This window comes from Lactuca saligna, chromosome 4 (genome assembly GCF_052625555.1).
Source record: "Lactuca saligna cultivar CGN05327 chromosome 4, ASM5262555v1, whole genome shotgun sequence".
NCBI classification, from domain to species: domain Eukaryota; kingdom Viridiplantae; phylum Streptophyta; class Magnoliopsida; order Asterales; family Asteraceae; genus Lactuca; species Lactuca saligna.
The window spans coordinates 27,013,220-27,085,308 of NC_136420.1; the positions used below are offsets into that span (position 1 = coordinate 27,013,220).

A 72,089-nucleotide genomic window follows, 5' to 3' on the forward strand; every position below is an offset into this window, starting at 1 on the left:
TTCGTAACTATAATTCATCCTCCTTGTGATTATTACACTTCATTCTACTCCAATCATCGATTGCTTACACAAACTCCATCACTTTGGTGTTAGATTCTGGAAAATCTTCGAGGCATCTTCAAGTATTCTTGAGTTGAACACTTCCCTTCTCCAACATTCATCTACTGAAATCATATAAGGTGAGTTCATACCCCTACATTTTCATGTTTTCTTAAATTTTTTAGGGGGGGGGGGGGGGGGATACAAGTTAAAACACCAAGAACATAACTAAACTTTTATAACTGCTTTCATCAGAAAAGTTGGACTCCATTCACGGACTGTTTTGGATGACTTAAAATTTTATTTTTCAAAACTGTATTAGATACAAATGCTTCAAGTTCTTAGCTTTAAAATGACTACTTGCACATCTCCATACAATTTTTCTACAATTTATTGTGATTTTTACAAAACTGCCTATCATTTCAAGAGCAAATCCGGATCAGTCTGTTATTATGGACTTTTTCACACAAGATGGACGTCATTAAAATTCATAATAAAAATTAGGAACAAACTAGACTCATTTCCCAAACTCTCAGAATTTACGAATTCTGATTTGGACCTTTGATGATTTTTTTTTATAAATTTTCTAAGAATAGTCAAAGAAAATGTTAACAACAGAAAAATGCGATAAATTTCATTTCACCTTGTAACATGTTGAGCAAGGTGTATATCTTTATGTGAATATATGTTTTTGCAAATAGATGACATTTTATCTTAGAATATAGTCATACATCAGAAAACAAATGTATTTTTACCTTCAAAAGTATGGTAATTAATTAGTTGTTATATTGCATGTTGCTTCACTTTAGCAAAAGTATATACACATATCGGTAAACATGAGGGCTTTTACCTTCACAAATATAGTAGTTAACCATAATAAACAAAGTTATAACTATTACATTTAAACGTTTTGATAAACTATAATAGGTATGGTCTATGTTTCCATTAACACAACAAACACATTTCGGAAGGTTTTATTCATACAGAAAAAGGTTTTACTCTCACGCACACTACACGTAAACTTGTTAACTTAAATTGTGAGATATTCTTCTCAGTACTCCTAGAGTACGGGTTAAAATTATTGGTAGTTATAACCAGAGTCTCTTGTAGGGAGAACTTGATAGTTGTGTATAGATCTATATTGGGTTTCACACCCCACACCTTACTGCTAGCTAGAGTAGGACCTGCAGGTCTACGGGTGACAAATGTCATTTCAGTTTCGCGATGCCTGAGAAACGTCGTGGCAGGTTCATTTAGTCATAGTATGGTTATAGCGGCTCACATAGGTAGTTAACAACACATAAAGTTTACGGGAGTTTTTCATAAATTAAAAAGGGGTTTTATGACGATTTAAAATCACTTTTTATATCAATAATTACAGATATTATTGTATACTTTCAGCCTTGGTATTTAAGACTACACACCATTCATTATGGGATTTTTCTCAAACCAGAATGGGTGTGATCAATCATTGAAACGCTACGGTGTTGAACAACTATTTTTATATCATGTTGTGATCAATCATTGAAATATGTAATACTTGAAACCGTGTAATTCTTTTCTGATTATATTTATGATTGGTTGTATTTACTTTGAGCACTATTATACTCGTTGTTGTGATACTATACATGAAGTCCTCCGCCCCCGGACGATTCCACCATCCTTGGTTTGGGGGTGTGACAACTGGTGGAGGTTCGTTAGCCGAACGGGTAGGACAAGGACTATAATTCTCCCTTCATTAAAAGTATTAATGATAAATACTAAGTAACTAAACCTTTTATAAATACCTAATCTTAGTTACTTAGGAAAATGTGAATAAGGTACTAATCCATGAAATGACACTTTGCAGTTTGCTTAAGTTGTTAGTGGGGCATCCGTGGTTAACCGGCACACTAACTTGGACTTAACAAGGTAGGCGAAGGGTAACTTAATATCTATCATAGTATCGGTGGGGCATGTGTGGTTAACCGGCACATCGATTAAGGGGTAAGTATTAAGGGTAACAAGTATATTTGCATGGTTACTTCACACCTTGTTTTGTGATCCTTGGCATCCCACTCACAAAACCTGAAGGGCACACTCGAGATTGAAACATGCCATTGAAAAGTTCAATGAATCTCAAAGATCTAGGAGTTTCAAAACCAATTAAAACCTAATAATACATTTCGTTTATCTTGGTGGAAATTGGTGAATCTTCATTCACCTACCTTCAAATATTGTATAGCTTGGATTACAGCATCCCTGTTCCAAGTTATAAAAGTATTGTGTTGGATCATAGCCTTAATATTTCATAATGGATGTCATATTAAGGACTTTAAATCAACTATCTTGAATATCTCCCAAAAGATGTCTGGTTTAGACATTTATTATCTTCCTAAATCTATTGAAACAAGCTTTCCTAAATGAGGATGATGTCCGATGGAAATCATACTTCTTTCACCTCCTCCAATTATTCTCCCTAACCCACAAGTTCTTGAAAAGTTTAAGGTCACTAAAGCCCTATTGGCAAGTAAAGGTCTATGTGTGGTCACATCTTGGAGATGTAGTCACATATTGACAAGCCAGGAGAGTTGGGTGTTAAAGTCTTGAGAAAGTTGGTGGTTCAATCACTTTCTAAGTCACATAGTGAGTTCCTTTGGGATTCCTATGAAACAGACTATGAAAATACCCTTAATAATCTTATCTATTTGCTAAGATCAACTTCCTAAAACTTGTGGACATTGACAATAATGACATTGGATATCCAGTAAAGCTCTCTCTTCCCAATGGAAAGGGATCGGCCATAGTCAACTCGGTTGACCAAATGGTAAAGAGAAAGGCTAAGTCTGTGATAGTCCCATGTTCCATTACCAAAGCGTCCATATGTTTATATTTCCAAAGGAAGGGGCATTGGTTGCGAAGCTGCCAATTTACCTAAGGGTGTTAAAGTCAATAAGTTTGACTCAAATTCAGGTAAAGTCCACAATCTAACTCTGCTAAGTTTCTATTTTGAGATTCTTGATACATGATGTGACTGGGTCACATGGTGATGTTTTAAGAATCAAAGAAAAGTGAAGGAACTTAAAGAAAGAATATGTTGAATCTAATCGCGTAGATGGATTTCTATCCCATAGTTTGAAGATCGGATTCTTGAGCTACTTCTTTGGAGTTATGAGATATTGCTTAGGAATAGATAACAACAAGTTTTCATATGGATTGTAAGGATAAGTTTTTCCGCAAAGTTTTAAAATAAAAGGAAAATTTTGATTTTATTTATTTTATGTATCCTTACAATGGTGTTTGTGGAAAATTGTTGCTTATAAGATTCCACTGATAGCAATATTGGAAAGTGAATTTGATTCTTTCATTTGTGGTAATGTCTAAATTTACCAAATAAGGAAAGATCCTCATCACCCAAGTTTCAATTGGACCGAAACTTCAAATCATGCAAGTTGTATAGCATGATGGATGAGAACTTTCAAACATTGGAAAAATTAAGACTAACTACTTGTTCACATGGATTTGTGAGTCAAGTAAGGGACTAAGGGATCGAGTAGACATTCTTGTGCACTGGTCAAGTCCACCAAAAAAACATCGATAAGATTATTTGACATAATTTACTAAAGCTAGTAAATATGGTTATACTTACAAGCTTAAGTGTAATTCTGAGACATTGGAAAAGGTTCCAATGTATGACAGAGCGAATAAGGAGAATCAAATTAGGCAGAAGGATAAAAGTTTCTCAAATCTGGAAAGATAGGAAAGTACTTTAGTATCAGTTGTTGTGATCATCTTAATGATTAAGAAACCATATCACAATTAGTTCTCTAAGGAAATCTTAGTGCATTCCTATGACTAAGAAGAGGAATCTTGAATTGTTGAAATGGTTAAATCAACAAGATGAGTCATACTTCGTTCCAATACAAGTCTTAGAGTCATACTCCAAGAATGTAACTTGAGTGACATGTCTTAAAGAAGGTTTAAAACACATGTCAAATGTAGGAGTAAAAGTTTTCTACTCTTGTACATTTGAAATTGGTAAATTATGATGTTTTGGATAAAACAAAGACCAACTAAGGCCAATTGTGTGAAGTGTTTGTCTTGATTAGAATCCACACTATCTCTTGAATATTTAACAAGAGAGTCTTATATGTCAAGAGGACAGTGGGAGTCTTTAAGTTCTTGAAAGTCTCAAGAACTAATCAAGAATAAAACCTGAAGTTCTTCATTAGCACACGTCTTGAGGTCTATAACCCATCGTGTTGACATATTCTGTGCCCATTCCATTTAAAGTTGGCTTTGCATATGAGTTATTAGAGTTCTCAATTGGTTCCACAACAACTTGGAAGCAAAGGCAGGCCCTTGAGCTGCCAGGTGGCAAGAAATTAAGATTGAGTTCAGTCCATATGAGTTTGGATTTGTCATTATCCTTGTCTTGTCACTATGGTTTTTACAATTCACCTGGATAAGAACACATACACCATTAATTCTAAGTGTCATAAGGTTTCTCTCCAATTCATGAAAATGATGGTGAGGAAACACTTTCACTAAGTAGATTTTAGCTATATAGCAAGTGTGATATTTGCATTCTCAAAGTCGTTAGTGGAGCGTGTGTGGTTTACCGGCACACTAACATGGACTTGTGAGAAGTGGCAAAGGTCTAGACAATCAAGACTATGATTACGACATCCCTTTTCATAGTTCTTAAAATTGTTTAGACACCCCTATGAGCTATCTAAGATAAGGTGTGTGATTATGATAAAGTTTTATCAAAGCAATCTAGTATCCGAAATCTGAACTTTGGTAAGAAAGTCAATAAAGTATTGATTTCTAGAAGTCCAGCTGATTTCTGAGTAGATGTCAAAGCTAGTGTGAGCATAAGTGTTATGCTAATAATCATCATGTTAGTGGGAGCATGATAATTATGATAAGTATTGCAAGTTAGCAATGTTAATTATAGAAAACAAAAAGTTTCAATTGGGAAAGAGTTGTTTTGCTATAATTAAGGGAGAGGAAATTATACTTCATCTAAATCTAAAAGCTTAGATTGAGGTTTTAATCGTATTTAGTCAATGATATATATATATATATATATATATATATATATATATATATATATATATATATATATATATATATATATATGAATCTCATGTTGGAATGGATCAACATAAGGAAATTCTATATATGGGTCCATTATTTGCGTTGTAAATTTCGATTATGATTACGGCATCCCTTTTCATAATTTGAATTCAGAGAACTTGGCAAATAGAAATGGAAATGTTATAGCAAAAGACTGGTTTAGTATTTATGTGAGACATCATGAATCGTGTCCCATATGCTTCGGATATAGGATCGATTACATGTGCTATATTCATCCTTTCTAAAATTTTCCAAATGCCTGGGGAATTAAGAAGGGAAAAGGTCTAGAATTGGATATGACTAAAAGGATTAAACAATTATCGAAGACAATCTAAGGTTTACCAAAGATTGGTTGCTCAAGGACAGTTGGAAGTATAGTGATAATTCCGGAAGGACCATATTGATATAATCTGTAAGGAGGCAACTCTTGTTCAGAAGTGATAGTCAAAATGGAATCTAGAAATGTTTCAAAGTTAGAAATTATTCAATTTGTGTAAGATTAGGAAACTTAATGCAAGAATGATGTTTCAAAGGAGCTGATCTCCTTTGGAATGCTCTGTAATGGTTGTTGTCAAGTCTTTCTGACTGTGTGCATAATCATTACAAGAGGATCAATGCATATAAGTTTAGAATCTAACATATTTCACTAAATGGCATGAATTTGGAATTCTTGCATTTGCAGTAAGGATTTGGGACTATGAAAAAAGGATCATTGGAGTTATGCTCAATTGATCTATTTCACAAAGTAAATATCATAGACAAACATAGTATGCATACTTTGTGTATGTCATGACTAGTGTTTAGAAAACATAGTGTACATGCTTAGAGCATGGGATAACTATTGTTTTAAATTCAAGAATAAAGTTGATAGCTGAAACAGTATACAACGAATAATGTATAATCATATGGTGATAAATAAAAGGTGTTTTATTTATGTTCATAGGTTTTGATACCATATTGGATTCAATTATTATTGTGTTTCACTTTGAATTTTTAACTTCCTGAATAACTAGGTCATTGTTCTTGATGACTAAGTTATTCAAACCATCCACAGTTGGTCATATATTGGAAGTAGATATGAATTAAGACTGTCATGGGTGGGCTTGTAGAGGTCTAAGATGTTGGACAAAGGGCTACAACACTCATGAGTGCTCATAAGTTCTGAGTATTAGATTCAACATGCGCTCATTGGAATCACTTCATTGATTTTATCATGAGTGATCATGAGACGATAATATCTTATATTCTTCAAACCTAGAGATATGAGTTGTTATTATGAGTTGGTTGTACATTGATTTCACGAAAACGCATTCGGTAACTCGATGTTATAAAACGTGCCTTTGTGTATGATTCAAAAAGTAGTAGAACAATCCATATGAGTCGAAGTTTATCCATTCCTTTTACCTTCAGGATAAAAGTGATATATGTGGGCCCCTCGATGATTTGGTGATGACAAACGTAAGTGCTCGGCTGGGCCAGAACTGATTTGATTTGTTCAATTAGTCAGTCGTCATAAATCGGAAATTGGGAAACAACAAATGGACAGAGAAAATGATTATAATCCATGTCTCAGTCCATATGATATGAAGAATGGAAGAATATATGATCCCTTATCTACTGGACAAGTCATTGATAAAGGTCAAATTTCATCTACAAGGTCAAAGTTCGACATAAGCTTTTGAGAGCTAAGATTTCCAGTCGGTTCTTGAAGTCATACGCAATAATAGTTTTAGACTTATCCAAGTGGGAGACTGTTGGATTAATGTCTAAGTCCATAACTATAATTGGTGAGACTTGACTCGACCCGACATTGTCCATTTGGGTTGCATGGCATCATGCATTTGGATAGAGTATAATGAAAGAAATAACACTTAAGGTTTGTTAATATATTATAAGTTCTAATATATTAATAAGGTTATTTAATTATTATTGATCAATAATTAATTTGGAATTAATTAAGTAATCAAAAGGAGACTAATTAGATATATGGATTGATTGAGTAAATCCTTCATTCTTATATATGTGGGCTTGTGATCCAAGATTCCTTATGTTGGACTATGTCCATGGGGTGACCCATGGATAGTCCATGGAGGTTAAAATCCATGGAGCATAAGAAATGGGTAAAGTTACGAGTTACATGTTGTAACCCTAATAGCCACCATATAAAAGAATCCCATGGCTCAAGAAATAAGCCATTATATATGAGAATGAAGGGCTAGCTAATTTTCATGAAGTGTTCCATTTTTCTCTCAAGTCATTCCATGTGTATTTGGTGTTGTGTGAACCATTGAGGTGTCACACTTGGGGCACTAGGCACTCAAGCTTCATGAAGACAATCTACATCATAAAGGTATGTAATTCTAACTTGATATATTCATTTGAATCAATGTTATTATGCTAGTTAGGATGAATACCTTGGAAAGTTCATATTTGCATGTATAATAAAGAAAACATAGATCCAAGGTATTTAGGGTTGCATGTACACTTAGGAGTGTTAGAATGCTCAAAACCCAACAGTCTCCACGACAATGGTACAAGAGATTTGATTCATTCGTGATCTCGAATGACTACACTCAAAACCAGTTTGACAATCATGTTTACTCAAAGGAATTGTCACCATATTCCTATATATATATATATATATATATATATATATATATACATATACATACATATTATATATATATATATATATATATATATATATATATATATATATATATATATATATATATATATATATCTGTTGTTGTATGTTGATGATATGCTCATCACAGCCAAAGACATGGCTGGAATAAATGACTTGAAAACAACCCTAAAGAATGAGTTTGAGATGAAGGATTTGGAAGTAGCAAAGAAGATACTGGGGATGGAGATACAAAGGGATAGAAAAGCAAGGAGGTTGTGTATTTCTTAACAGAAGTACATTGAGAATGTTCTGAAATCATTCAAATGTGATCGATCCAAGCCAGTTGGAACTCCTTTGGCGGCTCACTGTAAACTTGGTCCAAGCACTATACCAACTACTAATGAAGAAAGGAAGTACATGAGCATGGTTCCATACTCTAGTGTTGTTGGAAGTCTCATGTATGTTATGGTTTGTACCATACCTGATTTGGCTCATGCAGTTAGTTTGGTTAGCAGGTTTATGAGTAATCCATGGAAGACTCATTGGGAAGCTGTAAAGTGGATCTTGCGATACTTGAAGGGAATGACGAATGTTTGCTTGGTGTATGGAACAAATACGAATAGTGACTTGGTAGGATATGCTTACTTTGATTATGGTGGTGACTTGTTGAAGCACAGGTCATGGACATGCTACATGTTCATTTTATTCGTATGTGCCATCAGTTGGAAGTCAACCTACAAGATATTGTTGCTTTGTCTACAACTGAATTCCAATACATGTCCGTGATGGAAGGAATAAAGGAGGAGCAGGGCTTGTTTAGAGTCTTGGTTTGAAGGTGGAGAAACTTGTCTTGTATTTTGACATTCAAAGTGCTTTAAGTCTTGTAAAGAATCTTGTGTATCACGAGAAGACGAAGCATATTGATGTCAGGCAGAATTTCATCCGGGATATTCTGGAATGAGAAAAGTTTTCAATACTAAAGATTGGTACCAAGGCTAACGCAACAGATATGTTGACAAAGTCATTGCCCATAGAGAAGTTCAAGATTTTCTTGGACTTGGTTGACGTTCGTAGGAGGTAGGTCCCTTCTGGGCCAAATAGCAGGATGGGAGAGGAAGTAATTGTTCAAGGTGGAGTTCAGAGGGTGCTCAAGTCAAGGTGGAGATTGTTAAATGTGACTCAAGAATTTGGATCATGTTCATGAAGCATTTGGAGCACTTGGACCTCAATGGAACACTAGGGGTTCATGGAGCATGTGACAAAGGAACATATCTTTTAAGAGAGGAATGGATCATCAGATAAACAAACTGATCAAGTGCTAAAGGAACAGATTGTGTTCAAGGGGGTTTGGAGTACCTGGAAGGAGTTTGGAGCACTTGGAAGAGGTTTGGAGCACTTGGAAGGGATATGGAGCAACAAGGGGTCCTTGTTGTGCCACATGATGAAGAGATGGGTCAAGAGGGATGCTCTTGCGTCATCTTGTTCTCCTCTTAAGCCATCTTGTTTTCTTGTTGATCCATGCATGGCCTTGTTGAGCCATGCATGTGCCTGTTGCTCATGGTGATGTTGTTGCTCCAAGATTGATGTTGTGCACCATTCTTGATGCCCTTGCGCCATTTAGATCCCTGTTAAGCCAAGTAGGGTTGTTGTTGCACCATCAAGAAGATATTGTGCCATCACGGACCATCTTGGTACATGATGCCCCATATTGATTCCTTTGCTATGCCATGTTGATCCAAGTATGCCTAGAAAATGGTAATGCTCAAGAATATTCCAGAAGATGATGCATGGTGGATTGTGATTCGTTGACACCCTTCATGGGCCTATGGGCTAATGGGGTTGGCCCATTAGGGCTTTTGGTCTGATCCGTCAAGTATAAATAGGAATGCATGCTAGGACATTTTGTATCTTGAATTCTAGAGTGATATGTGAATCTATTTGTAATTGTACTTGTAACCTCTGTGTTGAGAGCTCTAGAATAAAGAATACTCCCCTCCTGCACGTGGATGTAGGTCACCTTGATTGAACCACGTAAATATTGTGCCTTGTGTGCTTTTGGTTTTGCTAGTTATCTGTTTTACTTCCTAACACCTATCTTGATTATGTGTATGAATAGAATAATAATGTTTTGGTTTTTAACAATGCAGTACTTCAACTCCAACTCCACCAGGAACTGGAATTGGAATCCCTACTCTAGGGACCAGAATTGGAACCCCTACTATAAGGACCAGAATTGGAACATTCTTTCATTTATCTTCTTAACCGGACATCAGGTAATTCAATTTCTTTTTCAATAGTACATCAGGGGTAAATTGGTCAAGTTAAAACAATAATGGTTTGATTAATAAATATGTTTTAGTTTTGTTCCGATGTTGAAACAATAAAAGGACCATTTCACTAACCAAAATTCAATTTGTTCCATAGTTGTTGAATATTGTTCCACTATAAAATTTTGTTGCAATGATTTTATTTTTGATATTAATGTCCTGCCTTCATAGTAAATAAAAGGGGAAATTACATTAATGACCTTTTCAATCTGTTTGTTCCTACAAATGGAAATGATCAAAGACTTGTATGTGCTACTATTAGGACTACAACTTATTATTTAAAAAAGAATTTATTAAAAACTGAAAAAACAATACACACTATAGGCACTTAATTTGTAACTTTTGTCTTGTTTACTAAAACACCATATGTTTGGTACATATATAATGTTGATAACAATATGAAGTTTTTAACAAAATATGGTATAACATTATATATTAAATAGGAACTTATATTGATGTATAAATGATTGATAGTTAGTATATTAAAAAATAATTCAATTTACGATATAAACTAAAAATATTATAAAACTAAAAAAAGAATATGTACATATAAAATGTTACAAACCTTAACTAAGAATGAAGAGAAAATCACAAATATGGTCCAAGTATAATATACTGCTTGTTTCAGTTTTAGTCCAAGGCTAAAATGGTAATTTTAAAAAATATAGTTATGTTGTGTTTTCATTTCTGATTGTTAGATTTGTCCTCCTTACAATGTGAAAAGGAATATCATATTAGGGTATTTGAGAGCACTTAAGAAGATCAATCTGATGGTGTGCTAATTTGAATTTGAATTTGCTAAAATTTCCAACTTTTTTCACTCGATTTAATATGAGATTGTTGATGTGTTATAGGAATTGCCATCAGGCAATTGCTTCTGCAATGTGGATTATGGAATACTCCATTCCTTTCTTGAGAAATTGGTGGCATGTGGGTCCGTGAAGGTCCTTGATTCTCTTATGCGTTCGATTAGGAAGAAGTCAAAGGTCAGTGTTTCGGGTGGAATCGAAATGGGAACCGGAATCACCAATTCTGATGTGATGTGGATTGTTTTTTTTGTAGGAAAGATGTTTCAAATGACAACAAAGTTTTCACAAGATATTGATATATGTAATGTGAGTGTAAACTATAAACTATGAAGTAATACTTTTATTATTATTATTCTACCTTACTGCTGTGTACAGATTAATCAATTAATAACCATTTATTTTATTTTTGCTGATTTGCATTAATTAAAACAGAATTGCTCCAATCCTATTATTGATTCCATTACTGGAAGTGATTTTATTCCATCAATAGCTTATGGGTAATTAAGTCACACAATGGGTGATTTCGACTTCATAGGTAATTAAGTCACACAATGGGTGATTTCGACTTCATAGGAATACATTGTACTATGATGACAATAGAGTAAGCTTACACTTTACATTTTATATATATTTTCGTATGATATACAAAGTTATCATCATCATCATCATCATCATCATTATTATTATTATTATTATTATTATTATTATTATTATTATTATTATAAGTTGTGCCCATCAAAAGTTGTTACTGCAGGAATGTTTCGTGTATTTGGGGAAGATGTTGTAGAGCTTCCAAGAGTTGCTACTAGTGAAACCAACCAATAGAAGGTATGTGTATATTATAATATTATTCCATTTAGATATTTTAAACATCAATGGTTTATTTATTTATTTTTTATATATAACAGATGTATAAATACATTGATTGAATTTAAGGATACTTTCAAGTTTTCAAGTTTTCTTCAACTCCTGAGAATGGTGGTTTCAGTTGTTGAGGATTCATAAATTTGGTTTTGAAAAAATAAACCTAACTCAGGTGTTATTATATTATTATATTATTATTAAGTGGTTTCATAATTCATATCATAATGTTCCAGTCATTTTCATTATTACAAATAACTTATATTATATATGTATGGTTTTGGTATAGCGGAGTGAATACAAACAAACATTGACATCAATTATGGCATTTTAAGAAACATCTTTGTTAGAAAATGAGGTCATGTAGTTACTTTTTAAGATGATTTTTGTTTTAGTCTTTCCATGAAGAAATAAAGTAAGCAATGAATGAATGAATAATGAACACCCTTTTCTTGGATTTATATTTGTTGGTTTTAAAATATAGATTTAAAGTAAGCAATGAATACTTTTTTGTTGGATTTATATTTGTTGGTTTTAAAATATAGATTTAATGTATGTTTTTAGATTATTTTTTGTGCTAAATATGTAATTATTTTTAATTTTTTCATGAATTTATAATTTTTTTATACAACCAAAATCAGTCGCTAATCTGTCACAGAAAATTTGTCTGTAATCTGTGAGTGAGTAATTCATAGATTCTGTCGGTAATCCGTTAGTGAGTTATTCTGTTAGTAATCTGTTGCAAACATATTCCATTGGTAATCCGTTGAAAAAGTATTTCCGGCGGTGATCGGTAACTAATTACCAACGGAAAAATCCATCGCTAAATTTTTTTCGTAGCCGTCAGAAATTCGTTATAAACAATTAGCGACAAGAATATACCGACAGATTTTGTTCTGTTGCAATTCCGTCGGTAAAGCCTGTTAGCGACGAATTATCGATGGTTTTGGTCGTCGGTAATGCTTTTTTTTTTTTTGTGTAGCAGCGTCCACTTAAGACATTAAGTGCTTATTCCTTAAGCATTTACGTCTAAAATTCAGATATAGGCTCAAAAGAATGTCCTTAACCATAAAGTTTCCAACTTTATGGTTTAGCATGACTATTAAGACCTTAGCTTCAGAAACCCTAACTTCTTTACCTATTAAGACACTTTATAGATAGCTCATGCATGGAGATAAATTAGTGACCAAAAACACATTTTTATGACTTAGCACACCCTACAACCTCTTAAAGGATAACTCAAATGTCTTGGAGTACATCCTACTCACAAGGATTAAGTTTGGGACAAAATGTGACAACTTTGAGCTAAAACAAGATCTATAAGAAACAAACAGCAAGATTGAAGCTTTTTACCTCTACAAGATGCACAAGAGAAAATGTTGGATCTAAAGTCTTGAGTGAAACACCACAATCTCAAGTTTCTTCCTTTTACACCAAAGACTCCAAAGTGACACCAAAAAGGGCTCTTCAAGCTTTACAATGCACTCATACACTTTAGGACTTCGAAATAAGGAAGGGGCTGAAGATAAGAGGGTGCTTGAGTTTATTAAGGTGCTTAAATATGGTCCAAACCCTAAAAATAGGGTTTGTACCATGGCTGCGTACGTCCCGTGTACCATCGTACTAGCACGGAACCAAGTACGCCCAACGTACCAAGGTGTACGCCCAGCATACCAAGTTGCGTCCGGAAATAATGAAGATGCCATTAGGACTATTCCGGCAAACAAAATACAACTCAATGGTTAAAAGCGAATACCTGAAATTATAGATGTTACACCATTTGTATTTGTATTTTAAGTATTGATAATAGTGTTGTTAAACAAGTTTGATATATATATATATATATATATATATGATCTAATTTATTAATATAATTTTTTTTTTGTTAAAAAATATTAGTAAAAACATGAAACTAATATTTTTTTAGTAGTTAAATAGTGACATAAAAATAGTGTTTCTAAAACCTACATAATAGAAAATGTTACTGAAATCCGATAAGGTTCCAGCGTCACAACCAAAAAATGTCACTAAATGAGTTTACACTACAAGAATAATAGGCAATAGCAGCAACACCTTTATCATCGACGGACACTTTTAGCGGCGACATCAAACAAACGTGTTTTTTGTCGCTGCTAAAAGTGTCCGTTGCCGCTAAAGGTGTCGCCGCTAAAAGCTTATGTTGGCGATCCACGTCATTTCAACCCCAATCGTCTATTTAGGTGATGATCCAACGACTAGGAGGACGTAGAAAACCCCGCATTATTTTCCCTCCGGTGTGTCGCCGCTAAAGGCTACCTGTCGCTGCTATTGCCTGTTCTGGCGATCTGCATCATTTCAACCCCAACCGTCGATTTAAGTGATGATCCAACGATATAGAAAACCCCAGATTGTTTTCCCTCCGATGTGTCGCCGCTAAAGGCTGCCGGTCACCGCTAATGGTGTCGCCGCTAAAGAGTGTCGACAATAAAATCTGTTTCGTCTTCACTTTCTTCCCTGATCTACTTTTGTGTTTTCCCTTCTTCTCTCTTCTCTTTGCTCACCACCTTCGACCCCATCGGAATTTCACCGAAATCTTCGATATTTCACCTCTCTTCCTCTCCATTTCCCCCCTTTTTCTTTCGTTTTCTCTTCTCCCTACTAAATTTGTGTTGGTTGTCGGAATTTTGAGACCCCCCACAATTCTCTCCGGAGTATACCGCCACCATTGTTCATGAAGAAATTTTCATAATTTTGATATTTTAGATGTGTATTTGTATTTTGTGTTTTATATATATATATATATATATATATATATATATATATATATATATATATATATATATATATATATATATATATATGTGTGTGTGTGTGTGTGTATTTTTAGTGTATTTTATGTATGGATATGTGTTTTTGTATGCTCATTTATATGTATATGTATGTAAATTTTGTATATGTATGTGTTTTTATATGTATATGTGTATTTTATATGTGTATTATGTAGGGAGAATTTCATATATATCCTTGCAAACTTTAAATATTACGTTAATATCCTTATAAAATTTAATATTACATATACGTCCCCTTAAAACTATAGAATTCACGTCTATATCCAAATTCATTTATTAATTAGGATTAAACCTATTTAATATTTAAAAACTTATCTAAAACTCAATATCTCATATAATATTACTAAAATATCCCTCCAAATTAAATATTAGAATGAAAACCAATTTATTAACGATTAAACGAATTAAATTAGGATTATCTTCCGTATCGTTTCTTCTTCTTTTAGGTTCCTAAATTTAAAGTATAATAATACAAGACAAGCTTGTATGGACACATATAGAACATATGGGTTCGAATGATTGTGAAAATATGAAGTATATTACTATATTATGTAGCAGTTTTACCTTTAACGCATCCATTTCCATTCTAGTTTTTGGAAAACTCATTTTGGAATTTGAGCCAATTGTTGAAGAAGAACACATAATTATCGATTTGAAGCACAAGACTTTAGATGTATGTAAAAAATTAAAGAATCCATACAGCAAAATTAATCGATCCATACAATCTTTTTGGAAAACTCATTTCTAATCAAGTGATCTATCATATTCTCTATTGTTTCCTATTCTATTTATCTCAACCAAAGCTTTTCATTTATTATCATATTTAGAATTCCAAAACCTAAACCTAAAAGGAGAAAAGCAACGCATGAGATTCTAATTAAATTTGTTCAACGTTAAATTTTATTTAGGAAGGATAGTTTAGTATTATCATATAATATTTTCTATTTTAGATCAATTTTTTAAGTATTAAATTTGTTTAATCCTAATTAAAATATAAATTTGGATATAAACGTGAATTCTATAGTTTTAAAGGACATATATGTAATATCAAATTTTATAAGGATACTTACGTAATATTTAAAGTTTGTATGGATACTTATGTATGTACATCTGTATTTGCATGTATACTAATACACACAAATATCGGCGACACCTTTAGTGGCGACAGATAGTATTAGCAGCGACGCGCCTTTAACAGCGACAGAAGGCAATAGCGGCGACCAGTGGAGCATTAGCGACGAACTAACAGCAGCGACTCTTTAGCGGCGGCGGGTTGCCGCTAATACCTTTAGCGGCGACATTTTCAACCTTTAGCGGCGATGCCCGTCGCCGGTAATACTCTAATTTCTTGTAGTGTTAGTGGTAAGGCTTTTAGTGACATTTTCTTTTTTGTGCCATTGATTGCACGGGGGAGTTTAGTTGCATTTTTTTTAATGATACTTTTTCTATACAACTAAATATAATTTTATTTGTAGCGATTCCAATAAAATCCACGTCCTCAAACCTATCTTCCATCCCAACTATGTAATTGAATGACATGATACCTAGTAAACATACCTTGAAAATACAGATTGATATTTATGTAAACAGCATAACAAGAACCTAGATGAACGATTTTTCAAGGGAAAAAAATGGATAGAAAACAATTGTGACTAGGGGCGGACCTAGGGGTGGTTCACGGTCGCACCGACAACCCTTAATTTTCCGGTCGTAGTGGAATTTTTTTTGAAAATTTTATTTTTTCTACTACCGTACAACCCCTAACTCTCTCGTGCAACCCCTACTGTAAAACCCTACGTCCGCCTGATTGTGACCTATGTTCTCATTCGGCTTGTAAAGAAAGAAAGCATTAGGTAAATTATCGTTAAAATACGTGGCAATTGAGGTAACAACTCATTTAATGATGTGACATATTGAACCATGTGATTAGTAGGGGTTCACTAGATGACCTTAAACATTAGTTTGAATTCATACCCTTAGTAAACAAAAAAGAAAAACAAAAACGACATTTTAAAACAAAACCTATACCTTTGTTAGGTTACATTAACAATAACCATATTTTTTTATCAAGAGGTATTTGACGTTAATTAATTATATCATGTTAAGTAAAAGAAGCTTATACACCTATGTCTTTTCCATGCATAGACATCACCCTGTACGTCATTTTTATTGTTTTTATAATTCCAACTTGCTTCCCTCTATAGAATTAAAAAAAATATGTTGAACAAGAAATGAAAGTAAAAATCTCTCTCTCTCTCTCTCTCTCTCTCTCTCTCTCTCTCTCTCTCTCTCTCTCTCTCTCTCTCTCTCTTATATTTCGTTGGATATTCTCTTTGTGAGATGGTTTCCATACTGCTCTCCCTTAATTCGTCTTGAAGACCACCCCCGACCCATTTTCTTCAAACCATGCTAGGAGAAGTGAGTCTCTCTCTCTCTCTCTCTCTCTCTCTCTCTCTCTCTCTCTCTCTCTCTCTCTCTCATGCACACACGAATTCAACATGCAAATGTATATATTTACATAGATAACATCTATTCATTAATTATGTTGTGTTTAAGGTTACATGGCCAAGATTGGTAGCAAGCAAGCTATTAAGGAAAACACTGGGATCAAACAACTTCGTTGCAGATTTTCCAGGAAACACAGATTCTTTTCTAAATCTTCCAACTTTGGATCTTGAACACATCCCTAGTCCGAAGATCATCTTTACTGACCACGATGATACACAAAAGTTCAAGTAATTAAGACACATATACATAAAATTGTATAATTGAAATACATGTGTTTTTACTGAGAGTTGTATAATTAATTATGTTACTTTTTGTTGTTAAATTTTTAAAAGGGTCTTCGTTAGTACATGGAACGTTGGCGGTGTTGCACCTACCGAAGATTTGAATATCGATGATTTGCTAGATACATGCAACACTCCATGCGATATATATGTACTTGGGTATTCTCTTTTTACAACTAAAACACTTATTTTGATTATATATATATATATATATATATATATATATATATATATATATATATATATATATATATATATATATATATATATATATATATATATATATATATATATATATATATATATAACAGTCTTATATATGGAATTAATCAATACCCTGATTAACAATCCAATATCCATGCATGCTGCTTTTAAGGTTTCAAGAAGTGGTTCCTCTAAGAGCCTCTAATGTTCTTGGATCAGATAAGAAGAAAATATCGATGAAATGGAACTCATTGATCAGAAGAAGCCTAAACAAGAAATCACATAACGTATCTTACAATGACGATAGTTTGGTAGACAAGCAATGGAAATCCTTTCGTGGAAAAAAAGGAAACAAATCAATTATTGAGAGTAGAATGATCCAACAAGAGTTTCGATGTCTCATCAGCAAACAAATGGTTGGCATACTGATATCGGTTTGGGTTCGCAGTGATCTTCATCCATTCTTCCGAAACCCTAATGTCTCTTGCGTAGGGTGTGGCATCATGGGATGCCTAGGGAATAAGGTAATTTTTCTTTTGCTTTCCATAGACATCACCCCATAAGTCATTTTATGGAATTTAATTAATTCTCTATCACAAGTTATGAATAAATTTCACATCAAATTCCACGGGAAAAATACTGATCAGGTGGCTCAAGCATGCCATTAAGCATGGCTAAAAGAGCTTCATTCTTACTCCTTTATCATGCTTACCACCCTACGTACACTTGCATTTTGTCATTACTCATAAAATAGGTTTAACCATGCACGTTTATCATGTGACGATGGACATATCCTGATTTTCATAACTAAAAAATGCAAAATCTTTGTTACTAAATCATTTATATTGAGACCCGTAAGGTTATTCAATAAAAAAAAAACCCATCCATCTAATTTTAGACTTGAATCCATGATTATTTGTTTTATATTTTCGGCTTGGTGATATATATACGTTACCTACAGGGTTCAGTTTCAGTTCGGTTTCAGTTCCATGAGACAAGCTTCTGCTTTGTATGTAGTCATCTAGCGTCAGGAGGGAGAGAAGGAGACGAGAAAAACAGAAACTCCGATGCTGCGGAGATCTTGTCCAGGACGAGTTTTCCCACTGCCATGGGACCTTCACTTGACCTGCCCAAGAAGATTCTTGACCATGAGTACGTTTTCAATCAAAGAAGTAATCGAATTTCGTTTTTCTAAGAAAATCTTTGTTTTAAGAAACCAAAAAGAAATTAGGAATACACTTAATTATATAATACACGATTAGGAATCATATATAGAACCAGGTAATTAAATTCAAAACGAAATTAAGACCACTCATTTTTTATAATAGAAAAACAATACTTTTTTGATTAAGTTATTTATAAGTTGCTTTCGGTTATACTGATTTTTTAATAAACAAATGCGAAGACACCAACCAATCATATTTGCTTCTAGTTTAAAGCAACTTGTCGATTAATTTACAAAAATGATTTCCAATTAAAAATCAGATAACAAGAATGTGATCACATAAAAAAATTCAACTGGTCCTGAGTATATTGAGCTTTGATGTTTCTGTCTTGTCGTTATCAATGCAGTCGGCAGATGATATAAAACAACCTTTATAAGGTCTAATTAGTACTATCTTTTTTGCAAGTATTTACAGGATATATATATATATATATATATATATATATATATATATATATATATATATATATATATATATATATATATATATATATATATATATATATATATATATTACAGATGAAGAAACAAACGGATCTTAGTGTAACGTTTATTATATAAAGATCAGAAATTTACTTTATCTTATATAAGAAATAAATTACAAAGGAAGAAACAAAAGGATCTTACTTTAACATTTAAAATAAAAAGAAAAAACGTTCATCTTATTTTAATGTAACCAATAAAATAATAAGAAATATATATATATATATATATATATATATATATATATATATATATATATATATATATATATATATATATAACTTTAAAAAAATTGAATTTTAAAAAAAAAAAAAATACAAATCATAAAATTGAGCAAAGACCTATGTCTGGGAGATAAAAAATTGAAAAAATAAATTAGATCATTAAAATTGAATTATGGATTATGATGATGTAGAATAAAAAATTAAAATTGAATCATGGATCAATTTAATGATACAATCTTTTTTTTCCAATTTTTTTTCCCAAACATTGATCTATGCTTGCTTTTATGATTTTATATTTTTTTTAGATTTTTTTTTCAATTTTTTAAGATGTCTTCACGAGTTTTTATTTTAAAATGAGTTGTCACTGGAAACAGACTATATATATATATATATATATATATATATATATATATATATATATATATATATATATATATATATATATATAACATAAATGAAATGGCCATAATTATTTAATTTCCTCAATAATGCATGGATTATCAATCAATTATCTTTTAATAACATATAGCTACTTCACCTTGTGGTTTATATATATATATATATATATATATATATATATATATATATATATATATATATATATATATATATTAGAACATTGGATTATATTAAACCAAAGTAAGAATAAAAAGATGGTAGAGAAACAATTACAAAATACTATTTCTCATGGAGGAACCAATCCAAATAGACCAATCTAAATAAACTAAATTTGATCAATGTTTAATCCAATTGAAAGTAGACTCTTGGATGTATCTGTTTTTTTTAGATGGGTAATTCTTTCCTTCCTAAATAGGAGGCTATTTCACGCCTTCCAAGTCAACCAAAGAGTAGAGTAAACCAAAGCTAACATTAAAAGAGTATATCTCCTGTTTCTTTTTTGGGCCTTTAACACCTCAAGAAGCTTAACAAGATTGCAAGGAATCACTTGAAGAATGACCATACCATGCTCTAAGCCAGTTTCAAATAGTTTTAGCATATTCACGGAAAAAGAAGAGATGGTGAAGAAATTCATTAATACAATTGCAGATTATCAAGAATAAGAGCTAACAGAAATCCCACGTCTAAACAAATTAACTATAATCATAATTTTCTCCAATAAAAGCCTCCAAACAAAATAATTCACTTTGAGCGGAATCCATCAAACCCAATCGAACTTTAGAGTATATCCACTAGGATCTAAATCACCACTAACATATCTCAAAGACTTTGCCGAAAACACCCTTGAACTATCCCTAAACCACTTTCATGGATATACACCATCTGATAAATGAAAATATGTAATTAAACTCAATAACTTCGTTAATTGCAGACTCTCTCTATCCCTTTTAATTTATCTACACTAGTCTTATTCCAAACGAAAGCTAAAATTAGCCTTTAAAAAACATTTTCTAAAATAAAATATTTTTTATTAGAATCCACAACATATATATTAGGAAATTTATATTTTAAGGGGTACAAACCACACCAAATATCCTTGTAAAACAAGGTTTTCTCTCATATACCCACCACCTTTACAAAAAAGAATTTGAAAGAGACACCAAGATCAACAAAATCAGAATTAATATAATAAATATCAATCCAAACACTTGGAATTGACTTTTTTTGGCCAATGACTTGCCATCCAAATGAGAAAGATTATTCAACACCTTATTCAAAGTTTTTAAGCAACCAACACCCAACTCACCCATTGATTTCTCAACAAATTTTATTCTTCTTGGACCCCCTTCCCAAAGAAATCTTCTTCTAATACAATCAAGAAGAATTCTCCTTTTAGGAGCCCGAAACAACGCAAAGTAGTAAAGTGGAAGACTATTAAGTACCGAATTGACAAGAGTAAGTCTTCCACCAAACGAGAGATTGTTAGCTTTCCAATTGCTCAACTTAGCTTTAAATTTCTCTAAAATATCACATTCCAATTTCTTCCAAGCGTCATATTCACTCTAATAGGAAGCCCAAGATAATTGAAAGGAAAAGAGGTTGTCTCACACTTCAAAATACTCGCAAGTCTAACCACTTCCAAGTCATCTACTCCAACCCCGAACACTTTGCTTTTGTGAAGATTCAATTTTAAATTGGATGCAAGAAAAAACATCTAAGAGGTGTTGTAAGATTTATAAAATTTATCTCGGACCATTTCCTGAAAACACAACATCATTCGCATAAATGAAATGCAACAAGTTACGCCATTATATGGGAGAGAAACACAACAAACATTATGGAATTCACAAGCCACCTCCATAGAAACATGAAGACCCTCTATTGCAATGATGATCAAGAAGCGGGATAAAGGGCCTGATTGTCTCCCTCCTTTTTTTAATCTTAAACTCCTTAGTTGGTGAATCTTTAACCAAAACCGAAGCTCTACTAGTCGAAAGACAACCCCAAATCCATTTTCTCCATTTATTCCCCAAGTTCAGTTACTCCAATATTGAATCAAGGAAGATCCAACTAAAATAATTATAGGCTTTGTCGAAATCCACCTTAAAAATCTAGACTTTTTCCTTTTCTTTCTTAGCCTATGAGTAGAGCTCACTCATTATGAGAGGCCCAACAAGAATACTTCTATCACTAACATAACTCGATTGCTTGGGGTAATAACACTATTCAAAACTTTTTTAAGTCTAAGAGAAAGAATTTTCATATTCGCTTTATACAAGGAACCAATCAAGTTGATCGGCTTGTAATCTTGTATAGATAATGGATCTATAACTCTCGGTACAAGTGAAATAAAGGATGAGTAGCTATTGTTTGTTCAACTAACCCTAATATTCAAAGTAGTTTCAGAACTTCACAAAATCATCTTTAAAACCACCCAATACTTCTTTAGAAATTTAAAAATAAATCCATCTGCCCCTAGTGCTTTATTATTGCCATAACTCCATTACAATTCATTAATCACCTTAACCATAAATAAGACCTCGAGTGAGTCTTTTGATAACTTTTTAAAATGATTTCTTAAGATCTTTTCCCTAACGAAGTCCAATTCCCTAAACTTCTTAGAGAAGCATTTGAAAACTTCATCTTTGACAACCACAAGATCTGATACCCAGTCACCACAAATGAACAACCCATTCAGTCTAATCTTATTTTTATTCCTACTAACAATACCATGAAAAAAGCTCATGTTTTGGTCACCATCAACCTTTCCCTCCATTTATTTATTTCAGACCTTCCCAACAACTTAAGATATGTATATATATATATATATATATATATATATATATATATATATATATATATATATATATACATAGACACACACATACCATAAGAAATGATGGTGTGTCACTGCTAAAGAGCTTTTTTTTTTGTATTAATATAGGGGTGGGTTCAACACAAAACCAAATAATAACATCACCTAACCACATTACTGCCTTCCTAACCATGAGATTAGATTTAAGACAATAGGGTAAGATGGTCAAAGCCACTCAAACTTACGAAATTGAAATCAAATGCTAGTATCCAATTTTGCTTCAATCCATGTTCATATACATATGTTTATATATGAACATATGTTCATATATAAACATATGTTCATAAATAAATATAGACTTAAAAACCAATTAGATTACAATCATATTACAAATGCTCATAATTGATGAAATACATAAATGTTCATAAACGAAGATATGTTTATAGATGAACATATTTTCATAGATGAACATATGTTCATAGATGAACATATGTTCATATATGAACATATGTGCAATCTGTTTACTCTACTAGTGAACCCCAAGGCTTCCAATGATGCCATATTCACTATAAATCATGTCGATCATCGTCTTATTGTTAATCGTTTCCCAAAAGTAAACATATTCTTTCCCAATTGGTCCAGTGATAACAAATCACGCATTCAACATACAATAATCCACTGATGTTATATTTAAAAAAAAATACCAAAATGATAAATTGTGATATTCTATATCTACAAGTAGCACAAATTTGAGATTTCAAATACATTGTTGAATATACCAATGATTTAGAATTTAAGATTACTTAGACTATTATATTTGTGTTCGTACTTGTTTAAATTAGTCACCGCATGCTTAATCTAGTGATAACTGATCATAATTCATACTTGTAAAACCAAGGGTGGCATTTAAAGTGTTTTTTTAACCTTTAAAACAAGTAAACAAAATTTGAAGGGGTGGAAAGGGATTGAAGGTACTCTTATTCCTATAGATAAATTAGGGCCACCTATACTTTGTTCTCCATAGGCCTTGGCCTGAATCCTCCTTGAACTTGGATTTGTTGCTCACATGGTTTTCTATTTATAGTTGAAATAGATTTGTTGGTATAACTGTTGCTAAGAATGACATACATAATATAATATTGATATATTTACTCTTCAAGTGCAAATTTAATAGGATCATGGATATTAAAAAAAAATAAACACCATGAATTTTTTATATGAAGCACGATATCCTTATGTGTTATTCTTCTAGATTTGATAATTTATACTCAAAATTGATCACAATTGCATAGACATTTGATATAGTTTAGAACATCAAAAGTCAAAGCTCGAAATGAATGAAGAAAACATGTAAGTTTGAGACCATAGATTGTTAGAAAGTAGGGTAGAAAAAAGAATATGATAATCACTAGATTCTTCAAGGATCGTGTTGGTTCACATTCCGAATTGATATTTCTCTCCTATGCCTAAGTTATGAGAAATTTGACCTAGGGTAATCCTCAAAGGAACAATCGATGTTTTAGGCACATAAGATTGAGCAAGAACTAAAGAGAATATGATGTGTCAATTACATATGTTTCAAAAGCAAGAAAGCGAGTTTTGATCTCCTAATTTCAAATTTTCAATTGCATTTGGATAAGGAAGTTATCAGTTGATAACCACATAATGTTACATTTGGACCCTCGAAATTCAATAATTTCTATTAGGATCCCTCTATTAATTTCACAATTTTTCCTAACCAGCTGACCGAACCCGCCTAGGGGCGTTGCCCACTTGACCCACGCTCTTGTGGTTGTACCGACATTAATCTAGACTAATATAAGTGTGCAGTCTGCACCACTAATCTTGTATTAAAACTAAGATATAATCCCCTTTGAAACATGTATAAATCTCATTACATAAAATGAACCAGTGATACTAAAATCATCAACATGGATCACAGGAACAATTTTGAGATTGAGAAGCAATGATGAAGCAGAAATTGGTTTCAACGTAGATTATTTCATTATCAGATCTGATTTAATCATCCTCATTATCCTTCTCATCGCAACGTATCTCTGCTTCATTTTTTCATAATCTGTTTCAACTTGAATGCATCTATTGGTCTCAAATTTTGCATCGATTTTCATCCATATCATAGCTAAATTATTCTTCAATTACAACTATATCACAAAATTTTGTTAGCTAGCTGATAAGTAAGGAAGAAATGGTAGAATGTGTTTATGAAGAACACGATAAAGGGGATGATACGACGAAGGAATGTGTGAAGGACAATGAACATTGATTGAGTGGATGATATGGCAGATTGAATGGTTACTTACATATACAAATCATATTTAGCAACATATAGATTGTTTTCGATTGTTTGGCAATCTCTAGAGTGGGAATTGACCGACGAAGGCAACTTCCACTTTGATATCATACGTCCAGGAGGTGACAATGTATGGGTTATATCTAAATAGGGAGATACAATGAGGAAGCGATCAGAAGTGGAGGCAAGGTTAATAGAAGGAATTTTTGGTTGCGATTTGAGGATTCTTTGGTAGGTGGTTGAAATAGAGGAGAAATGAGTCCAATCGGTGGATTAAAAGATGAACTTGTGAGTAGATGAGGTTTGGATTTTGAAGGAGATTACGGTGGTGGTACTAAGTGACCTGAGGCAGACAATGGATCTACATAGGAGGTCACAGTGGTGAAGACGATGATGAACATGATCGAGGGTTGAGGATGAGATGGCTATATATATATATATATATATATATATATGTATATATATATATATATATATATATATATATATATATATATATATATATATATATATATGTATATATATATATATATATATATATATATATATATATATATGTATATATATATATATATAGGCTATAATGTGGATGGACAACTATTGTGCAGACGTGTGGAATAATACTATTCTATAAGAATTATTAAAAGAATAAGTTGTTTAGTAATGTGAATACGTTCAACTTTACACAATTATTGTCATTTCCATACATTCTCACTAATTCTTATTTATTTTTTGTTCTCATGCATCTTTTTTCACTCATTTTCACTCTTATAGAATACAACTCAATTAACGTCCTGATAATATTATAACAGAAGGAGAATAATAATAATAATAATAATAATAATAATAATAATAATAATAATAATAATAATAAATCTCTAATAACATTATAGACGATTTAATTGGTAAGATTGTGTGATAATGATAATAGTTATGAAAGATTGAACGTATTAAAATTATCAAGCAATATATTTATTTGATATTTTTACAGAATAACACTATCCACACGTTCGCACAATAAATGTCAATCGACAATTGAATCTATATATATATATATATATATATATAGATATATATATATATATATATATATATATATATATATATATATATATATATATATATATATATATATATATATATATATATATATATATATATATATATATATATATATATATATATATATATATATATATATATATATATATATATATATATATATATATATATATAATAAAATCCCAATCGAGTTTGACCGAATGAACAAAAGTAAATAGATATTTTAAAGGACCAATTGAATGTCGGTGATTATTCTTTCTTCATTTTCAGTAAATACTTTATACAATTGTAAAAATCTATTTCTTAAATATTTATTCATTTAAAAAATTATCAAAATTTTCAATCCTCTATTTTATCTAAATATTGATGAATATTGATATTAATTTGTGAATATTATTTGTCTTTCTATATTATTGCTAGTTGTTTATGGTCCATATCGAACCCACACTTCAAATCATGTTGAATAACTAATACCCTAATAATATTTTGAAAATTATAGAATTTGAATCTTAAGCTTCTATGGAATTCCGTACCTCAGCAATAAGCTCCTATCACATATGCCCAAAGTTGGTTATTGATCATAATGTTAAGACTAAAGTAGCAAATACATTGGCATTAATATTGGAATAAAAATAGTCGATGTACTTATGAGTATAGAAAATAAATATATTGGTTAGCCACATTGGAATGATTAGTTAATTTATTGATTAGCTGCATTGAAATGATTACTAATTATGTATTAGTTGAAAATTTAGCTATGTTGCCCATTCCCATTATAGTTATATACGAGCTAATAAATTGAATTTTCTTTTGCATATGTTAAAAGCAACTTGTCATTTTTCGTTAGTGTGGTAAATACATAAATAATCACATTGTGCATCGTAAAGTCCCAACAAGCAATCGAACTTGTTGAAAAAGATAACTTAAAGAAAACGATTAACAATTTTTTGCTATATTCACATTTAATTAATTAATTAACATCAATTAAAGTATTTGATTGCCTGATTAATTGACTTTGAGAGAATCATGAACACCTACTACTAGCAATTCCTATAAAATTGTCTGGTTGGTTTGGTTTAATGGTCAACTTCAAAGCTCATCCTTAACTTGTCTAATAAATTATCAAATATTTCATATCTCAATACAAGATATTAATTTGTTCATATTCTAAATAATATAATATTTTACGACTTCTAAAAAGTTATGTTTTCCCTATGGATTAGTTGTTGTCAATAAGCCAAAGATAGTGGTCAATTATTAAATTAATTAAATATTAAACCGCCCCAGAGAGATGATTTCTTGATTTGTTTCTTTTCTTTGGTATCTTCAGCTAATAAAATATGTGTAATTGACTTTGATATTAGTATTATTATATTAGTAATTTATAATTAAGAAACGTTGCTAGGATTAATTAACTTTTAGGATTTGAAATTCTTTCGCAATTTGTAAACGAGTTGAGTTGAACCGAATAGTGCTAAACTCGAAGCTCGAAGTTTGACTTATCTAAATTACTCGAGCTCGAAACTAGACTTGAACTCACTTCGAGTCTAGATTTGGACCTCATACTTGATTGATCATGTAATACTTGATACTATCAAGTTCAATTCGGCTCGACTAAAATTTTAAAAAATAAATAAATAAATTAATTAATCAAATATTAAAAACATCTTACATGCTTTTACATTATTCCAAATAATAAAAAAAATCATAATAAATCATCTAATGTCAATATAGAATTAACCATTTATATCATTCCATTTTATATATTTACAAAATACCAAAAAGAAACTTTTTCAAAAGTTTTGAACCTGTAATTTCCGCTTTTACTTTTTAACCGATGCCTAAAAGTTCAAAATGTTTAAATGTTTTGGTAATTTAAAAATATATAAAGAATAAAAATATAATATTATAAATACTTGATGTTCAAAATTTCATTATAGAAATAGCTTTCATTTTTAATTAAGTCCCATTAAGAAATTACTTTATTTGAACATTCTTCTTATTCTTCTATGTTCAAAAAAATTTTATTAGTCTATTTACCGAATTTACGAATAAATGAAGGTATTGATGGTTTACATAAAATTGTTTTATTTTGTTTCTATTGAAAAATGTTTAGATCCTTTTCTTAACCTGGGCGTTGCTAGTTTTATCATGTTTGTTTTCTTTATCTGTTCATTGTACTGTTTTAATGTTTATATAATATTCCAACAATGCAGTCGGGTCGTGTTGCTTGGAGACCTAAATTACCGGATTTCCTTACCAGAGAGAGAGACAAGATTGCTGGTAAATAGGAAGGATTGGAATACGCTGCTTGAGAATGATCAGGTAACTCGAAGAACGACATTATCACATACCTTAATTCACTTAGCATGATCAAAGTCTATTTTTGACGTTTAATAGTTAAATGAATCGTCTTTAACATCAAATATATAGGAATTCTTTAGGTTAGAGAGCAAAGTACAAACAAATAACCAAATTTACTTTGAATGTGATTGAATAATTGAAGCTTCGAATGGAGCTCATGGATGGTCAAGCTTTTGAAGCTTGGCATGAAGGAACGATCAATTTTGCTCCTACCTACAAGTACCATCCGACTTCTGGTGAATACTATGGTTGTGGTCATCTTGGAACCAAAAGCAAAAAGAAACGTGCTCCTGCATGGTACTTTTTCTCTATAATTTTATGTAATATCGATTTCTCACAGTCCACTATTCGTGCAAAAAAAGAAATTGTTCTCAAATTTCTTGATATCACTTTTCAAAAGGGACTTTCTTTTATGGCAAAATGTGTTGGTCATATTAGTTTGCAGCATAATTGCATCCATTAATGATTAAGGATCTATCTTGTGTATAGGTGTGATAGGATAATTTGGACGGGCGAGGGATTAAAGCAACTTCTATACACAAGAAGTGAAACCCCATTGTCGGATCACAGGCCTGTGAAAGCTATGTTCTCTACTGAAGTTAAAGTTTCACGATTGAGGTACCAGAGCTTTTGTTTATCAGAGAGATTTGGACGTCGGACCAGAAATAGTTTAGAATTCCATTCCGATGATGAGTATTCAAGTCATTCGGGACGGCTAAGCTTCCATATTAAAAATAAAATGACCCCATGAAAGTGAGAGGATTATTTTGAGTATATTTGCCTTGTGTTTCCACTGTGCTAGGTTGGTCTCCTTATTTTTTCAGCCCAAAATGTCGAAATCATCTCTCTTTGATTGGACATATACATACACTGATACATATATATAAGTACAAAAGCAAGAGATAGTAGCATATATTTTTGTAACATAAAATCCTTGAGATATGTTTTTTTCTGCCCACCAACTTTGATTCTGAAATGATTGTAATTGGCATTTAGTGAGGTGATTATTTAAAGACAAGTCATTCTTGTAAGTATTCGACTACATGTCGGTGAAACCAACTTCTTGTAAGTATATTTTAGTTGATTGCTGTGTACAGTATTACTATATGAAATGGATTTATCATAGATTTTTAATTTTGAGCCTAATTAATAAAAGAATTTCATTGTTGAGATATTATGTATAACGAATCTGTATATATATTATCTCAGTTTGAAGTAATTTAAAATAACTTATTTTGGATTTATTGGGAAAATTTATTTTTTGTTTGAAATTTATGAAATCAGATAAACACGAGAAATAACGAAGTATCAATAAAAGTAATAGTGATGAGCAACGGGCTGGACCCAAACCAAATCGGCCCGAAGACTGAAAACTTGAAACCTAAAATTCTTGAATATCCTTAACCGAAAACCGAATCTTTTAGGATGTGCCGGTCCTGGTTTCGGGTATGCCGGTTTCGGGTCCGAAATTGGGTTTCAGTTTTTTGACCGATTTGTAGCAATTTTTGGCCTAATTAAATATTTGTTGGACTTCATATAAGTTGTAGGACCATATGATTCATTGACATCTTTTACCAAATATTCTTTTCTAATAAAAGACTCCTAAACTTGTCACTTATCATCTTCTTAGAACCTATATTTGCCACGTGTCGTTTTTTATACTCAATTTCTCTCGTGTTCCCGCTCAAACAAAAATCCTATCTTAATTTCTAATTTGTTAATTTGTTAATTTGTTAACTAGATCGCATAAAATCAGGAAGTTTCCAAACTTTGAGCCGAATTTATGAAATTGATAACACCCTCATATTCTCTTCTTATATGAAGATTTATCCAGCATCTCCCTTTAATAATCTGTCGTTGCTTTCTAAAACCTTAATACATCACATCATCACTTTGTTCTATTGGATTACCTTTGATTCAAAAGTTCATATTGTTCACTACAAGGAAACAACCCTTTAATGACGTGCAAACAATGACACTCTCTGATAGTGGACGCGCATTTGTGCGTGCCCTAAAATTAGTGTCAGAAAAAGAAAAAAAAAGAAAATGCGGAGGCCGCGTTTCATAAAATGTGTGTCGTCCAAGTGTGTAGCTTTATAATTTTTTAATGAAACACGCGTTTTTTAAGGCGGGATTTCACCTCGCCTGTTGGATCCCAAAAATCAAACCCCCTTGTCTCTTTCGATTATCAAGAAAAAGCCCTGGGGCCTTCGTCTTCATAGCAGCATCACACCACCACCCAACCTCCGATCTCGCACCACCAAGTGTCTTCGACCATCTTCTCCAACCATTCTTTCCTGTCGTACTACACCGATAACAAAACCCCCCATCATGATATGCTAATGTTTGTATTTATGTTAATTGAGATCAAATCATTCATGTCACAGGTGCTCATGCTTCACGTTCGTATGATAAAACCCTAACCGTAAAAACCATCATTCTCTAGGTCGAGAGCAACGATTCCATCAAGAATGTCAAATACATGATACAGGTTCCTCTTTCTCCTCTATTCTTACCTCTAATTTTGATTTTGAAACTTCTCATCTTCTCCTCTATAAAACCCTAACCGTAAAAATTATATGGGTTTCAATTGTGATTTCCTCCTCCATACTCGATCCCCACTTCTACTCTCTACGCATATCAGATAGGATCCGTTCTTTCTCCCCTTTTCTCTTTCTTTTTCTTTGTTTTCTCAGTTACGACATCATTCTCCCCTACTTTCTACTTGTGCATCCCATTCTGATACTTTTCTACTTGATACAACCATCGATGATTCAAAACCATCAAATGCTTTAGCATCTATCGTTTTCGGGTATTCATCCCAATCCATTAACCCCTTTCATTTTTCATTAAATAAACCCTATTGATTTGGCAAGTTCATGAACTAGATGTAGCACATCCCAAACTGGGGTTTTAACCAAACCCGATAGAGCCATTGATGGAATCTTTGGATTCGGTTAACAAGGACTCTCTGTAATCGCGCAGCTTTCTTCACAAGGGATCGCTCCAGATGCTTTCTCTCATTGTCTCGTCGGAAACGGTGGTGGTGGTGGGATTTTGGTTCTAGGTCAGATAATCGAGCCAACCATGGTGTATACTCCATTAATCCAGTCACAGTAAGTTCTCTTTCGCTTATCTCTTATCATAAAACATTAACAATGGCGTACAGTCTTCTTACCCCTTTTCTCCCTTTTTTGCAATTGCTCAATCTCCCTTTTCTGTTGTATAGGCTATGATAAAACTACCAATGATTAGGATGACTACTCAAGATATGTGAATCCTGATGGAGTTGATTTATCTCATGTAAGAACCTGTTTCCTTTTGTGAGTTTTGTCTATTTTTTGACTTGAAAACATGTTTATCATTGTATATTGTTTTTGGTTTCATTACAGGGTATTTATGGTCATGGTTATGCACCATATGGACCTTATTCTCCTTCTGGCTCACCTATACCAACAGTAGGTCAATATGGTTAACTCTATGGGGCCCAACATTACCAGTACCCTACTTCATACTTCCCACCTATGGCCCCTACAACCCCTTACTCTCCTGCGCCTCCAAAGGGTAAGATCACAGCAACTAAAGAGGAACATGCTTTATCTTTGGACACATCTAAAGGAAACCCAAATGGTGTGAAGAGGAACACTGCTTCTACCCCTGTGAGGCCAACTTCATATCAGAATTTATCTTTCAATCCAAATGGAACCTATGGAAGAGGTGCATAAACTGGCTATCAAAATCCAAGATACACTTGACAGTCGATAGTTTCTCAATTTGCTTTAAACAATCTTTTCTATTCTTCTCTTTTGATCATTTGATGTTAATATTCGAGGCAAAATATACAAAATGGCAACATATTTTCATTTTTAACTGATGTATTGTGTCATAAACTTGCAGTCTATTACTAGAGCATATGGTAGGGTGGATGCAGATGGTTCCAGGTATCTACTTGGTGACCATCTTATTAGTTTTGTAAAAAATAATAATAATAATAAATAAATAAACTAATTAAATTAGAAGTTATAAATACAAATGTAACAGAAGCAACTATGTAAATATACTAGTTCCATTAGGTTTTCAACATACAGAGGAATTGCAAAGGAAATATTATAGCTTAATTCTTAACTATTTCCTGTTGCCTAGATTCTGATAGGAGTTCAATCACCCAACATTCACTACATTAAACTATATAACTATTTATGTAGTTCATAACTTATTCATTTGAAAAATATTAAATTTGACACTTATGTTCAGGTTTTTGCTGTTTGCAGCCTCAGGTAGAAGTTAAGGTTTTTGCTTGTAATACTGATGGTACTTACATAGTAGGAGGAGGAGTTTAGGTCATATTTACTTGTGGGGGGTGAGTTGTAAATTCATTTCAGTTTTCTAGTCATAAAAAATACATGGTTCTTTTGCCAATTTTTAATTTCTCTTCAAATTATATTGAAAACTTTGTTATTCTGTTTACTGTTGCTCTTTGGTTCCAACAATTCACTATTTTTCATAATTGGATTAACTATCTATGCAAAAATCATATAAAAACTGATCTTATTACAAGTCTTTTCTTTATTTCTTTTGATTTATTATAGGTTGCAACTGGTAGATTATTAAAGAAATGGCATGGTCACTATAGGCCTGTTACTTGCTTGGTATTTTCTAATGATCAGTCACTTTTGATTTCTGGATCTGAGGATGGAACTGTTAGAGTCTGGTCACTTCTGATGTATGTATAATTACTCATTTACCCTTTTACATTCGTGAGTTGCAATTTTAGCATTTATTACTATAATACATTTTCTTAATCTTGCGATCAGGATATTTGATGAGGAAGGACAATAAAGAGCAGGACATCTGTATGAATACCGTTTCACTGGTCATACTTTACCTGTAACTGACATTGTCACAGGCTATGGAGGATCCAATGCAATTATCTTATCTGCTTCTCTAGATCGTACTTGCAAGGTACATATTGCATAAATATTCGGAAAAGACGTGAATGCCCTCATGAATTTGTTTAAATTGCAGGTATGGAGCCTAACTAGAGGGACATTGTTGAGAAATATTGTGTTCCCTTCAATAATTGATGCAGTTGCATTAGATCCAGGGGAACATGTTTTTTTATGCTGGTAGGAGAGATGGGAAAATATACATTGCAGAACTCAATGCTCAAGTCACATCCAACAACAACAACAACTATGGTTTGCATATCATTGGCACATCCAAACACTACTTCAAAGTTCAAAGTAGGAAGTAGTAGGTATTCATTATATCTTTTGGAGAAAATATAAAAAGGGGTGTTTGGATTTTCTTTTCTTAAGTAATTATTCTGATTTCAAGAATAATAATCAGATATAATTTGAGAAATTTAGGGATAATATGATACTTTTCCATTTATCCTACAATAAATCTGATTTTGGCATCAAAGATTCTATCATGATGACTTCTTATACTGGAATTGTTCTGAAAATATCATAACCTCTTTTAGATGCTATTATTGAGAAGAGAGTATCTCTTTCTGAATGAAACAATACTATAACATCCTAAATTTAAGACTATATAATTAAATTAATAAGATAAAAGGGAAAATGGTAGAGAAAAGTCATTAAATTTGCTGGGAAAATTACCCTAAGTCAAGGGGAATAAGGGCATTTTCGGAATTTTACCAAAACTAGGTGGGGCTTTTTCACATGATGTTAATTTGTAGCTGCCAACGTCTCCCCAGAAAAGCTACAATCTGGTAGACCATCACCATCCATTTGAACTTTGAAGAAGATGACAATGCAATGTAAGTTTATGTTAATTATTTTCTCTTACTATTTATTTTTGAATTTATGACACTTTGGTTGCGTCGAATCTGATCTGGTATTCTGATGGTTATATATATATATATATATATATATATATATATATATATATATATATATATATATATATATATATATACATATATATATAGGGTTAATGAAGAAAGAACTTAACATTTTACACACTTGCCCTCACTTCTTTTTTCCTTCTCAGCGTTGCCCTTTTTTCAACTACTTCATTGCCCTTTTTTCAACTGCTTTAGGTTTTGGTTGCATAACTTATTAAAACGGTACAAGAGTGTGTGTCAACCCTGGATTATTGAAAAAGGTATTTTACTATATTTTTATTAAATTTTAATATTTTATAACATAGATTGATGATGCTTGAAGGCATTCTAAATACTAATGTGTTATGATGAAAATAGGTATCATGTGGACAAAAAAGCATAACAATAAGTAGAAACAAGAAGGTGTTCGTTAACAACAATGTAGTATTAGGTTATATAGTTAGGGAAAACCTCTTAATAACAATGTACAATCGAATCCCCTTAATACCAATGTATTACAATTTTTTGACATGATGCAATGGATTCTATTTTTTGTATATGATATTTTATTTTCTATTATAAAACATTATGTACAAATTTAATTTGAAAATAAGTAAATCTATAAATAATATTTTTTTTAAATATTTAAAATTATGATACGCAAAAATGTGTGTCATCTTCATTTATGACATGGCCTTTCTTGACAGGGGCTTTCTTGATACGCATTGTGTGTCATTAACATGCGCGTCATAAGGTTACGACACGCGAATGCGTGTTGTCTTCCTTTATGACAGGGCCTTCCTTGATACGCATTGCGTGTCGTGAACGTGCGTCGTAAATGCGCGTCGTCTATAGACGACGTGCAAAAGTGCGTCGTCTCTCTTTATGACATGGCCTTCCTTGACGCGCATTTTCGCGTCGTCTAAGCCTTTTACGACGCGCAATGAGCATCGTAAAAGGCTGTTTTTCTAGTAGTGGTTGTGTTTAAAATATGGTTCATACTTTGCTTTTCTAGGTTTTTGTAATTTTTGGTCTTAGGCTGAAAACAATCTTAGGTTTAATTGTGGCTTGGACCGAAATCACATGTAGTTTCGGTCTAGCCTTTGAGTTGTGGGCTTGGGATTTTGGTCCATGTATATATATATATATATATATATATATATATATATATATATATATATATATATATATATATATATATATATATATATATATAGTCACAAAGGGGAGTGTTTAGGGGTGGCTAAGGAGTAAGGGGCGTTCTTATGGAGCGATCATTGCCATAATTGTGTTCTAGAGAGAGAAACTAGAGAGAAGAAATGTGTGTGTGTGAATCTTGTGTAACAGATCATCATTCAAATCATTGAATACATTGAAGATTCATCTAGTTCTTCTTCTTCTCCATTCTATCTTGCATCATCCACTTGATTGGGATTCTGCACCATCAAGTGGATCGGATTGATACGTCAAGCGAATTTGGGGACTTATAGTTGGTATCAGAGTTTGGATTGTATCAATCATTTTGGCAAGATCTTGAACGTTTTTGGACTTTTTCTTGAAGGTTTTGGGGTTTTTGATTAGTTTTGGACAAAATATTGGAGGTTTGTTCTTCGTGTTCTTCATAAAAATGAGTTTTTGATTGAGTTTTACATCAAAAAGTTGAAAATTTGTGTTTTTTTGGTCGTAACCAATGAGGGCCAGGGTATTTCTGAGGTGTTTTCGGTTGGAAGCTCGTATTCGGTCAGCAAGTTCTCGGCCGGAAATGTGTGTGCAGACAACAGGTTCTCGGTGGAGCATGTTCGAGATTTCAGTGGAGCATCTGAGGTTTGTGATGGAGCGGTTTCCGAAGGTTTTCGGTCTCGCACGTGTTCGGTTGTCGCTGTTCTCGGTTAGAAGGCGTTTTCGGTGCACAGGAGCTTTCGGTCAGCAACATTTTCGATCAGCGAGTGCGAGAGTTGTCGGTCAGCCTAAGAGGCTTCGCATTTTCGGTCTAAATTTTGGATTTTTGACATTTTTGGTCGAAAAATCAATTTTTTCGAATTTTGAAGTTTCATTTTCGGCATAAAGCTTTAACTTTCAATTTTTGACTTACTAGTTTTACTTTGAGCTTAAAAATTGACTTTGACTTTCAAGTTTGACATTTGATTTTAAACTTTGACTTTCTCGTTTAATTTTTAAGTTTTCACGTTTAGCTTTTTGGTTTGACTTTTAAGTTTTATATTTTTAATTTTACTTTTAAGGTTGACTTTCGAGGTTTCAAGTCAAAGAGCATTTTGATAAACAATGAGTTCTTCAAACACCAAGGTTAATGAAACATCATGTTCTCAGTCTTGTGAAGCTACGATTAAGCTTCTTCATGATCAAATTGATATACTACGTAGAGACAATGAGTACATTAGATATGAAGGCTATACTCTTAGAAAATGTCAAAAACCTTTAAAAGAACAACTAGAGGCCAAAACCTAGGACTTTAGAAAATTTCAAGAAGAATATAGTAACAAATGTGAGAATTATGACTATGTTAAGAGACAGGTTGCTAGCTTGACTATTACACTTGATGCATTAAAAACTAAATATAAAGATGTTGAATTCAACTTTAAGAAATTTGATGTGTCAAGTGAGGTAGTTGCGTCCATGATGTAAAAACAACTAAAATTTAAAGATAATCAAAACAAGGGTTTAGGGTATCACGATGTCCCACCTCCTTTCAATGACAACTAACCCACCGCTTGAGACTAACGAGGAAGAGATACCTACTCAGTATGACCAAACCCCTGTACCAGCTTCAGTTAAGACTGATCAATCAGGGCAAACTAAGAGTGTTGAGAAGAAAGATTCTAATGATTATACTTCATGTGCAGGTAAAGTAGTGGAATATGCGAACAAGGAGAATATAATTAGTTCTGTTGATTCTGTTGATTGTCAAACCAAGGTCTCCTTGATCTCTGAATCTATTGCTTCTAACTTAGTTACTTCTAATCAACCTGTTGTTGGTAAATACAAGCCACCAAAACAAGCGAATGGACTGCTTGTTGTATATGTGCATGTGGGAACAATCAGAAACGAGGCAAGGGAATGCCATTAGGGGCAGGCAGAAACAATTCCTATGTAAAGAAAAAGACATATTTTCACTGTGGAACACCTAGACACATTGTTAGAAATTGTCCAAATCACGCATATGTTCCCTATTATGCACAAAGATGGCAGAATACGCCAACAGGGAGATTTTCCAAAAGAAACCCTTCGAGGCCACGTTCAATCAATGGTGACTGGAATGCCAAGAAGGGAAAGAATCAAACTCCCAAGGTCAAGAATGAAATGAAGGCCAATAAGTACAATTCAAGAAATGCTCCAGTGAAACCAAGTCCAGTTAGGTCAAAGCTATCTCAGCGGCCTGTTTCAAGTTCAAAAACAAGTATTGAGGCATCCATCCGATCAAACAAGAAATGGGTTAAACCCGACTATAGATGGGTACCAAAAGTTCATACTCCTAAATCTTCTAATGATTATAACATTTCTTCATCTTCTGTTCGTGGTAAGCAGGATATGTCATGGGAAAGAGTAACTTGCAAAGATAACAAAGGTCAACCCAGTTTCAAAACGGAATGGGTTCCAAAGATCAAATAATTCTGCACTTTGTGCTGGAGCAACTTTAGAGGAATATCATCAAACTTCGGTTTGTTGATAGTGGTTGTTCCAAGCACATGATAAGGGACATCTCTCAACTGTACAAATAGGGAAGGATCACAAATAGGGATTGTACTTAATGATGTGAAGAATTTTCGGATCTGTTCCGAGATTGAAATATGTGTGCGGTTCTCATATCATTTGGATGCAAATTCAATTGGTGACTTACGGTTTGATTTTTCTTCTCGATACTCCTGAGTCTTGTTAAAATGATTCGTTCCAAAGACAATTTTTTCTAATTTTGTGCATTTATTTTATTTCTTCCCTATGCCCAAATTAAGGGGGAGGAAAAAAAATCAAAAATCAAAAATTAAAAAATATGTCTTTCTTTGGTAGGTGTTTGTTGGGAAGTGATATGAAACATAGTGTTAAAGAGAAATCTAAAATTCGTGTAATGTAGTAAAGCCGAATTGTTTAGATTTTGTGTTCAATGTGTTGGTAAGCACGAAAGATTCAAAAGGACTAGACATAGTTGACAATGAAAGGACTTGACAGTATGGACTTAGATAGTTTTATTTGGACTGACAATATGAAGCTTGGATAGATTGGACAGTGAGATAAACATGGGATCCTACATGATATATTAAAGCCATATGTATCTAGAATTGTGATTCAACATTTTCTTGATTTCTATCTGTCAGTCATATGTTGCCTCCTCTGCGTGATTGGAACATATCCAACTTCGAATGCAACATATGCAACTCTATCTCTATGCCTCTCTTAATCTATGCAATTATTTCTATCTGTTAGACATATGTTGTCCCCTCTACATCATCAGAAGATCTGACTTGGGACACAACATATGCACCCCACTATCTCTTTAACCCTCTATCTATGTTAGTCATATGTTATTCCTTCTACGTGATTATAAGACATCCGACCTGGGCATACAACATATGCATTTCTGAATCTGACTTCTCTCTTAATGATTGTCTACTCACCTAAAGTAATGAGTTCTTTGGAAGTTCTTGATTACCAGGGTATATCAGGAAGTGGGGAACACATTTTAGTACATCTAAAATTGAACTATTCAAAAGCTTGTCTGTAGATCTCGCTGTTGAATTTAAATGGAGAACAATATCCTTGGTTGTCGTCAGCTAAATGGTCAATTTAGGAATATATGTGCATTGTATGGTCACTTATAATTTGTCAAATTTATCCATGTCCTTTGTGTTTAAGTGGACCACAATACCGGTGATTGACCAGATCTAGACATGTAGGCGTGTGCTGAAAAATGATATTCAATTGCTTGACAACTTTGATCCCAAAATGTTTTTAAATTTAGTTATTATTTTTTTTTTTGTTAAATTTATTCATAGTTTTCCTCCATGCATAAATTTAAGGGCGAGAATTAAAATTACAAAAATCAAACAAAAATCATAAAATTCAAAAATCCAAAAATATCTTTATTTCTGTTTTATTTATTTTTCAGAAAATATGAAAAATCCAAAAATATTGTGTGATAAGTTTTCTTTTAGGTTTGTTTTTATCTCAAAGTTTTGTTTGTCTTAAAAAGCGAATTCAAAGGAAGATGAGATTGTATCAGCAAAAGAGACCTAAGGAGGCTATACTTTCACACAGATACTGTGAGAAGTCTCCATCTGAGCCAATGTTGGGTCCTGGAACAACTGTGGTGAGAAGGGTTATTTATGATTCTGTGATCCACACAGACTTTTTAGTCGATGGTTACTTTTAAAGGCGCAACGGTGATCATTGAAGAATGTTCATTCGAAGGAACAAGAAGTGAATATTATTTTTCAATATTCAATCTTTCAACCTCAGAAGCAATATGAAGTTGTACTTGAAGATTATATGACAGATTGTATTGAAGCCTCCTCAATAAATTTGCTATTATTTATGAACCTGCTGAAGTGATTCAGAAGAACCGGTCTCTCTGTTATTCTGTCGGAATATTCTCAAGTTGAAGGTGCTGATTTTCAAGAAGCCTCCTCATCCAATGTGCCTTTAAAGTCAAATTTTTGAAGAAAAACCCAACAGTTCAATATGAGTGGCTAGGATTGCGTCTCATGGTCTCACAAAATTAGACCGTCTCACATGAATCTAACTCTCTCTCTCTCTCTCTCTCTCTCTATATATATATATATATATATATATATATATATATATATATAGAGAGAGAGAGAGAGAGAGAGAGAGTTAGGTTCAAATGTTTTTGATAACTATTGTGTGCCTGTGTGCACCAATAAGAATTCAGGAAATAATTAATTATTAAATAAATCATTTAAGGGTATTATAGTAATCTTGACATATTTAAATATGGTAGATAATTAATATGTTCTTTATTATTCCTTTAAATATGGGATGTAGTCAAAATCTATTGAAAAAAACCCTAGCCGATCACGTCTACAACGATTTATCCTTCCTCTCGTTTTCCCAGCATTGGTCCCTGCCGTCTCCTCCATCTCCATCGGCCACTGTGTGCTTTTTTAACTCCACACACATTGTCGGACCACCATCATCAGCAGCTAGATTCCACCATCATCCATTCCACTCTTGCTTAACTGCGGTATATATTTAAAGATGGAAAACGGAGACAAAAAAGACACGTGACTGATGAATATATATTCATCGTCTACACTCCTATTTTGATGCTAATTCCTCTCATACACAGTGAGTTTTCATTATTTAGAAAGTCATGGAAATATCTTTTTGTATTTACCCTATATTTTATTTGCATCGATAATGATATTGTTGTAATTTTTTTATTAATTGCAATGATTAATACATATTATTTGTGATGAAAAATAAACAGTTTTTTACTTTGTAACAATTTGTTGCCACTTAGGTTAAGCAATGCTATTGTTGTAGGTAGTGGAATTTACGATTTATTATACACTGGAGTTTATGCCCTAATTCCATTTTAGGCACATTAAATCGTTTTGCATCAAAGATGTATAAATCGTTTCTCTTTCAAGGCACCCACTATTACGATGAAGAAAGAAAATGAGAACTTCTTTTTGAATCTCTTGGATATATAAATTTGTTAAAAGTGGTTTGATTTGAGGATTATATTCTATTAGAATAAATTATAATTCATTAGTGTCTACTACATTCTTACAGTTGCAGCCTTATTATTCCTTATTATTCTGAAAGAATTGCAATTAATTATTTGTATGTTTAAGGTGCAGTTGTTAGGATGATGCAGAAATGATGAGGAAACTTATGAAAAAAAAGATATATGATACTTCATTCTCAAAGAATGAAGAAAAACAACAATATTCTTTCAGAATTTCAAGATTCAACATCCAAAAACAGCAATATTCTTTCAGAATTCAAGAATTCAAGAAGAAAACATGGCACACGATAGTATTCTAGCGGAATGTTGTTATTTTTTTTTAAGAATGTTATTCATTTTTGTTTATATTTTTTTAGAATTTTTATAACTATATTTAAATGTATAAGACTTTTAGTCTGTAAGAATATGTATGAATTTGTATTTAAGTTCGGATGTATAAGAATATATTAGAATGTTTGTTATTTGAACATGTTATTCATGAATTTTGTTTTTCTTCAGTAATATTCTGTTAGAATAAAATTCTGAAATAGTATCATTCAAACAAAAAAATATTCTGATAGAATAAAATCAGTAAAATTTAAAATTGAATTAATTAAAAAATTCAGATTTTTTTAAATTAGGATAATTAATCATCCCTAAAAATCCGAAAATTTCTTTTTATAAATGTAGTTAATTGTCCAAAATACCCTTTTGATAAAAATTGTGTGATTATATGATATATGCTACCTTATTGTAATATCATAGACCCTCAGATCATGATTGTTGATTCTATTCATTCGATGGTCCAGATCTGTGCATTCTGGCACACAATAGTTACTGAAAACAATATAACCTAACCCTATATATATATATATATATATATATATATATATATATATATATATATATATATATATATATATATATATATATATATATATATATATATTAAAACCGTGGGACTTTGGAACAGTGGTTTTGGGTTTTCCTAAAATTCATCGCATAAATTCAATTTATAAATATTATGTGCCTGCAAGACAAGTGGTCAGTGTTTTGTGTCATTTTATTTCCTTTGGCAAGGGATCGAGCATTCATCAAATTTTTATTTCTTTTTCTTAAAATAGACCCCTTCTATTTTCCTCATTTTTTATAGTTTAATTAGCCCAACTTTTATTTTATGAAATTCGTTTTTTTTTTTTTTAAATTAATTACTATATTCTTTTAAGAAAATAAAGTATGTTTTTTAGGATTTTGTATTTTCAGAATTTTGCATTTCTTCCATGGTTTTATAAACACTTTTTTTTTACAATTTTGATAAAACTGCAAAAAAATGGTCCTCGTTGTATACAATTTTTTTAGATTTTGATTCAAACACCAATATTTTTCGATTAATGGTCTTTTGATAATATTTTCTTATGATTTTGGCCTCTCAAAAAAACAAAAAAAAAGACTAAAATGTTATAAAATATGATCAAATAACAAGATAAATTAGAAAGTAAAGAAAGACATGAGAGTAGAGAGAACTTTTATTTCAATACTTGTGATGAAATCATCAAACTTTACAATACATAATATTCACTATTTATACTAAATAAAGAAGATGAAAGGTCATGTATGATATGAATGCACATTATAGTGGTGCATAACTACACTCATAAAACTCATAATAATGTTAGTTATAATGTTCACTAATTATGGAGAGTAATGGGGGAATATGGAGAATTCAATAGTCATTCACTAAATAATAATTCATAACACTCCCCCTTGAATGACGATTGTATCATGCCTCGTTAAAACCTTAATCGGTAAAACCTCATGGGAAAAACCCTTTATTAAGGAAAAAGAGTACATGATTAATAATAGATATTGGAAACAATTGCCTCGTTAAAAACCTTGTTAAGAAAACCCAGTGGGAAAAACATAACTAAGGAAAAGAGTACAATATGTTTCCAACTCCCCCTGATTAGCACATCACTTGATTTTCTTGAAGCACCGCATAACAATGTTTCTTACCATCTTTTCAAATTTTGATGTAGGAAGTGCTTTAGTAAACCAATCAGGAAAGTTGTTACTGGATTGAATTTTCTAGATGTTGATGTCACACTCTTTTTGAAGATCATGAGTGAAATAAACTTTGGTGATATATGCTTGGTTCTGTCTCCTTTGATAAATCATTCCTTGAATGGAGCTATACAAGTTATATTATCTTCATATAGTATGGTTGGAACATCCCTGTTAGAAGTTAGACCACAATTCTTGCAAATGTATTGAGTTAAAATTTTTAACCAAATACATTCATGACTTGCCTTATAAATTGCTATAATCTCTGCATGGTTAGAATAAGTAGCAACTAAAGTTTGTTTAACAAAATTACAAGAAATTGTGTTACCTCCACAAGTGAATAAATAACCAGTTTGGGATCGAGCTTTGTGTGGATCAGATAAATATCCAGCATCTGGATAACTAATTAACTTCACATTTTATGAATTTGATTATTATAAATTCATATCCATTGTACCTCGAAGATATCAAAGAATGTGTTTGACTCTATTCCAATATCTTCTTGTTGGACAAGTACTATATCTTGCTAATAAGTTTACGAAAAAAGATTTATCGGGTCTTGTATTAATAGTAAGATATATTAGTGCACCAATAGCACAAAGATATAGTTCTTCGGGAACAAGAAGATTTTCATGCTTTTTATGATGCTGAAATTGGTCCTTTTTGGCATCTAAGTGCCTTACCACCTTCGGGTTACTCTTGGATGTGAGTTATTCATATAAAACCTTTTTAGCACCTTTTCTAGATATTAATGTACAAAAATTCCATTTTTTTGTGCTTAATTTGAAGACCCAAATAGAATTTCATCTTACCAAGATCATTCATTTCAAAAGTTTCTTTCAAACAAGAAGTGACCTTTTCCCAATTCTCTAGGAGTTCCAATTATGTTCAAATCATCTACAATAACATAAATTATGATAAATTCTTATATGAATCTTTTTATGAATACACATGAGCTTGATGGATCATTTTTATAGCCCTCTTTTAAAAGAAACGTACTTAAACAATTGAACCACATCCGGCCAGATTGTTCCAATCCATACAAAGATTTATTTAATTTTACCGAATATACTTTGTGCTTCTGGCACCTTAAACCCTTTTGGGATTTTCATATAAATATCATTTTCAAGTGAACCATATAAATAAGCGGTAAATACATCCATTAGACACATCTCCAGTTTTGCATATGTTGTTAAACTTATAAAATAATTAGATATAATTGCATCAACTACCGGAGACTATGTTTCTTCATAATCAATTTTGGGCTTTTGGGTAAAACCTTGTGCAACAAATATTGTTTTATATCTCACAACCTCATTTTTCTCATTTCTTTTGCGCACAAATACCCATTCGTGTCCCATTGTTCTTACTCTGTTTGGTGTACGGACTACAGGTCTAAAAACTTTTCGTTGAGTAATAGAATTAAGCTCTTTGTTTATTTCATCTTTCCATTTTGGCCAATCTTTTCTATTCATACTTTACTCAATAGATTTAGGTTCAAGATCCTCATTTTCATTATAATCGCGTGCGGAACGTGATATGAAAAATTACCATCGACAGCTATCTTATTTCGGTTCCATCTTATTCTTGTTATGACATAATTTATTGAGATCTCATCATTTTCCTTTTTTCAGGTACCTCAGTTTCTTTTGTTATGTCATTGGGCTCTTCTGGAGCTTCATTAATCTTTTCAAAAGATTCTGTTTTCTCTTTTGAACCATCAATTATATTTGGTCCCTTTCGTTTTCGAGGATTTTTAACTTTGGAACCGGTTGGTCTTCCACGCTTCAGGCATGCCTTTGATTCATTTGTAGTTGTATTTTTTCCTTCTGGGATATCAATTCTAACTTGAGTAAGTATAGCTGGTACATGAGACTTTGTTACCTACTTAGGGTCAGTAAATGCTTCTGGAAATTGATTTGCTACATTTTGTAAATGAATTATCTTTTTTATTTCAAGTTCACATTGACTTGAACGAGGATCTAAAACTGAAAGTGACAATTCCTTTCAAGAGATTTTATTATCCAGCTTCTTTATTTTGCCCCTAATGTTGGAAAATATGATTCATCAAAATAATAATCATCAAATATAGCTGTAAATAAATCTCCAATTGATGATTTTAAATATTTTACTATAGATGGAGATTCATATCCAACATAAATTCTCATTCTTCTTGAGGACCCATTTTTGTGAAGTGAGGTGGAGAAATGGGTACATAAATTATATATCCAAACATCCTTGGATGGTAAATAATTGGTTACTGACTGCAAACCAGTTGAATAGGGGAGAACTCATGATAACTAGTTGTCATTATGCATATAAGTGATGTTGCATGTAAAATTGCATGTCCCCATGTCGATGTAGGAAGTTTAGAATGCATTAATAATGGTCTTGCAATTAATTGAAGGCGTTTGATTAACGACTTAGCTAAACCATTTTGTGTATAAACATATGCAACATGATGTTCAATAGTTGTCCTAATTGACATGGAATAATCATTAAAAGCTTATGATGTAAATTCTCCAACATTGTCAAGTCAAATTTCCATAATTGGGTAATCGAGAAAATGTGCCCTTAGGCGGATTATTTGTGCTAGTAATCTTGCGAAAGCGAGATTATGGCTAGATAACAAGCACACGTGTGACCATCTAGTTGATGCATCAATTAAGACCATAAAATATCTAAATGGTCCACATGGTGGATGAATTGGTCCACATATATCCCCTTGAATTCATTCTAAAAAACTAGGACTTTCATACACAACTTTATTAAATGATGGACGAGAAATTAATTTTCCTTGAGAACATGCAACATAAGACAATTCATTAGCTTGAAAAATCTTCTAGTTTTTCAAGGAATGTCAACTTGAACTTTCAATTATTTTGCGCATCATAACTGATCCGGGATGGCCCAACCGGTCATACCAAACTTTGTAGATGTTATCATACCTTTTATTTTCAATAGCATGAATCAATGTAATATTTTCAATAGCATGAATCATTGTAATATTTGTATAGTACAATCCAGTGAGCAATACAACTATTTTTTACAAAAAAAAACTTTTCTTATCCGATATCATTTTTGTAGTGTTGAGATACTCTTTATCACCATCATTGGTTGTTTCAACATGATATCCATTGGACCGAATATCCTTAAAACTTAATAAATTTCTTGGTGATTTTGATGAAAATAATGCATTTCCAATTGTAATTATTGTCACTTGTGGTAATACTATATTCGCTCTTCCGGAGCCTTCAATCTTGGTGATTTAGACGAAAATAATGCATCACTAATTTGTAATTAGTGTCCCTTGTTGTAATATTGTATTCGCTCTTCTGGAGCCTTCAATCATTTTTGCATTGCCTGTTATTATATTAACATTTGCTTCTCTAATTGAAAAGTAAGCAAAATATTTTTCATTATTAAAAACGCTATGTGTTATTGCATTGTGTGCAAGAAATATATCTTCATTATTTCTTTTGCGAATATCCATATTTCTTTTCAATAAATAAATAAAACATAAGAAACATTCGGCTTAGAGAAATAAATTCATATTTTATTAATTTGGGAAGATTGTGACGACATCATTTCTCATGAAACGAATATGACATAAAAATTGTGACGACATCATTTCTCATGAAACGAATATAACCTAAAAACATAATAAATGTCATGAAACAAAACTACACATTTATTCTGATCAATCACCATCCATATCACCACTTGTCCCTTCGGGGTAGACAAGAAAATCAACAACATCCAAATGTGTCATTTTTGGTTGATCTTCTTGGATGTCACTTTGAATAAAATTTGTTTCGATATTTTTCTTAGAGAATCTTGATAAAAATCAACAAAATGTTTTGGTAAACGGCATGTACAAGACTAATGATCGGCCATTCCACATTAGTGATAAACATTTTCAATTTTTTTTTGCCTTGACCACTTTTATCATTAGGATGTAGATTTTTGTTGTTTTCCAACTTCTGGTGGTTACTTGTAATCTTGTTATTTTTATGATAATTATGATAACCTCCACGACCTCGGTTAGACTCATAACTATTATGATCAAATGAGTTGCATTCACTTCAGGGAATGTACTAGAACCAGTCAAGATTGATTGATAATTTTTCATCAATAACTCAATGTTATGTTTAGCCACAAGAAGACATGAGATTAATTCATATTTATTTTAAACATTTCTCATGATATTGTTACTGCAGGAGCATGTTAGTAGTATGAAAACTAGAGAAAGTTTTCTCTAGCATTGTTTTCCATAATGAAAATAGAAATCAAAATAAAGACTTGTAATGTAAAGAATTGTTAGTTAAGAAATTCCATAAAATAAGTTGTAAGCATTGTACATGTAAAATTATAAAAAATACATACCTGAAAATGACAAGACCAATAAGGAGTTAGAGTTATATGGTAGAGTCGTGCTGATAACGTGTTATAAAATATGATCAAATAACAAGATAAATTAGAAAGTAAAGAAAGACATGAGAGTAGAGAGAACTTTTATTTCAATACTTGTGATGAAATCATCAAACTTTACAATACATAATATTCACTATTTATACTAAATAAAGAAGATGAAAGGTCATGTATGATATGAATGCACATTATAGTGGTGCATAACTACACTCATAAAACTCATAATAATGTTAGTTATAATGTTCACTAATTATGGAGAGTAATGGGGGAATATGGAGAATCCAATAGTCATTCACTAAATAATAATTCATAACATAAAATGCATTTTTGATATACTTTTTTATGTTTTTTCTATTTAATTTAAAGTTATATTAATTAAAAATATGGAGCCTCTTTTTCTTTTTCTTTTTCTCTTTCTCTCTCTCTCTCTCTCTCTCTATATATATATATATATATATATATATATATATATATATATATATATATATATATATATATATATATATATATATATATATATAGTTTTAAGGATTATTTGTAGATGCGTGTCATGGAATTTTTTCTACTGAAACACTTTCGTTATCAATATTTCCATAACCAAGTTCATCATCTTTGACACTCATCTCCACCTGTAAAAAGCTCTATAACAAATTACCTGGGTTTTGAAAATGATACAAGATTGATCCATGGTCGAAACCCAAAAAGAAAAATTGACACCCAGAAAACTTACCTTCGAAACCCACAAAACAAAATCGAGTTGGAGTATGTGTCTTTTAATTTTTTAGTGTGTGTGCATTGAACCCATATAATTGTAGGGGAAACATCAGCGTTCGACTTCGCTTCTTCCATTGCAATTTGAAAGACCCTCACTTTCATATTTGTGACTGTTGCTACTCCAAAACATGCTACACGTATATTCACAAATAATATTTTACATTGACAATTTTTTGACAAACGACTGGATACATTCCGACTATTACAAAGTGTTATATATTACATAACTATCCAGGATAATATAGTTTTATACATACGGAAATACAAATACAATAGTTTCAAACTATTCAAAATCTTCTATCGGTATACGATTATACTAGTTGCTTATCTCCTGCAATTTGTTAAACATTGAGAGGGTAAGTGGTGACACTTACTGAGTTCAACAATAGATACAATATAACGTTATGCCATATATATGTGTATATATATATATATATATATATATATATATATATATATATATATATGTATATATATATATATATATATATATACTTCAATATGACAGAAGCAAAGAGTAACAAGGAACAACAAAGGCATATGTGAATCATGTGACAAACTTTCCATATTAATCAATGATTTAATTCAAAGATATACAATTAATGAGACATAACAATTCAAAACTTAATATACATCAATAAAGCTTCGGCCCAAATGACACAAAAGACATACAATTTCTGATTAACATTTTGGTAGATTTCTGGCTTATAGTTATGTATAACCATCTGTCAATACCATAGAATAGAAGTCGTTCTCTTACTGAGACATGCTCTACATGGTCAGAGGCTACATACCAGTACCACCGTGAATCTAAGTCCTTTCATTGATCACATGGTCAAAGGTATAACTTTGCGATCATAAATAGCGGAAATAATAACAACTGAAAAGCACATAGCACATATAACACATAACATACAATTGTTCCTATATATTGAAACTCACTTTGAAATAACAAGTGGTTAAAATAGTAATTTGTGCATCACTTCATTCCTATAAATAGCTTTCTTCTATAAAAACTGGGAGTTTTGTTGAAAACTGGGCTCTGCGAAGGTAGAGCTTTAAACCGAAAAGATAAATTTCTCGGGGTCTTTGGGCACTTCAGAAAGTATTTCGGGTGTTAAATTTGATACCGGGGCTTCGGGGGAAGTCAAAATAGTAAAATTGTGGATTTAGGGTGAAAAAGGGCAAAATCTCAAAAATACCCGGGAAGGCTCGCAGGCCTCCCATTTATACGGCCAAGGCTGAAGATCTGCGGCTGAGAAGGCTCCACGCGGCGTCAGATGAGAGGGCTGGGTGGCTCGTGCTAGGCTTGGACAGGCGTGCGAGGCACTTCGGACGTGGATTCGCCGCGGCTTCGGTCCAATATGATTGCGACACGCGTCGGTTCCGGGCGAGGGTGAGTCACGATGTCGGACACGGGGCAGCTTCTCGGGTGAGGTGATGTAACACCGTGAATTTCAAGACAATTTTTCATTTAAAATAATCATAAATTCTTAGAAACACTTGTTTAAAATCTCATTTATAAACGAATTACAAAAAAACAAAACTCCTTTTTCACTTGCATAGAAAACCAGGATCCTCTAAAACATGACTCTTTCTCTGGTGTGTACAATCAAGCCGGTGCCGTCCCGTGATACTGAAAGAAACCTGAAAAACAACACAACACAAAACACTGTAAGCACGAAGCTTAGTGAGTTCCTCAAAATACCACACATAACACATATTAGCCACTCGAGGCTATAACTCTGTGGGTCCGTGCACCCAAACTCTGTGAACCCTCAGGTTCTAACTCTGGGAACCTTCCGGTTCCAACTCTAAAAACATGCACAACATAAATCACGTAGAAATAATGCAGTACAATACATCACGTACATATAGCATACAAATACTCTGATCATATAACTCTGGTTACCTACTCAAGGTAAAGTATAGTGAGAAGACTCACCTGGCAAACAGAAAGCAGATATCCCCACACTTGAATCTCGAACCCACCACCGCCTAACACGTAAGGCAAATACTCTCATGAATATAACTCTCGAGACTAGAATCAACCCTCTCATGGCACCCTCTTAAGGGTAAAAGACTATTTTACCCCTCTCTTGGCCCAAAGGCCACATCGCTGACTAAGCCTTAAAAGTTAACGGTCAACTCTTGGTCCAAGTCAAAGTCCTCCATCAAAGTCAACCCTCCTGGTTGACCTTGCTCGCCGAGTCAACCCGTCGACTCGTCGAGCTCCCATGCTCAGAACTTCCCCAATCTGCGACTTAACTCGCCGAGTCACCCCAAGACTCGCCGAGTCCCACAACTCTGAGTCCACTCGCCCACAACTCACCGAGTCATCCCTCGACTCACCGATTCTCGACTCAACCAGAGAATATCGGGACCCTTCGACAAGACTCGTCGAGTCCAAGAACAGACTCGCCGAGTCTACGGCTATCTTCAACCTACTCGCCGAGTTGTTCATACAACTCGCCGAGTTCCATGCCATCTTCATCCAACTCTTCGAGTACTCCCATGTGACTCGCCGAGTACCACCGTTCTGAATCCATTCAGAAGCATTCCAGGCCATGCAATTGCTCCAAAACATAGATCTAGTCTCCTACCACTCATCCATCACATAAAGTGGCAAACTTTACGTGAATCCAAGGAGATCTAATCCGTTTGCACATTGGGGCTAGGGTTTGGGACATGTAAGCTTCACTAAACACTCCAATACAGGGACTTTCATGCACTCTAGACCTTCTCCCTTCCAGATCTGAGGTAGCAACCTCAGATCTAACCTATAAACTCCAATACATCCAAAGATATGATCTCCAACACCCCCAAAATGATGCATCTAAGAAATAGCAGCTAAAAAAAACGAGATATTACCTCAAAGGAATGCCCCAAAAGAAATAAGACTCGAATCCAAACAAAGCCCCTTGCTCCAAGCCTTCAATCTCCCAAAATTCCTTCACAAATACATTCTCCAAGCTCCAATCCATTCAACAATGGTGCTTCTTCGTGATTTAGGGTTTTCTGGGGCTCAAGGGGTGATAAAGAAGCTGGGAGGGAAACATAATGATCTTTATATAAGGCTCAACCCCGAGAATTAGGGTTTTCTCCACACAGCGCCTACTCGCCGAGTCCATTACACTGACTCGCCGAGTCGGCCACTTAACACGCGACCAAGTCGCGACTCTACTCGCCGAGTCCATCCATGGACTCGCCGAGTCACTCTTTCACAACTTACTCTTTTAGGCCCTTAAACTCTACTATTGATATTTCGGGATGTTACAATTCTCCCCCACTTAAATTAGGCTTCGTCCTCGAAGCCTACAACAACTCAACTCCAGAAATACTCCCACAAGGTGCCACCTGGCCTTAATCGGACCAGATCTCACAAGGCATACCCATCGAAACTTGAACACACTTTCCCTTTCCTTACGGTGCCCTTACCACTGTCTCGAACCGTGCACCGGATGTACCCTCTGATAACCACACTCATCGATCCGAGAATTACCCATGAAGCATCACTGCCCAAATCTCAACAATCACTCGACCCATAAGGGTTAGAAGCCATGAACCATCAGATCCCCGATCCGAATCCCACCCTATCCAATCCGTGACGACGAAAGGACCCACTCTTCAATTCCAGAGTAACTCCCATGAGTCCTCTTCTTGCAATCACACACCCATGCCGCACCAACCTTCGCACTCTCGGGTTAGGAAAACCCGTCATACTGACGACATCTCTAACATTCTCAGGAGAAACCACCACTACGCACACAACCCTTGATCAGAATCAAGCTGGGAGTCCCAGACTCCATCCCTGCATCCATCCTGAGACTCTTGGCTCTACACCCGCGGAATCCCTTCCGCGTCCTCAGCAGACATCCCATCATGATGTCATTCCATACCACTGGCACAGACACAGTGTTCGACCACCATACTCCAAATCATCCATTCTCACTACTACTTCCACTTCCGCGAATCAACACTTTCCCCAGCAAATGAGGGTCTGACACCTCCTCCCATACAACAGCTCAAAGGGCGGCATACCAATGCACTAATGATGGTTGTTGATATAAGATAACTCAACCAAGGATAATTACATGCCGCAACTCCCTCCGAAATCTAATACACATGCCCGAAGCATGTCTTTGAGCGTCTGAATCGTTCGCTCCCTTTGAGGTGTCCTCAGACATCATCATGATAAGCTCTAGCTCATCTCATATCCCTCTTCGAGACAGAGCACCAAGTCAGCCTTTGACTCCACAGCTGAGCCTCCAAAGGTCACCCATATCATGATCCAAATACCCCACTAACTTCCTCCCCATGACCACTATCCCGGCCCCGTGACACGCAAGTCCCGAAATTCTCTTTTCCTTATGCAAGAAGGCACAATCCAACCGAGGATCGTCTCCACTCTGATCTCTGGTTTCTGCTGCGCATATCCCTTGCGCATCTCACCACATTCCCCGACAGAGACGGGGACCCCAGACTCGCCCCCGGTCCAACATCCAGGCTCCAAAAACTCAATACTAGGGCTACTCAAGACCAAAACTCTTCCACATCATACACTGATCGGAGAACATTCCATCATCACATTCTCTTGCCATCTAGTGAGCACTACGGCTCCCCCGCGGTATCACAACACCCTCTGACTAGTGAGTACTACGGCTCTGCGCAGTATCACAACACCCTCTGACTAGTGAGTACTACGGCTCTCCGCAGTATCACAACACCCTCTGACTAGTGAGTACTACGGCTCTCCGCAGTATCACAACACCCTCTGACTAGTGAGTACTACGGCTCTCCGCAGTATCACAACACCCTCTGACTAGTGAGTACTACGGCTCTCCGCAGTATCACAATACCCTCTGACTAGTGAGTACTGCGACTCTCCGCAGCATCACAACACCCTATGACTAGTGAGTACTACGACTCTCCGCAGTATCACAACACCCTCTGACCCCACTAGCTAGTGCTCCACAGACTATCATAGGCGGCTACCCATACTCGTCTCGAATATTCGTCACAGACTCTGGAGGCAATCGTCATAATGGACGCCCACCCTTGTGAAGATCCACTCTCACAAGTAATCTCCCTGGATGCCCATACTCGAAAGGCTCTCACTAGATCCATAAATACCCGATATACCACAAGTCATCTCAACTCAAGATTCACGAATACTTCGAAATAAAGATATCAATACCCGGATACCTCGGAACACCCCCACCGAACATCACAAGATCCTGCCACAACCACTGATCTCCTGCCCCAAGCACCATATAGAGGCAATAATACATTCCCTCTGAACCCCATAATTAGATCTTCATTTTTCCAAGTTGCAACTTTAGTGTATCCAATTTCTCAATTGCAGTACGAAGAAACGCTAACGCTACGAAATACGCTGATAATTCTCCGAAACTCCCTTTTTCCCGCCGCTCAAAATCCAACAAGGATACGCATACCGACCTGGGAGTTGGCTGCCCAATCATTTTCTATCTACTTGCCCCAACACTGACCAATACCAGATTTCTGACTAATAAACACCTGTCGTGGAGACATTCATCCTTCTCAAACAAGTACTTCCCGCATTAACTCACTCTGACCCCTTTCCTCGATCACCGACATCTCTAGTCTCATGATTTCTTACCGCATATCTCTATACTCCACTTATAACTGCTCTTGACAAATCTCTGCTTTCTTACATACGGCACCCGGTTCTCCCCCACTTAGGGTTCGAACCATCACCAAATAGCACGCAACTAACCCATAACTATATTCTCCAGCAAAATCGCACCTGCCCCCGGAAAGTGCTACACAATGCCCTATAATCCCCCTTACGGAAATGAATCGACCTCATATACTCTGAACCTCTGATGAACTCCTCAAGAACTTCTCGCCACGTCTGCCTCTAGTCGTTCCAAATCTCGTACCAACCTAGTACCAAACAACTCAACTGCTCAATAACATCCCTGACTCATAGACTGAACCATAAAATCACCGTACCCCTCACCTCAACTCATCAACCAACGCTCCAACATCGGGATCATCCCAAGAATAAGGACCCGCTCCCATATTCAACACCCCATGGATAGAAAACTCTCTGCACCGCTAACCTCGACTGAACTCCCCACTGATACCACTACCATACACCCGACTATACTCAATTAGGTGTAGCATGGCCCTCGACTATCTCAGTTCAAACTGACTATCTGCTCATGATAAATCACTGCCTCGCGGCGCACATGCTACCTAATACTCTGGTGGGAAATCATCATCAATGACGACCTGCAGGGTTTACCCCTAAACCCAAAACCAAAACATCATGCTCCTCATATTTTCACACGTACATAAGCAGTACCTCCCAGATCATAGGAGGTGACATATCCTTTATCGACTGATCACTCAACTCAGATCGAAATTCTCCCTTCTCACTGACTCCTTACTAAAATACTCTGAGGGACTCTCGATCCCCCTCTCAAGGGACGCCTCTTCGAACTTACTCATGACCGAATAACCGGAGAACCACAAACAACCTTCACTACGAATCGTGGTACTCATTCCATGACATCTCTTCTTAATATGCCCCAGTGTATGGTACCCTAACCATAACATCACTCCTCCATCCGCTCCGATGTATGGTATCCGGACCATAACATCACTCCTCAATCTGCTCTGATGTATGGTACCCGAACCATAACATCACTCCTCAATCTGCTCCGATGTATGGTACCCGGACCATAACATCACTCCTCAATCTGCTCTGATGTATGGTACCCGGACCATAACATCACTCCTCAATCTGCTCTGATGTATGGTACCCGAACCATAACATCACTCCTCAATCTGCTCTGATGTATGGTACTCGAACCATAACATCACTCCTCAATCTGCTCTGATGTATGGTATCCGAACCATAACATCACTCCTCAATCTACTCTGATGTATGGTACCCGAACCATAACATCACTCCTCAATCTGCTCTGATGTATGGTATCCAAACCATAACATCACTCCTCAATCTGCTCTGATGTATGGTACCCGAACCATAACATCACTCCTCCATCCGCTCCTTAGAACCTTCAGAATACTCCATGTATCAAGTATGGGTCCTCTGCTTTCAGTAGTACGGGCCCATACTACCTGCCACATCTACCCATACTTTCCACACAGACCATCCCAGAGCTTCTAAGTAACTGCTCGACCTGCCCTTTCACTAATCCCATTGCGCGTGCTGCTCCCCAGCGAAATTCTCTACTCTGCAAGCGCACTCATCTGGCTAGGGTTACTCCCTAGGCTCTTCCGTTGTCCTCCCCCTTCTTTGCTATCAGCTGCTGAAGAGCTCCTAATGATGCCAGCCATCTACCTCCTGAATATCGTCATATTCACTTGGTAGCTGACTCCCATCATCGAGAGTTCCACAAAGCACAAGGCAAGCAGCATTCGAGCATCGAAGAATACATAGGACTCCCTCTCTGTGATAACTCCACCTTCTCGGCTCATCCTCAAAAGTACCACCGAACTCTGTAACTCTACCCCTCATGGGTTCTAACTGGATACTCTCACTCATCACATACTCAAAAGCATAACACATATAACAACGAGTCCTAGGCTAAGGCATCACAAATCAGGCCACTCTAGTCCTAACATATGAAATACCTAGCCTGTCTCTAGCATGTAATAATATCTCATAAAGTGCATCATAAATATCTCATAACACAAAAATAAGGGTATTTTGGGAAATCACCGTTCGGGCTCTGGCTGATTGTACACACTGCTCTTTCTTGTTTTCTCTTTGAACTCTTATTCATTTTTAGAAAATTATTTCCTTAAAACTTTTCTTACTTCCTCAGTTTGAGTCCAGATTTACCCGAAGGCGCATCCGAATCCCTCAAACCAAGGCTCTGATACCAACTTGTAACACCGTGAATTTCAAAACAATTTTTCATTTAAAATAATCGTAAATTCTTAGAAACACTTGTTTAAAATCTCATTTATAAACGAATTACAAAAAAACAAAACTCCTTTTTCACTTGCATAGAAAACCAGGATCCTCCAAAACATGACTCTTTCTCTGGTGTGTACAATCAAGCCGGTGCCGTCCCATGATACTGAAAGAAACCTGAAAAACAACACAACACAAAACACTGTAAGCACGAAGCTTAGTGAGTTCCTCAAAATACCACACATAACACATATTAGCCACTCGAGGCTATAACTCTGTGGGTCCGTGCACCCAAACTCTGTGAACCCTCAGGTTCTAACTCTGGGAACCTTCCGGTTCCAACTCTAAAAACATGCACAACATAAATCACGTAGAAATAATGCAGTACAATACATCACGTACATATAGCATACAAATACTCTGATCACATAACTCTGGTTACCTACTCAAGGTAAAGTATAGTGAGAAGACTCACCTGGCAAACAGAAAGCAGATATCCCCACACTTGAATCTCGAACCCACCACCGCCTAACACGTAAGGCAAATACTCTCATGAATATAACTCTCGAGACTAGAATCAACCCTCTCATGGCACCCTCTTAAGGGTAAAAGACTATTTTACCCCTCTCTTGGCCCAAAGGCCACATCGCTGACTAAGCCTTAAAAGTTAACGGTCAACTCTTGGTCCAAGTCAAAGTCCTCCGTCAAAGTCAACCCTCCTGGTTGACCTTGCTCGCCGAGTCAACCCGTCGACTCGTCGAGCTCCCATGCTCAGAACTTCCCCAATCTGCGACTTAACTCGCCGAGTCACCCCAAGACTCGCCGAGTCCCACAACTCTGAGTCCACTCGCCCACAACTCACCGAGTCATCCCTCGACTCACCGATTCTTGACTCAACCAGAGAATATCGGGACCCTTCGACAAGACTCGTCGAGTCCAAGAACAGACTCGCCGAGTCTACGGCTATCTTCAACCTACTCGCCGAGTTGTTCATACAACTCGCTGAGTTCCAGGCCATCTTCATCCAACTCGTCGAGTACTCCCATGTGACTCGCCGAGTACCACCGTTCTGAATCCATTCAGAAGCATTCCAGGCCATGCAATTGCTCCAAAACATAGATCTAGTCTCCTACCACTCATCCATCACATAAAGTGGCAAACTTTACGTGAATCCAAGGAGATCTAATCCGTTTGCACATTGGGGCTAGGGTTTGGGACATGTAAGCTTCACTAAACACTCCAATACAGGGACTTTCATGCACTCTAGACCTTCTCCCTTCTAGATCTGAGGTAGCAACCTCAGATCTAACCTATAAACTCCAATACATCCAAAGATATGATCTCCAACACCCCCAAAATGATGCATCTAAAAAATAGCAGCTCAAAAAAACGAGATATTACCTCAAAGGAATGCCCCAAAAGAAATGAGACTCGAATCCAAACAAAGCCCCTTGCTCCAAGCCTTCAATCTCCCAAAATTCCTTCACAAATACATTCTCCAAGCTCCAATCCATTCAACAATGGTGCTTCTTCGTGATTTAGGGTTTTCTGGGGCTCAAGGGGTGATAAAGAGGCTGGGAGGGAAACATAATGATCTTTATATAAGGCTCAACCCCGAGAATTAGGGTTTTCTCCACACAGCGCCTACTCGCCGAGTCCATTACACTGACTCGCCGAGTCGGCCACTTAACACGCGACCAAGTCGCGACTCTACTCGCCGAGTCCATCCATAGACTCGCCGAGTCACTCTTTCACAACTTACTCTTTTAGGCCCTTAAACTCTACTATTGATATTTCGGGATGTTACAGGTGATGTGGCCGAACACCTGCCATGCGAAATTTCTCGGATTGTGGACTTTTCTTGATTTTTGTGCCCCGAACTTATAAAATCCATAACTTTCGCATACGAGCTCCATTTTCGACGTTCTTTATATACACGCGTAGGTAAAATTATGCTCTACAACTTACATTTAGATTTTGTCGGCTAATTTTGACTTTAATTTTAATATTATTAGTTTTAACAGACCAGGACTGAAAAATCCGTTAAAAATTCATAACTTCTTCATCCGACGTCCGTTTTTGTTAGACTTTTTACCATTGTACTACTATTGACGAGACCTCCGATTCTCATTTAGGTTATGTCGGCTAAAGATTGCTCGATCTTTTTTTCGAGTTTTTAGTTGTTTACTGCTATTCCAAAACTTAAAAAAAATCATAACTTCTTCATACGAAGTCGGATTTAAAAGTTCTTTATATGAAAGTTTATTATTTTAACGAGTTCTACAACTTTTATTTAGATCACTAAGGCTAAAAAGTAGTTTATCGGAAACTCACTTTTTACGCGACGTAGTGTTTGACGATTTTATCGCGGATCTTCGATTGGTCATAACGTCTTCGTTATAACTCGGATTCCGTCGAGGTTTTCTCTTAAACGTTTCTAACGAGATTCTTTACAACTTTAAATAATATAATTTTACTTATTTCAAATTTTATATTTCCGCTAAATTTCACTATTTAACATTTGATTGGAATCTCATAAGACTTCCAATACTTTCTGAATGATTGTAAGCATAGTTTTACTTCATTTTTAGTAAAATCATCTGTTAGAACTCAACATTCAAATTCACATAATATTTCGTAATATTATTCACTTTAATAATTTACATTACACGATAACTAAACGTGTATATTACAAATACCTCCACATTTTGAGGATTTCGTCCCCAAAATTACAACGATTAAAACAAATGGGGATATTTTGCTTTTATCTCACTCTTATTTTCCCAAGTATAATTTGGGTCTCGATGGTGTTTCCATTTGACAAGTATCAACTCTACTTATTTATTACGTAGCTTAGTCGTTCTTTTATTTACGATCTCTTCAGGCTCTTCTCCGTATCTTAATTTATTATCCAATTTCACCTCGGATAATGGAACTGTCTCGTCATAGATGCTCAAGCATTTGTGTAGATAACTTACATGAAAGACATCATGAATAGCTGCCAAATCTTCAGGCAATTCCAAGCGGTATGCTTGTTTACCAATTCTATGCACAATCTTGAAAGGACCAACAAATCTATTGTAGTGACAAAAGAACATGGTTTGGCATGCGGAATTAAAGCTTGCACAATTGAACATGGTGACTTGGGTGTTTAAGAGATATATTGAATGTATATGGTGTTTACAAAAAGGATCTAGATCTAGACTACATAATTAACACACACTTTCACACTCACTTCTACATCTCTCAAAGCACACCTCTACAAGTGGACAAACCCACCTTATGTAGAGGTGTTTACATGTCTCTTTCTCACTCTAACTAACAAATGGGTCAAAGGCTAAAGCACCACATGCAAGTGGGTTTTACAAAAGTCAAACATTTACAAAGTCATGAATGAATAACTTTGCAACCCCAACATTCTCCCCCTCAAAGTTAGGAATGAATGACCCACTTCAAATCTTCCAAAACCTAGCACTACGCGGTTCGAGCCTCAAAGGTGACACATGTCGAAACGAACTTTAATCTTCAATTCTTCCATGACTCTTCAATTTGGGCTCTAGGATGTGAGACCATACAACCCGAGCAGCGACGAATGATCAAGAGTATTCCAAACCCCAAATAATCACCCAAAGTTGCGCATAAAAACACACCCCAAAAAACTTCAATAATTCCAAACCCATTTCGAATATATCACTTCCGAACTGCCAATTGCATCATCTCGTGGCTTCAAAACTTCAAGATCACTTCAGTCTTCAAATCCACGTAATATGAAAAATTCATGTTCGAATTTCCATATAAAACTTCTCCCCCTTTTTATAATCGAAATTTGATTATAAAACTCCAAGGAAAAAGAACGTGCTTTATTTAGAATTTTTCATGTCAAAACTCCCCCTTAACATGTGGCATAAACTTTGTGCTTCAATCCGAAAAATCCAAAAAATATTGAATTTTTAGCTTTGTTCACGATCGCCTTTGACAAAATTTCTCAAAAATGGGTAGAAATTGTCAATTTTAAAATTCTGCAGTGATCCGGTGCGCCCAAAACAGCTTAATATACGAAACTCTAGCCCATTTGCGAAACAGGGTAAAATGTGTAAATTCGCACAAACTACAGGGATCAGATTTGAAAATTCTGCAATTTCATCATTTTATGACCCCATTTGCGAAGTTGAGTATTTATTTCCAAAACTGCGAAACTCCAGGGACTGTTTTCGAATCTTCTTCCCTTTTGTTCTCCAGTCATGCGAAGTTGGGTCAATTTCGTCACTTCATGAAAAGATCAGGGGTACAAACTGAAAACTCTTTGTTTTCTTCTTCCCAAATTCACTAAATGCAGTTAAAACTTCGCATATTCCTTACTTTGCATCTTTAACCCTCGTCACACTTCGCATCTTTATCCCATATCACAAATGCGAACATTTTTTAGTTCCATATCACATCTATATATGCGAACCATTTTGAATCCCAAATGCGAACTCAACTGAGACCTAGATAATTTTCATTAGCGATTTGAATCTGAAAAATTCGCATCTAACAATCCCAAGAAACTGTTCGACTATTGAATCCATAACATCAAAAATTAACTGCCTTTAATCCTCGACTTCACATAATCGATTCTAATATCAATTCTTCAAACATCTATCCTTGACAATTGATCACAAAACAACAAACCCAGACTCAAACTTTCGCAATCGATTTCATCAGCCTTCCCAAGTTCATTCATGTCCTTCAATTCACAATTCCAAAATCAAAAGTCGATTTTGAAAATTACAATATCGACTCTTCTCAGTAGACGCGAACGAACCCACAATCATACAAGCACGAAATCGACTCCAATTCAACAATTGACATACAAGATCTGTTCGTTCCCAAACCAACAGTCATTGACCAAAATCATCAAATCCATTCGTGATTCAATCAACAAAACATAACAACTTCCAAAAGTCAACTATCAAAATCAAAACCCATGGATTCGCTTTTTGATGCTCATTCAAAACATCACTGTAGCTATTGCTTCAAACACTTTCGCTAACAGAAGACTAAAATCCAATCAAAATTCAATTTTGTTGTCAATTTCCCAATTCCTTGTATCGACATCAACACTTCAATTAATCAAGTATCGACTTTTCCAAATCTGAATATCCAAATACATCTAATTCCAGAGAAATTTGAGACCATTCAAATGGATTCGTCTCTATTAATTCATTTCGACCCTCAAGCCATTTGAAATCAACCCAATCTTGATATAAGAAGTGAAAGTACAAAATCACTCAAACTAATTTTGACTCCAAGAAGTCAACAACAAAGAGATTTTGTCAAAACGTTTGAGTCATCAACCAGTTGATTCGATTTCAATATCATCTGAACTCAAACCGAAAACGAGAACATATTGATGAACAAAAAGAAACGAATCAAACATAAGATCGATGAATAAGATGAGAATGTACAACTCGGTTATGCGTAAGATGAAGAACACTGAATAATCGAATCATATATATGATTTGGATGAATCTTTGGGTTCGATTAACAGATATTGGATTAAAATGCATATTAATGGGCCGATTGTGAACAGTATCTATCTTATTGAAGATTGAAAGTGCAAACATATCTGCGAATAGGTCCGAGAATGAACAAGAATAACTAGATACAATTCGGGCTCAGCTTTAATCAAATGAACAGTAAACTGGAATTGATTGTTTTTGGGTCAACTTTTGATTCAAATGAACATTTGCTAATTTAGAATTGAATCAACCAAACGAATATGAGATTGGATTGGGCTTGATCAATGAAAATTTTATTGGATCATAACAAACGGATTTTTCAAAAAAAAATTAGATCCAACGAGTCAAATGATCACAATTCAAAAACACAACGCACGAATTCAAATATTACGAGAGATCATAGAGAGAGACTCACCTAAATTGCTCAAATTGCAACAAAAATTGCCAAATTGAGAATCGTTCTTCAAAAGTCACGTTGATCGTTAAAACCAACCTCTGATACCAATTGTAGTGACAAAAGAACATGGTTTGGCATGTGGAATTAAAGCTTTCACAATTGAACATGGTGATTTGGGTGTTTAAGAGATATATTGAATGTATATGGTGTTTACAAAAAGGATCTAGATCTAGACTACATAATTAACACTCACTTCTACATCTCTCAAAGCACACCTCTACAAGTGGACAAACCCACCTTATATAGAGGTGTTTACATGTCTCTCTCTCACTCTAACTAACAAATGGGTCTAAAGGCTAAAGCACCACATGCAAGTGGGTTTTACAAAAGTCAAACATTTACAAAGTCATTAATGAATAACTTTGCAACCCCAACAAATCTGGGACTCAACTTTCCCTTCTTGCCAAATCACATAAGGCCTTTCCATGGGGATACCTTTAGCATTACGAAATCATCCACCTGGAATTCTATGGGTAGACTCCTCCTTTATGTATAGGACTTTTGTCGATCCTGGGTCGCTTTCATTCTTTCTCGTACATTTCGAATCTTATCGGTGGTGTCTTGAATCATTTCAGGGCCTCCAAGGATTTTCTGTCGTACATCACACCAACATAATGGAGTACGACACTTGCGGCCATATAATGCTTCATATGGTGGCACTTTGATTTAAGCGTAGTAACTGTTATTATATGAAAATTCGACAAGAAGTAAATACTTATCCCAGTTACCACCGAACTCCAAAACACATGCACGAAGCATAACTTCTACTATTTGGATTGTTCTCTCCGTCTAACTGTCTGTCTAGGGATGATAAGATGTGCTAAGAGCAACTCGAGATCCCAATTCTCATTGTATACTCGTCCAAAAATGAGAAGTGAAACGAGTATCATGATCGGAAATGATCTTCAGTGGCACACCATGTCTTGCAACAATTTCATCTAGGTATACTTATGCGTGTTTCTCCATTGGAGCTATTTCACGCATGACTAGAAAATGTGCACTCTTAGTCAGGCGGTCGAAGATTACCCAAATGCTATCATGCTGTCTAGAAGTCTTTGGAAATTTGGTAATAAAATCCATGGACAGTTCTTCCCATTTCCATACAGGAACACTAAGACTTCTTGGGGTTCCGTAAGGCTTTTGGTGCTCTATTTTGACTTGTAAGCATATCAAGCATTCTTGTACATATCTTCCAATGTCTCTCTTTAATCCTCGCCACCAATAGTCAGCCCGTACATCATTGTACATTTTGCTTATACCAGGATGTATTGGCAGTTTAGATTTATGGGCTTCATCTAATTTTTTTTGTCTTAATCCACCAATCTTTGGAATCCATAGCCGATTCTTAAATACATTCAATCCTAATGGATCATCAAGTAAAACATTGGTATAATGTATCATCCATTCTTTCTTCACATTTTCTAGTTTTAAGGCCTCTTCCTGCCATTTCTCTAGTTTATCAAGAATTGTGAACTTTACTGTAGCGTGAGTAAAATTATAATATATACTATTATGATAAACTTTCCTACTAAATGCATCGGCAACTACATTGGCCTTTCTAGGATGATATAGGATTTCACAGTCATAATCTTTGATCAGCTCCATGGCTCATTGTTGTCTCATATTCAAAGTTTGCTGACTGAATATATACTTGAGACTTTTGTGGTCAGTAAACAATTGACATTTTGTACCAAAAAGATAATGTCTCCAAATTTTTAGGGCAAATACCACTGCAGCGAGTTCGAGATCATGAGTGGGATAATTCTTTTCATAATCTTTCAGTTGTCTTGAGGCATAGGCTATCACTTTACCACATTGCATCAACACACAACAGAGTCCCAATCTTGAAGCATCGCCATATACGGAGAAATCATCATCACCTTCTGGATGTGATAAGATTGGAGCATGAGTCAAATGATCTTTTAAAGTTGAGAAAGCTTTTTCTTGGGCTTCACCCCATTTTAACTTTACTTCCTTCTGTAAGACTCGTGAGAGGTACGGCTATACGGGAAAAGTCTTTAATGAATCTCTGGTAATATCCTACGAGACCCATGAAACTGCGAATTTCGGAAGCATTATGGGGAACTTCCCAATTTTGAATGGCTTTGATTTTAGTAGGATCTACGGATACACCGTCACCTGAAATAACATGGCCGAGAAATTGAACTTGGTGAAGCCAAAATTCACATTTTGAAGATTTAGCGTATAGTTTCTCCTTTCGAAGAAGTTCTAATATCGCACGTATATGAACGGCATGATCAACTTCGACTTTGAATAGATTAGAATATCGTCAATGAATACGATGACAGATTTATTGAGCATTGGGTGGCATACCTGATTCATCATATCCATGAATACAACAGGAGCATTTGTCAGACCGAACGGCATGACAAGGAATTCATAATGTCCATATCGAGTATGAAAAGTAGTCTTTGGTACATCCTTCTCGTGAACTTTCAACTGATGATAGCCGGATCTCAAATCAATCTTTGAGAAATAGCTAACACCCAGAAGTTGATCTAACAAATCATTAATGCGAGGTAGTGGGTACTTGTTCTTGATTGTTACCTTATTGAGTTCATGATAATCAATACACATTCGCATCGAACCGTCCTTCTTCTTGACAAACAATATCGGAGCACCCCAATGAGAGGTACTTGGTAGAATAAAGCCTTTGTCAAGTAATTCTTGCAGTTGAATCATCATTTCTTTCATTTCAGCTGGCGCAAGATGATAAGGAGTCTTTGCAATCGAAGCAGCACCAAGCACAAGGTCAATTCAGAATTTTACTTGCATGTCCGGAGGAAGTCTAGGAAATTCTTCGGGAATACATCAGGATATTCTTTAACAATGGGAACATCATTTATGTCTTTCTTCTCCTCTTTTGAGATATCAACTGTATAGGCCAGATAGATAGAACATCCATTCGATATGAATTTACAAGCTTTAAGGAAAGAGATTATTTTTAAGATTCTTTGTTCACCGTAGACATAGATAGGATTCTCCCCTTCAATAGGAATGCGTACTATCTTTTCATAGCACAAGAGTTCTGCGTGGTTCTTTGACAACCAATCCATGCCGAGAATAATATCAAAGTTGGGAAAAGAGATAAAGATCAGATTAGCAAGAAAATTATAGCCTTCAGTTTCTATGACACAATCCCTATAGACTTTATCAACAAGTAATGATATACTTCCTGTAGTATCTACGTGAAATGGTTGCGCGAGCGCATAACAAGTTGTTTGAAAAGAATACGCAAATTCATAAGACATAAAAGAATCTAAGGCACCAGAATCAAATAAGATGTGAGTAGGTCTAGAGTTGACAAGAAATGTACCCGTCACAACATTCGGTTCCTCGCATGTTTCCTCAGTGGTAATCTGGAATGTACGACCCTTAACTTTTGGCACATCCTCCTTTTTAGTTGGAGTACCCTTTGATTGTTGAGCAGAAGCTTGACATCTCACCGGTTGTTGAATAGTAGCTTGACTTCCCGTCAACTGACTAGTAAGAGTAGGGAAAAATGCTTCTTGTGGCTTGTAATACCACATGCATAGCAAGTAACATATTTTCTTGGGTAAGATGGCTTTATGTGACCCGTTTCTCCACATCCATACCAAACAACGGATTCCTTGTCTATTTTACATTGGCCCAGATGATTCCTTCCACAAACGTAACATGAAGGCGATGGAATAGAAAAAGATTGTGATCTACCACGACCAAGAAAAGCACTCTGAGATTGCACTTGCTTGTTAGGATCAGATCGAACAGATTGAGCTGGTGGAATAGAGAGAACAGGAACAATTCTTTCAGTACGTGGATGCTTCGGAACACTAAAAGTGGCACCATGTATTTCTATGTCATGCACGCATCTTCGAGCATACTCAACGGCTTTATAGAATGATAGAACATCCTGATTGACAACGAAATCATGGATTTCATGCCATAGTCCCTCCATGAATAACTGAATTTTCTTGTCTTCAGTTGGAATATACTTTGTAGCAAACCTTGCTCTTTGATTAAACTAAGTTTCATACTCATTCACAGTCATTCCTCCTTGTTTGAGCTGGAGTAATTCCTTCTCCGATCTCCTCCTCATGTCTAGAGGACAATACTTCTCTAGCAAACGAGTTTTAAACATTTCTCAGGATAAATTCTCCTGGTCATAACCATTGAGAGCTTCATATGTTGCTTCCCACCAGACTAAGGCTTCTCTGATGAGCATTGCAAAAGCATAATTAGCCTTATCTTCATTACTCATATGAGAAATACGAAACACCTTCTCTGTGTTCTGGATCCAGGTAAGAACAACAACGGGATTAAGAACACCATGTATTTCTATGTCATGCACGCATCTTCGAGCATACTCAACGGCTTTATAGAATGATAGAACATCCTGATTGACAACGAAATCATGGATTTCATGCCATAGTCCCTCCATGAATAACTGAATTTTCTTGTCTTCAGTTGGAATATACTTTGTAGCAAACCTTGCTCTTTGATTAAACTAAGTTTCATACTCATTCACAGTCATTCCTCCTTGTTTGAGCTGGAGTAATTCCTTCTCCGATCTCCTCCTCATGTCTAGAGGACAATACTTCTCTAGCAAACGAGTTTTAAACATTTCTCAGGATAAATTCTCCTGGTCATAACCATTGAGAGCTTCATATGTTGCTTCCCACCAGACTAAGGCTTCTCTGATGAGCATTGCAAAAGCATAATTAGCCTTATCTTCATTACTCATATTAGAAATACGAAACACCTTCTCTGTGTTCTGGATCCAGGTAAGAACAACAACGGGATTAAGAACACCAGAAAAATATGTAGCACCACTACTCTTGAAATCTTTAAATGAGGGACACTTCAGCTCCCCTTTTGAAGATTCTATAGTGCCTTTCTCTTTTCCTTTATCACCATTCTTTTCGTGCTCTTCAAGAGTCTGTCGAATAATACCAGTAAGTTTACCCAAGAGTTGCTCCTCACAAGGAGATATAGGAGTATTCACTTCCTCAGGTTGAGGACCTCCAACCACCTCAGGGGTATGGCTACTAACCTTTTCAGCCATTACTCTACAATCGTTTTTTAGAATATTGGGGGTTATCATTACCAAATACAGTACTTAAGTCTTTCCTAAGGTTTGTATCCATATAATTACAATGAAGCAATTAATATATTGAACTTCCAATAGTTTAAGTCTACATACCAATCAAAGGTATTTAGTTCACTTAAACCAGTGCTCTGATACCATGATTGAAAGAACCTCACTTTCATATGTGTGACAGTTGTTACTCCAAAACATGCTACATGCATATTCACAAATAATATTTTACATTGTTAAGTTATTTACAAACGACTGGATACATTCTGAGTATTACAAAGTGTTATATATTACATAACTACCCATGATACTATAGTTTTATACATACGGAAATACAAATACAATAGTTTCAAACTATTAAAAATCTTATATCGGTATACATTTATACTGGTTACTTATCTCCTGTAATTTGTTAAACATTGAGAGAGTAAGTGGTGACCCTTAGTGAGTTCAACAATAGATACAATATAACGTTATGCCATATATATATATATATATATATATATATATATATATATATATATATATATATATATATATATATATATATATATATATATATATATATATATATATACTTCAATATGACAGAAGCAAAGATAAACAAAGAACAAAGGCATATGTGAATCATGTGACAAGCTTTCCATATTAATCAATGATTTAATTCAAAGATATACAATCAATGAGACATAACTATTTCCAAACTTGATATACATCAATAAAGCTTCGGCCCAAATGGCATAGAAGACATACAATTTCTGATTAACATTTTGGTAGATTTCTGGCTTATAGTCCTATCTAACCATCTGCCAATACCTTAGAATAGAAGTCATTCTCTTACGGAGACATGCTCTACATGCTCACAGGCTACATACCAATACCACCGAGAATCTAAGTCCTTTCACTGATCACATGGTCAAAGGTACAACTTTGCGATCATAAATAGCGGAAATAATAACAACTGAAAGCACATAGCACATATAGCACATAACATACAATTCTTCCTATATATTGAAACTCACTATGAAATAATCGGGGGTTAAAATAGTAATTTGTGCAGCACTTCGTTCCTATAAATAGCTTTCTTCTATAAAAACCGGGAGCTTTCTTGAAAACCAGGCTCTGCGAAGGTAGAGCTTCAAACCGAAAAGCTAAATTTCTCGGGGTCTTCGGGCACTTCGGGAAGTATTTCTGATGAGGTGAAAGTTCTCTTTGATCGTTTAGATCTTACACAGGTTAATCAGAATCATGCAAACAAAATAACAAACAAGAGAATGAATCAACAATGAGCTGAATGATTCAATAGATTCACACCTCAGCAGAGCTCGATGAAGAACTTCCGGTGTAGAGGCTTTTAGGGTTACAATCGATAGAAACAATAATCGTTATGAATGATCGACTAAAACAGCTACGTACAAAGATGCATGCAAGCATCTATAAATACTTAAACCCTAACAATTAAATCACGGATGGACAAGCCCAATCCGGATAAAAAATTGGGCCAAGGAACGAGCCCAAGACGCAACACATAATAGACCCAACAATCTCCGCCTTTGCGTCAATTGGGGCGAGACCCTACTTCGACTTACATGAACCTGCGGCACCAACTTTCTTCGTGGTTTTGAACAAGCAAGGAATGATGGCCAGAAGAGTTTGTCGGAAATGAATATACCAGTGGACCATGTCGTTGAAGTATTTCTTATCACTTTCAGAATTTTGCTTGCACCGATTGACGATCCCCAGAACATGCTCCAGATAAGAGGTAGTGTAAAGATGTTTGTCAGCTAAAGCGAATAGACATTTCTGACCTTCTGCCCTGGTGAACATAACTGAGTTTCGCTTCAGATCAATCTTCCCCATCTGCATTTTATTCAAATCACTTGCAGAACCAACTGGGGTGATAGTGGGCTTCTTTCTGAGAACACTAGCAACTTCCTGATCCAACTTGGCAACCTCCAAAATGTAACACACCAATATCATCTTGAAGTGATCTATGATTGGCCCATATTCCATTTCATTGGTGAGGAGGATGTTCTGCAGGATGATCCAGTATTGAGGATTTAGGTTGGGAAGATCAGCGAGAGAAATGGCATGTTCGGCTTTATCGGATCCCCTTAAGACTTTGACTCTGACATTTGTGAAGTTAGCCTCCCGAAAGGGTTTGAGGAACCAAACGTTGATAATCTTCTGTGCACTCCACGTCTGATACTGAGGTTGAGCAGTCCTCAGATAGAAATCAATGAGTTCCCTATCAACCTTCGGGTGAGGATGAGGGACTTCAGCTATGTGGGAAAATGCATGAAAGATGAATGCCTGTCGGGTCAAGGGCATGTTAAATTGAAAATCAACCAAATTAACCCTGTCCAAGGAGATCACGGGTTCAAGCCAAAGGATGTTGGGGGACTCGATAGCTTCTTTGACAAGCTTTTCAAGAGTCCATGGAAGGAATAGGGTTTTTCGACTTTCAAGGAGATCATGAGCCTCCTTCATCCTCCTTTCATTTGCTTCGGCTTCCCTAGCAATTCGAGCATTCATATAAAGTTACTTCTCCCTGGCCTGTTTCTTCAGAATGTCAGCAATGGTTTCTTTGTCTTCACTTCCATCACTATCATCAAGAACCTTTTTGCCCTTGTCTTGAGCACCCGAACCTGATGTAGGACCAGTTGGTGGTTCAGTCACTTTAGGTGGAACTGATGAAGAAACTGGAATTGGTTGAGATTGAGCTGTGGAAATAGGAGGAGGTTGAGATTGAGCTCTGCCCTTTGAAGTCCTTTCTCCCCCTTGTTTCAGATGGACCACTTGCTCAGGAAGCCCCTCAATTCGGCTAAGCAAGGCAATGGCAGGAGCAAGCTTCTCAGCAAGAGTTCGCCTCAACGAGTAGTTGAGAATCGGGTCATGAGCTTCAATTATATTTGAGAGGGCTCCGTGGACATCCAAAACACAACTCTTGATCACAACACGTTCTGACCGAAGAGAATCAACCTCCTTCTCTGTTTGGGAAAGTTGATGACTCGTGATTTGGAGCTCGGTCGATTTGCGGGCAAGCTCATCCCTTGAAGAATATTCAGTTGCACGGTTTTGTTGGAGCTTGAGCAGACGATCCTCAACGGATGACTGGAAGGATTGGTTGTCTTCTTTGAGGGTTTGACGAAGACGGGAGAAATGTTGTTTTTCTGTTTCTAAGGAAGTGGCCAGCTTCTCCACAACCGAACTAACCTTTGTTGCATTAGATTCGGCTGCCCCTTGCAAAGACTCCAAAAAGATGTCAGCATCTTGAAATAGTTTTTCGACTTTTTCGGTCGCAACAGCACAAGCCTTTGTTGATTTGTCGATAGCAGCATTAGCGGATTGATTGAGGCTTCGTGTGCCTTGGTGAAAGTATCCACCATCCCCTTAATGGCAGCTTCCGAGATATGGGACTGTGAGGAGGAGGAAGAAGCGACGAGATTATCAATCTTCTCGTGAAGTTCCTTGATGTGCTTTTTGGTGACAGGAGCATCATCATCATCATCATCGCTTTGAACCTGGTAGGGGCTGTAGTAAATGGAATCGAAAGTCATTTCTTCCCCTACTAGAAATGTCTTGGTTTCGGCTGAGTGAGTAGGAGATAAAGGCGATGTGGAAGGTTCGGTTGTGGGAGTAGGTTCGGGTGCTGAAGTTGGTTCGGGTGTAGGTGTAGGTTCGGGTGCTGAAGTACGATCCCCCGTATTAGATACGTTGGTTCGAACTCCAATAGTTGTTATTTTGGTGGCTTCAGAGAAAATGGGTGGTGGTATAGGAATAGAAGTGGGTGGAATATGAGTAGAGGAAGGTATGGGGGAATAGAAATAGAAGATGTTATGATGGGAATGGAAACAGAAATAGTGATAGGTGGAGAAGAGACAGGTTCGGTTGTGACATGTACCTCATGTAAAGGAGATCGGGGAGGAGAGTCGCCTCGAATCGACTCTTTTGAGTCTGAACCTTCATCCTCTGATCCGCTCTAGGAAGAATCAAGAACAAGTTTTCACTTAGGCTGTGTTTTCTTCTTCTTCGGTGGAGGTGATTGGGCTGCTTTTGTTAACTTTCTCTTCTTAGGAGTAGGGCCTTTTGCCCCTTTTGCCACTTTCTTGATTTTCCCCTTTTCTGGTTTCTTGCCCCTGGTAGCAGGTTTGTCTGCGTCATTGATGGACTGAATCATCTCGGCAGTCAGCTCTCTCGGACCGGAAGGAGGAAACTCCTTGTAGGTTTTGAAGATTCGGCTCTCCTTTGATACATCGGCATACATGGACTCTGGAATCGAGCCAACAAAAATAAACTTGGATGGATCAGTAACTATAATCTTGGTGGTGTGAAACACACCAATCGAGGAGAGTGGAGAAGTGGCCACAGTGGGGACATGATACTTGTCCATAGCCCATTTGGTGATGAGCGTCCAAAACCTGGCAAAAGAGATTTCAGTGTGCCGAGAAGTAGAGCCGAGGCTTTGAATCAACTGTTGCCGAAGAATCGAGCCATAGTCGAGGTTGATCCCATTGTACAGTCCATAAAGAATGGTCATGAATAATCGGCTGGCCCCATCAGAACCTGCACTCCTTTCAGATAAACCTTTGAATAAGATCCTGAAAAAGCCGTTCCATTGAGGAGGAAGGCATGACTTCACGGTTGTAAGGATCTCGGTGTAACCCATGTTGTAAAACATGGAGAATAGTTGACCAATGGAGATCGAATCAGGGTTAACCCTCGATTCGTCAAGTTCAAACCCTAGAAGACAACAAAATCGCTGCTTTGAGATGGAGGTTTTGTTG

At 34.9% G+C, this 72,089-nt stretch overlaps 1 protein-coding gene across 1 annotated transcript; it reads left to right on the forward strand.

The window, feature by feature from the left end:
- Positions 1-16,930: 16,930 nt before the first annotated feature.
- Positions 16,931-29,508, forward strand: LOC145041424 (DNAse I-like superfamily protein). The gene is made up of 8 exons (XM_078989495.1): positions 16,931-17,032; positions 17,171-17,349; positions 17,455-17,562; positions 17,780-18,131; positions 18,569-18,759; positions 28,343-28,451; positions 28,633-28,787; positions 28,980-29,508. Exons 1-8 carry the CDS (start codon positions 17,021-17,023, stop codon positions 29,239-29,241), a joined length of 1,368 nt encoding a protein of 455 aa, XP_078845621.1. The 5' UTR covers positions 16,931-17,020; the 3' UTR covers positions 29,242-29,508.
- Positions 29,509-72,089: the final 42,581 nt, after the last annotated feature.

Coding starts and splice junctions, on each gene's coding strand:
- LOC145041424 (XM_078989495.1), top strand. Junction 18,132..18,568: donor TGGGATGCCTAGGGAATAAG/GTAATTTTTCTT, acceptor CGTTACCTACAG/GGTTCAGTTTCAGTTCGGTT. Junction 28,452..28,632: donor CGCTGCTTGAGAATGATCAG/GTAACTCGAAGA, acceptor GAATAATTGAAG/CTTCGAATGGAGCTCATGGA.